The sequence below is a fragment of the Ceratotherium simum genome, chromosome 15 (genome assembly GCF_057802395.1).
Source record: "Ceratotherium simum simum isolate JZ-2026a chromosome 15, ASM5780239v1, whole genome shotgun sequence".
NCBI classification, from domain to species: Eukaryota; Metazoa; Chordata; class Mammalia; order Perissodactyla; family Rhinocerotidae; genus Ceratotherium; species Ceratotherium simum.
Window position 1 is genome coordinate 21,148,199 of NC_141914.1, and position 71,223 is coordinate 21,219,421.

General features: G+C 42.2%; 3 protein-coding genes across 5 annotated transcripts in view; 2 read left to right on the plus strand and 1 right to left on the minus strand.

Moving 5' to 3' along the window:
- Positions 1-274: 274 nt before the first annotated feature.
- Positions 275-22,636, plus strand: TIMMDC1 (translocase of inner mitochondrial membrane domain containing 1). Its single transcript, XM_004436543.3, has 7 exons — positions 275-668; positions 3,100-3,265; positions 6,792-6,880; positions 7,383-7,450; positions 16,145-16,223; positions 19,385-19,495; positions 21,968-22,636. Exons 1-7 carry the CDS (start codon positions 475-477, stop codon positions 22,116-22,118), a joined length of 858 nt encoding a protein of 285 aa, XP_004436600.1. The 5' UTR covers positions 275-474; the 3' UTR covers positions 22,119-22,636.
- Positions 22,637-23,554: 918 nt separating this feature from the next.
- On the minus strand, positions 23,555-51,524 carry CD80 (CD80 molecule). Its single transcript, XM_087439653.1, has 7 exons — positions 51,276-51,524; positions 50,095-50,394; positions 38,043-38,360; positions 33,228-33,512; positions 28,388-28,507; positions 27,047-27,159; positions 23,555-25,194 (listed from the first exon to the last, which is right to left on the minus strand). Exons 2-6 carry the CDS (start codon positions 50,246-50,248, stop codon positions 27,062-27,064), a joined length of 975 nt encoding a protein of 324 aa, XP_087295779.1. The 5' UTR covers positions 50,249-50,394; positions 51,276-51,524; the 3' UTR covers positions 23,555-25,194; positions 27,047-27,061.
- Positions 51,525-63,336: 11,812 nt separating this feature from the next.
- The window catches only part of ADPRH (ADP-ribosylarginine hydrolase), an 11,153-nt gene continuing 3,266 nt past the window's right edge, over positions 63,337-71,223 (plus strand). Inside the window, exons 1-5 of one of the 3 annotated variants that reach the window (XM_087439654.1) lie at positions 63,337-63,712; positions 64,532-64,631; positions 65,797-66,116; positions 68,212-68,572; positions 69,871-71,223. The exon at positions 69,871-71,223 is cut by the window's right edge and continues 3,266 nt beyond it. In XM_087439654.1, coding sequence (XP_087295780.1) covers positions 65,804-66,116; positions 68,212-68,572; positions 69,871-70,285 — 1,089 coding nt within the window. In that variant the 5' untranslated portion in view covers positions 63,337-63,712; positions 64,532-64,631; positions 65,797-65,803 and the 3' untranslated portion in view covers positions 70,286-71,223. Of the gene's footprint in view, positions 63,713-63,888; positions 64,154-64,531; positions 64,632-64,762; positions 65,557-65,796; positions 66,117-68,211; positions 68,573-69,870 lie in introns of those variants that run through there. The other 2 variants (XM_087439655.1, XM_087439656.1) reach the window with 2 other exon arrangements.

Here is a 71,223-nt window from a genome sequence, read left to right on the forward strand (position 1 = left end):
ACTACTTCAGCCTAAGACCACTCTGATGACTGGAACCCACCCCCATCCCAGTGTGCGTAGCCCAGGAGGCGCAGGGAGACGGGGTTAGGGGCGGAGCCAAACGGCACTGAGCGTGGCTACTCGCTGCCAACTCACTTCCGGGGGGTGGGTCAGGCACCGCTGGGTCAGTCCCGCCTCCAACCGGAAGTTTCCTTGCCTCAAGTTCCGCCGTCGCCCCGCCCCCTGGCCTTTGCCCCGATGAGGGCGGGACTTCCTGTATCGTGTGTCTAAGGGCTTCCAAAGTGAGGCCAGGTTGTGAGGGCCGGCGCTTGGTGCTGCGGCCGTGGATCTGGCTCTGGCTTAGCTCGGGCCTGGTGCACGGGTGTTCACCCACTCATTCGTGCAGTTATCGTCACTGTCCTCACACGAGCCTCCGGGAGGCCTTGGGGCCCTGAACGCCCAAGTGTGGGCCTGTCCGCAGGTTCGGAGAGGGCCATGGAGGTGCGGCCGCCGGCGCCACGGTGCCTCTTCTGTAGGGCGCTGGGTCCTTTCCCTCGGGTCTTTGCTGCGGGAGGTGTGGCTGCCGATTCGGAGGCCCTTGCGGAGGACCAGAAGCTGCGTTCCTACGTCCCAGAACCCCGTTACCCGGAATCCGGATGGGACCGCCTCCGGGAGCTGTTTGTGAAAGAGTAAAAGTGCCTAGGGTCTGTGGGGAGGGGCTGCGAAGATGTCTTGAAACTTGGGTCATCCTGGGGCGAAGGACCCAGGGCGGTGTGGTTTATTTTTAAATGGGCTTTGGGGTTCTAATATTTGTACCCCAAGCTGTTATCCTTACATTGCAGTTTGGTAGTTCTGTTGATTGACAGGCCGGTTATCAAATGTTAAGGATGAGATTCATTGAAAGCCAGAGTTCTTAGGGATATTTAGGGAATATGGTCTTAGTGTAGTCCCTGATTTTACACATTAGAAGAATTGGACCGAGCTAATTAGTGTCGGAATTGACCCTGGAACCCATATTGCAGGATTCCACTCCAGTATTTTCGTATTTTCGCTGGATCCCAAACTTTGATATTTCGTGAGCAGTAGCCCCTCGCCCCTCCAAAAAAATGTAGGTTGGAGAGATGGCAGAGAGAGTTGTAAAACTTTTATTCTGCCAAATAAGGAATACATTAAAAATAGTAGCAACTATTGTCTCATCATCTTATAAAAGAAAAGATATTAACTGGATTCACAAATAAGGATATTTAAGAATAAAGGATAACCCTTCAAACTGAAGTAACTTTAATGAAAAACTCAGGATATTTCATTCATTCATTTCATCACTTACTCATTCATCGATTACTGGTGAGAAATTTGCCCTTTCTGACTACTTTACTGTACTACACTGTGTTATCGAGTGGTTAAATTAACTTTGAAGATTTGCTATGTTGTTGAGATAGTTGGGACAAGAGAGCTGGTAGAATTATATTTAATTACTTTATATAGATTCCATCATCTTACTTTTTAAGATAATGAGGCAACCTTTCTCATTGGTCTTTCCAGTATTTATTTGAAATACTTGTGAAAGATCCTATGTCATATATAACAGAAGAAGGTTAGTTTTTGATCAGCTTTATTATTAACTACAGAATGTTGGAGCTTAAAGAAATTTGAAAGTGTAACTTTGGTGTTCCCCTCCATGTCATGAATGAGGAAACCAAGATTCAGAAATGGTGATCTGGCTGTAGATCACTTAGCAGTGAGTGACAGAACCACAACCCCATTATTGTTACCATAGTCTAGATCCTTCCCACCAGTGTGCTGTGTGTCTTCACCATTCATTAGCGTTTGGGCCAACTATAGAACTTTTTAGAGCCTCCAATTCCATATTGATAAAATGGAGATAAATATCACCTATGTCATGGAATTTTTCAGAGGATGAAAAAGAGGCAGAGCATCTACATCTCCTGGCTTGTTAAATCTTAAGCTCTTTGCCATTTTCTCTTTTCTGAGTTCTGCCATAGACCAGTTTTTATGTAAATATTGTTTTTGATCTTATTCACTATAAAAGATAAAATATAAAGTTCAAATTACAGCAGTTTTTCTTATTGATATAAGTTTAAGAATTACAGTTTCTAAGAAATTTTATTTAGATTTCTCTCGGAGATGCAGGAACTGTAAAGATCCACTGACTGATTTCAGAAATGTTGTTGTTGGCATTTAGAATTAGATAAACACTTGTATGATCTCTGAAGAAAGCAATTTAGTAATGTAAATAATTAGCATTTAGTAGTTTACTTACCTAGGAGAGCCATTATTTATAGTAACTTAATACTTACAAACTTAGCTATTTTTTAGAGCAATTTCTGGAGGACATCTTGGAAGCTCCACTAGTGGTTCTAGTTTCTTAAGCTTTTGAGAGTAATAAATTGAATAAACGGTTGTTCCTTGTTATTTTGGGTTGGTCAGTGCTGCCCACTGCATAGTGAGAGTTCTCATTCAGTGCTTTTTATAGTACAGATCCATCTTAGCGTGACAAAAAAGTTAAAGTGTTCAGAAAAATAGGGTTTAGATTTTTTGTTCCATCGGAATTTTATTCTTGCATACATTGTCCTCAAATCCCATAAGTTTGTAATTTCCAAAAAGTTAGCTTAAATTCAAAAGAGGAAATATTGATCTCCACATCCAACTCACAATTTCTTCCTGTTTCCAGGGATATGGTAGAGTTGTAATAGTCATCAAATAAAAGCACCTTTAAAAAAACCTTTTTGTTGGGGTATAATATGCATCTAGAAGAATGTACATTAGTATACTGATCAATGAATTTTCACAAACTAAACATAGCTGTGTAACCGAGAGATTGTTACCAGCATCCCGGAAACCACCCTTGTGCTCCTTCCAGTCAGTGCCTTCCCAAGAGTAACCCACCACTACCCTAATTTCTATAGCATAGATCAGTGTGGGCTAAGATTTTAGCTACTTGTAACATAATTGTACTATTTAATTCATTAGAGGATTTAATTGGTTCTGCCCATAATGAAAAATGTAGTAGTGTTAGCATTTGAAATATTCTGATCATACTGTCTTTTGGAGAGCAGTATCCATAAGCTAATCGCAAACATTGTCTTTTTGATGTTTTAGTGAACACCAGAGAACTTCAAAGGAACTTGAGAATATTTATCAAGCAGCAGTTTCAGCAGGCATCATTGGCTGGGCATATGGGGGAATACCAGCTTTTATTCATGCTAAACAGCGCTACATTGAGCAGAGCCAAGCAGAAATTTATCATAACCGGTTTGATGCTGTGGTACGTACTGGTGTTCTAATAGGATTTGGGGATACACCAGTTTAGCCGTTCACTTTACACTTAATCATTCAGTTAGGTGGTGGGGTTGGGAGGGTTCAGGATGTCAGACTAAAGAAACAATGTTTATACTTAATAACAATGGAAGTACTAATGCTGAAGTGCACACACATGGCTTGTCAGACCACTTTTCTTGTTCTCAGAAGGGATCACCATGATGGCTGTACTTGCTGAAATATATTTCTTTTTTTTTTTTTAAAGATTTTATTTATTTCTTTATTTTCCCCCCAAAGCCTCAGTAGATAGTTGTATGTCGTAGCTGCACATCCTTCTAGTTGCTGTATGTGGGACGCGGCCCCAGCATGGCCGGAGAAGCGGTGTGTCGCTGTGCACCCGGGATCCGAACCCGGGCCGCCAGCAGCGGAGCGCGCGCACTTAACCGCCAAGCCACCAGGCCGGCCCAGAAATATATTTCTAATCTGCTAAATCATCAAGGCTCAGCTGTAGCATATTTACTCCATTCACAAAGCCTCCATGGAGTACATACAATAGCTCACACTAAACAATAATTAACATTTATAACTATAACTTTATGGTTTATAGAGTACTAACTCATTTGGTATGTCTTAGATCTGTACATCAATTCTGATATATTAGTGAGGAAGTTACAGCTCAGAGAGTTTTTTTGTTTTGGGGTTTTTTTTAAAAATTATGTCAGACTTAGAGAAAAGTTGCAAAAGTAGTACAAAGAATTCCTATATGCCTTTCACCCAGATTCTCCAAATGTTAACATTTTACCACATTTGCTTTATCATTCTCTTTCATTTTTTTGTGAACTGCTTGAGAGTAAGTTATAGACATGATGAAAACTTCAGTGTGTATTTCCCAAAAACAAGAACACTTTCTTACATAACCACAATATAATTATCCAGATCAGGAAAGTAACCTCAATGTAGTACTATTATCTACAGACTTTATGTAAATTTTGCTAGTTGTCCCACTAATATAATTTATTTTAAAAGTAAGTAAATAATAAGACATTTTTTTTTTCTGGTCCAGGATCTAATGCTGGATCAGATGATGAATTTGCCTGTCATGTCTCTTTAGTCTCCTTTAATCTGGAATTTTCTTTGTTTTTCTTTAACTTTCATGACCTTGACATTTTGAAGACTATGGGCCATTTATTTGGTAGACTGTCCCTCAATTTGGATTTGTTTGATGTTTTCTTGTGATTAGATTCTGGCTATGTGTTGTAGCAGGAATTGACGTTGCCCTCTCAGTACATTATATCAGAAGCACGTGGTATCTATTTGTCTCTTTACTGATGATGTCTACTTCAGTCACTTGGTTAAGATGGTCTCTGCCAGGCTTATCCACTGTAAAGTTACTATTTTTTTCCCTTTGTAATTAATAAATATCTTATGGATATTTATTAGATACTTTGAGACTATGTAAATATCCTGTTTTTCATCAAATTGCTACCCTCTAGTTTTAGCATTCAATGATGACTCTTGCCTGAAACAGTTATTACTGTGCTGGTTACCAGAAGGCCATTTTCTAATTACATACTTCCTACATTTATTTGTTAGTATTCTACTATAGGGAAGGGCTTTCCCTTCCCCTCTCTTTATTTATAATTTATTTATATCAGTGTGGACTCATGGATTCTTATTTTATTCTGTACGTTTATTATCATTATTTCTTTTGATGCCCAAATTGGCCTGTATTTGGACAGTTGAAGCCCCTTCAGGCTAGCTCCTGTGCCTTTTGACATGTCCACATCATTCTTTGAGCACACCTTTACTTTTTGGCACAGCAAGGTGTTCCTGGCTCATCTTTAACTTTTTCAGCACCAGCCCTGGAATTAGCTATTTCACCCAGGAGCTCTAGTTTCTTTTAGAGGAAAATGGTATTTAAAAACCAATATCAGCTTTTTTATCCATTCGTCCCTTGATGGGCACTTAGGTTGCTTCCAAGTCTTGGCTATCGTGAATAAGGCTGCAATGAACACAGGGGTGCATGTACCTTTGCAAATTGGTGTTTTCAAGTTCTTTGGATAAATACCCAACAGTGGAATAGCTGGATCATATGGTAGTTCTATCCTTGATTTTTTGAGAAATCTCCATACTGTTTTCCAGTACACAATGGAATACTACTCAGCCATAAGAAACGATGAAATCCAGCCATTTGTGACAACATGGATGGACATTGAGGGCATGATGCAAAGTGAAATAAGTCAGAGGGAGAAGGTCAAATACCGTATGATTTCCTTCATTAAGTAGTAGATAATAACAACAATAAACAAACACATAGGGACAGAGATTGGATTGGTGGTTACCAGAGGGGAAGGGGGGAGGGAGGAGGGTGAAAGGGATAATTGGGTACATGTTTGTGGTGATGGGTTGTAATTAGTATTTTGGTGGTGAACATGATGTAATCTATGCAGAAATAGAAGTATAATGATGTACACCTGAAATTTTTACAATGTTATAAACCAATGTTACTGCAATAAACAAAAAATTAAAAAAAAAAAAAAAAAAAGCAAAAAAAAATTTTTTTAATTAAAAAAAAAAAAAAACCAATATCAGGTGTTTGCTATACTGTTTGCTACCGGGGTATCATGGCTTCTATGCCTGAGGCAAACAGAGTTAGGAAATGTGTGTGTGTGTGTGTGTGTGTGTGTGTGTGTGTGTGAGAGAGATTTAGATACACATTCATACACACATCTGTATCTATTTCTGTATTTATCTACCTATTTATTAAAAGCCATGAGTCCATACTGATACCCTTCAGTGACGTTTTGATTTGCCCAGTATCATACAGTAGTTAAGGATCCACTTAGGGATTCTCTCAGATTTTTTAAAAATCCAGACTCACTCCATGGTAGTCTAGTGAAAATGGACGGTGGAGACAACATACTTTACAGCTCTGACTTTATTCCTCATTGGTTGAGTGATCTTGGTTAGAAACTTCCTCTCTATGCTTTAGTTAAAACTAAAACACCTGCCTGAAGAAAATGTTGTAAAGATTAAGTGAGGTAATATGGTAACACAACTTTCACATAGAACGTGGTCAGTAAATATTAGTTCTTTTTTCTTCCTTTGCTCCTCTCCTGCACATCTTTATTACTTTAGTCCTTACCCATTAATTTACCGTTTAATCAGTTCTTCTTTATTTTATATTGTTCTTTTCCTCAAGATTTTTTGAATATAAAAAGCATGTCTAGTACTGATTTTATATCTGTCATGGTGTTTGCCATATAGATTCTCAGTTGATACTTAGTTGATGGATTACTTGGTTAATTCTGGCAATTCCTAGTTCCTTTTCTGTCTCCTGCTAGAACAGGATGCATATGGGACTTTTGCTTAAGCTTCAATACTTAAAAAATGATGTTTCTAGAGATCTTCTGTTGTTTCTATCTGTTTGGGTGTCCTTGCCTTATCCATAGCTGACATCTCTCCACCACAGTTTTAGAGTAAGGAAAATGTCAATGTGTCTCAGAGCCTCACAGCCTTTTTATTAACTTTAGCAATCTGCACATCGTGCTGCCCTGCGAGGCTTCATCCGGTATGGCTGGCGCTGGAGTTGGAGAACTACAGTGTTTGTGACTATATTCAAGTAAGTTCTTTCTGAATTTTGACAAAGGGTCTTCTTTTAGGAGCACATCTTTCGAGCATGTGGGATTATAAAAACTGAACACCCACATGAAAGTGATTCATAATACCTTTTTCTCAAGAATTCTTATCTATCTGTATAAAAGATTGGTCCAATTGTAGCTTTGCATCCTTGGATGGATGTCTACCAACTAATATCAAAAAAGATACAAGGTTTTTAAGTAAGGGAAATTCTGCAAAACTCTTCTTTATGTTTCTATTTCTAAGTGAATATTTAGTCCAGAAATTTGATTGTTTTTTGGTTCATTCTTCAGCAGAAGGTCCACCCTAGAAAATCCATAGGCATATTACTAGTCTGGAACACATTAAACGGGCCTAGACTAGGACCAGGGATTGACATAGTAGGCTCTTCTAAACTAATACCTACCACTTTAGTGAAAATTGCAGTCAGGAAGGTAAATGGGGTATGCTTTAAATTTCATGTTTTCCTCCTCCTTTCTTCCCAGCACAGTGAACACTGGTCTAAGTGTCTACCGAAATAAAAATGCCCTAAGCCATTTTGTCATTGCAGGAGGTAAGAGATTGTTTTGTTTGTTCTTGTTTACATTTTTCAGTCTTCTCAAATATGGTTTAAGAAACACATAAGGACTTATAAATCAGAGCTACTGAATTCTTTGGTTGGCTTCTCATCACATCTTACTCAGCATTCATGCAAAATGTATGGAGAGCATTGTGCTTGGCGCTTGGTATACTTGGTGAACAAAACAGAAAAGGGCCTTGCTTTCATGGAGTTTTAGGATCTGATGTGGATGGGAAAAATAGGTTGCCGTGATACAAGTAACAAATACGTGGAGCAGTGAGATCTCATGTGGGCAGGGTGATCAGAGGAGGCCTTTCTGAAGAAGTAAGGTTTAAGCTGATACCTGAAGAATGGGGAGGAGCAAGCCTTGCAAAGAAGAGTAGCCTAGGCAGAGGGAACGTCCAGGGTGAGGGCTCTAAGGCAGGAAGGTTCCTCAAAAGCTGAATAATATGGCAGGAACATAGTGAGTGAGGGGAAGAGCGGCTTGAGATGAGATTGGTGAGGTGAAGTAGAAAAGGGCCGAATTTTTCATGATAAGAGTTTGGATTTTATTTTAAAGATCTCTGCCTCTAGTAGATAAATTCTGGTAGATAAATTCTCTTTAAAAATGAACAGTTTTTTAAAAGTGTTGCAGTATTATTTCCAGAAATGTAAATGACATTCACTACCATGTACACTCAGACACTCACTAACTCATGTACATTCTCTCACATACAAAAACAAACACATGCACTGCACATGATGTATTTTTTACTTTTTATTTAGAAATAATTTCAAGCTTACAAAAAATTGCAAAAATAAAAGTAATAACAAGGAACATCATACACCCTTTACATGCAGAGATTCAGCTGTTGTTAACATTTCAGTCCACTTGCTTTATCACTTGTGCTGTCTTTCTTTGGGGTGTACTCTTACTCTGTATATGTATACACGCCCAGGCAAACACACATATGCATAATTTGAACTTAACATTTTAATAAAACCATTTTAAAATACAAAACTAAAAATAGACATTAATAGCATTGAAGCAGCTATAACTTGACTTTTTTAAATTTGAGAACATTTTTACATGGTTATTCCGTAGGCTCACAAACCTGTATCCAAACCAAACTCTTGTCCTCCTCCCCCAACTTCCATACCTGCTCCTGATGTTATGTTCTCTGTCATCTACCCTGTTAAATCACAAAACTGGAAACCAAGTGATGATATGGTCCTGCCCTTTATCCCCCTCTTTCCAAACTTCTAGACCTGTCAGTGATTTTCCTTGAATATATATGGACTCTCTTACCTGCTATTATCAGATTATTTTCCCTGTTTATAATCTTGGTTTGCTCCACCTCCACTGCTGCCTTAGTTACTTTTTTGAAAGATGAATATGATTATAATACTTTTCTGTTTGAAATTCTTACATAGTTTCCCATGACTCTAATGTCAATTCTTGATCTGGCCCCCATGCAACATTCTTGCTCCAGCCTTATGAATCGACTTGGATTTCCCAAAACCAGAATATTCTTGTTTTATATTGGTCCCTCTTCTTGAACCCACCTTCTCACTCCCACAACTAAGTTTGTTCAGCTCCTACTTAACCTATCTTTCAAGGTTCGGCTCATCTGTCTGCTTTAATTTCCCTAGGGAGTCCTCTCTAGTCCCCATATTCCTATCTTTAGATCTGTTTAAGTGTCTTTCCCCTGTGTTCCCATAATTTACTGTAAATAGTTTTATCAAAGCACTTACAACACTATGTTGTAGCTGTTTACTTGTTTTGCTTCCCTACTAGATGACTTACTTAAATTCAGAGATAGTGTTTGCTTTTATATCACAATTGTTTGACACATAGTAGAATAGAATAAATGTTTCTTGATTGAATGTAGAAATTAGTAAAATAAGAAGAGAAAGATATATCTGATACAATATGAAATTTTATCTCAAACCAGCAATCAGCATTGAACTTAATGGTGAATACTAATTTCCCCGTAAGTCAGAATCAGGTCAAGGCTGTCTCCCCTCACCATTATTATTAGGCATTGGTGTGGACATTTATAAAAGTATATTTAACATTTGGGATGGCTGAGTGAGGAGCTTGGCAAATCCTGTCCCCAAAAAACAACAATAAAACTGGACAAAATTATTAAAACAACCATTTAAAGATGCTGGAAATTGACCAAGGGCACACAACAAATTGAGAAGCATTTATTCAAGAATTTCTACTGAATCTCGGTAAGAATAATGGGAATCTGTAGTGATTCAGCCTGGGGCTGCTCCCACTCCCTAACTCCTAGCTCCATGATGCAGAAGTTCCACAAGGGCAAGGCAGCCTGGGAGGACCAGCAGTTCTGCTGCTTAAAGTGGCTGACTTTATTTGGAGCAGAGCACAGAAAATTCCATGCCTAGGGATGTTGCTGAAAACAATCGCAAACAGTCAAGGAAGGACAATATCACACAGCTAATCCAAGGTTTTGATACAGTTTTGGGTAAGCAATAGACTAGCAGACGAGGCAGAATCTTAACAGGGATATTCAGGGAACAAGACAGCCAAAGAGGGCTTTAATAAGATCCTACTTATCCCGAGAACTCGGGACAGTTGCACACTTGTGTAAGTATCTATGCACACTCAAGAGAGACTGGTGAGGGCCCTGGCAAGCTACTTATCGATGGTTAATTGTAAGCCCTTGTGAACACAGAAAGTAAAAGCCAGAAAAGATTTATAAACTGCTTAACCTTTGAATGCATTCCTCAAGCCACAGACAGATCCATTGGCAAAGGGTGGAAGGCTTACTGGCTTAAGATGTTTAAGCACAACCTCAGACAAATCATTGGCTGACTGCTAAGCTGATGTGATTCCTAGGAAGCCAGACATAAAAATAAAAACTGAGCAGAGATATCAGTGGCTGCACTCTACAGAAAAAAAGACTCCACAAAATTGGTCTAGGCAAGTCACTACATAAACAGAACCACAGCCATGCCCTTGGGTAAGGGGGCTGTTCCAACTCGAGTTGCTGTAGTTTCTTACCTAAAAATGTCCAGTTTTCAACAACAAAAAATTAAAAGGTGGGATACAAAAATGGGATTAAAAAAAGCAATCAGGGGCCGGCCCCATGGCTTAGCGGTTAAGTGCGCACGCTCCGCTACTGGCAGCCCGGGTTCGGATCCCAGGTGCGCACCGACGCACTGCTTCTCCGGCCATGCTGAGGCTGCGTCGCACATACAGCAACTAGAAGGATGTGCAACTATGACATACAAATATCTACTGGGGCTTTGGGGAGAAAAAGGGAAAAAAGGGGGAGGATTGGCAATAGATGTTAGTTCAGAGCCGGTCTTCCTCAGCAAAAAGAGGAGGATTAGCACGGATGTTAGCTCAGGGCTGATCTTCCTCCCCAAAAAAAAAAAAAGCAATCATTGGGAATGTCTCTGACGGGGCCCATCTGTTGGACATAGCAGACAAAGACTTAAAACCATTTTTACAGAGTTAAATAAAAGTATGATGATAATGACTCATCAAATAGAGAATATTAGTAAAGATAGAAATTATAAAAAATAATCAAATTAAAATTCTGGAGTTGATAAATACAATAATGAAAACTAAAAATTCTCTGGAGGGGAGGACCTCCACAGCAAATTTGAGATAGAATAAGAGAATCAGTAAACTTGAAGATAGATCAGTATGGATTGTCTCTTGTGGAGGACAGAATTTTAAAAATGAAGAAAAATGAACAGAGCCTCAGAGATCTGTGGGTCACCATCAAGCATCCCAACATATGTATAATGGGGATACTAGATGGAGAGGAAAGAGAAAGGGGCAGAAAAAGTATTTTCAGCAATAATGGAGGGGCCGGCCCGGTGGCCCAAGCGGTTAAGTGCGTGCGCTCCGCTGCAGCGGCCCGGGGTTCGCCGGTTTGGATCCCGGGCATGCACCAACGCACTGCTTGGCAAGCCGTGCTGTGGCGGCGTCCCATATAAAGTGGAGGGAGATGGGCATGGATGTTAGCCCAGGACCAGTCTTCCTCAGCAAAAAGAGGAGGATTGGCAGATGTTAGCACAGGACTGATCTCCTCACAAAAAAAAAAAAAAGAAAAAAAGAATGGGAGCCAATCCTGATGGCCTAGTGGTTCAAGTTCTGCGCTCTCCACTTTGGCGGCCCGGGTTCGGTTCCCAGTCGCAGAAGCACACCACTCATCTCTCGGTAGCCATGCTTGGTGGCGGCTCACATAGAAGAACTAGAAGGACTTACAACTAGAATATACAACTATATACTGGGACTTTGGGGAGAAAAAAAGAAAAAGGAAGATTGGCAACAGATGTTAGCTCAGGGTGAATCTTTCCCAGCAAAAAAAACAACAAAAAAAGAAATGATGGCCAAAACTTCCCAAATTTGATGAAGAACATTAATCCACACATCCAAGGAGCTCAAAAAACTCCAAGAAGGATAAAGATAAAGAGATTCACACCTAGACACATAATAGTTACAATGTTGAAAGACAAAGAGAAATCTTGAAAGCAGCAAGAAAAAAAAAACCTCATACAAGGAACACCCAATAAGATTAACACCTGACTTCTCATCAAAATGATGGAAGCCAGAAGGCAGTAGGATGACATTCAAAGTGCTAAAAAGAATAAGCTGTCAACTAAGAATTCTATATCTAGCAAGCCATTCTTCAGAATTGAAGGCAAAAGTAAAGACATTGGCAAATAAAGAAAGAGAATTTGTTGCTAGCAGACCTGCCTTACAAAAATACTAAAGGGAGTTCTTCGGGCTGAAAGGAAGTGATACCAGATGGTAACTTGAATCTACATGAAGAATTAAAGACCATTAATAAAGACAATTATATAAGTAATTATTAAAGCCAATATAAATATTTTTTTCTCTTAACTGATCTAAAAAACAGTTACATAAAATAATAATAAAATTGAAGTGTTGGGCATATAACTAAAGCTATATATGACATTAATAATACAAAACAGAGGGAAGGAATAGAGGTATAGTGGAGCAAGGAAATGACACCAAATAGTAACTTGACTCCACAGGAAGAAATGAAGAGTACTAGAAATAGTAAATATATAGGTTAATATAAAAGACTTTGTAAGTTTATTGTTTCTTCTTTCTTTTCTTAACTGTTTTCCCCTTTAACTTCTTTAAAATACATGTGGTTGTGTAAAATAATAATCTTGTATTGTTGTGTTTTAACATATATATATAACATAAATGACGGTAATAGCACAAAGATGGGAGAGTAGTGGAGCTGTATTGGAACAATGTTTCTACATTTTACTGGAATGAAATTAGTACTGATCTGAAGTAGATCATGATAAGTTAAGAAGAATAGTGTAATCACTAAAGCAAGTAATAAGAAAGTAACTTTTTAAAGTAGTAAAGAGGTGAAAAAAGAACTAAATAAGATATACAGAAAACAAATAGCAAAATGGCAGACCTAAATCGAATCACATCAATAATAACATTAATATGAATGGATTATACCCTCCAGTCAATAGGCAGAGATTGTTCAACTGTATTAAAAGAAGATCCAACTAGGGCCGGCCCCGTGGCTTAGCAGTTAAGTGCACGCGCTCTGCTGCTGGCGGCCCGGGTTCGGATCCCGGGCGCGTACCAACGCACCGCTTCTCCGGCTATGCTGAGGCCGCGTCCCACATACAGCAACTAGAAGGATGTGCAGCTATGACATACAACTATCTACTGGGGCTTTGGGGAAAATAAATAAATAAATAAATAAAAATTAAAAAAAAAAAAAGATCCAACTATATGCTGTCTGCAAGAGACATACTTTAGGTTCAAAGGAACAAATAAGTTGGAAGTAAAAAGATGAAGAAAGATATACTACGCAAACTAAGAAAAAGACCTTGAGTGGCTATACAAGTATCAGACAAAATAGACTTTAAGACAAAACTACTAGAGTCAAAGAAGGACATTTTATAAAGTTAAAAGGCCAATCCATCAAGAAGATATAACTTTTATAAACGTATATGCATCTAACAACAGAGCTCCAAAATACATGAAGCAAACACTTCGAATTGAGAGGATAAATAGACAATCAATAATAGTGGTTGGAGACTTTAACACCCCACTTTTAATAATGGGTAGAACAACTAGAGGGAAAATTAACAAGGATATAGGGGCTGGCCCGGTGGCACAAGTGGTTAAGTGCGCACACTCCACTGCGGCGGCCCAGAGTTCACCAGTTCGGATCCTGGGTGCACACCGACACACCGCTTGGCAAGCCATGCTGTGGCGGCATCCCATATAAAGTGGAGCAAGATGGGTATGGGTGTTAGCCCATGGCCAGTCTTCCTCAGCAAAAAGAGGAGGATTGGCAGATGTTAGCTCAGGGCCGATCTTCCTCACAAAAAGGAAAAAAACAAACAAAAAAAAAAAAAAACAAGGATATAGAAGAGTTGACCAACATTATCAACCTTTGTAACCTAAGTAACATCTCTAGAACTCTCCACCCAACAGTAGCAGAATACACATTCTTTTCAAATGCACATGAGACATTCCATAGTCTAGACCATAGGCAAAGCCATGAAACAAGTCTCAATAAATTTAAGAGGATTGAAATCATGCAAAGTATGTTCTCTGACCTCAATGGAATTAAACTAAAAAAAAAAGGGGGGAGAAATCCACAAATATTTGGAAATTAAACACATTTATAAATAACCCATAGACCACAGAGGTGAATTAGAAATATTTTGAGTTGAATGAAAATGAAAGCACATTATATCAAAATTTATGAGATACACCCAAATTAGTACTTAGAGGAAAATTTATAGCTGTAAACACCTATGTTATAAAAGAAGAAAAATCTCGAATGAATAAGCTTCTTGCACCTTTAAAGACTAGAAAATGAGGAGCAAAATAAACCTAAAGTAAGCAGATAGAAGGAAATAATAAAGCAAAACTCAGTGAAATTTAAAGAAAAACGATAGAAAAAATCAGTGAAACCAAAAGTTGGTTCTTTTAAAAGATCAACAAAAGAGACAATTTTTTAACAAGACCAACCAATTAAAAAAAAAACACAAATTCCAAAATTTACTCAAGAAGAAATAGAAAATCTGAATAGCTATATAACAAGTTAATAAACTAAATTATTAAAAGATCTTTTCACAAAGAAAAGCCCCGGACCAGATGGCTTCCCTGGCTATTTGGTAAGTTTCTTTCACAAACTCTTCCAGAAAATAGAAGAGGGAACACTTCCCAACTCATTCTGTTAGCCCAGTATTATCCTGATACCAAAGCCAGATGAAGATAGCCAAGAAAACTACAGATCACTATCCCTCAAGGGTATATACCCCAAAATTTTTAACAAAACATTAGTAAACCAAGTCCAGCAACAAATAAGGATTATACATCATGGCCAAGTGGAATTTATCCAAGGAATTCAAAGTTAGCTGAGAAGAAAAAGCTTCTAAGCATCACAGCAACACTCAGCTGCCACATATGACAACGAGCAGATGGGTGGTGTGGTTCCCCGACCCAGAAACGAGCCCAGGCCACTGCTCTGCGAGTGCCGAATCTTAACCACTAGACCCCCAGGGCTGGCTCATTTCTTTTTAGCACTAAATAATATTCCGTTGTCTGGATGCATACTTTATTCATCACCTACTGAAGGACATATTGGTTGCTTCCAAGTTTTGACAATTATGAACAAAGCTGCAATGAATATCTGTGTTTAGGTTTTTGTGTGGACATAAGTTTTCAGCTCCTTTACATAAATACTAAGGAGTGATTGCTGGATTATATGGTAAGAGTATGTTTAGTTTTGTAAGAAACTGCCAAACTGTCTTCCAAAGTATCTGTACCATTATGCATTCCCACCGGCAATGAATGAGAGTTTCTGTTGCTCCTCATTCTTCCCAGCATTTGGTGTTGTCAGTGTTCAAGATTTTGGCTATTCTCATAAGTTTTTAAAAAATATTTTGTTTTTAAAAATATTTTGTGTGGAAAAGAAGACTAGAAAAAAAGACCAAATTTATTACTGTCTTTGGGTAATGGAGTTAAAGATGATTTTCCTTCTTGTTAATTTAAAAATTTAGAAAATTTTAAAAGTGAACATGTAGTACTTAAATAAATATAAACTCAAATGTTACTTTTAAAAAGTTACCGCCTGAGATGCCATTAGTTGTGTTGTGCGTGGTGAAAAAGGAGAATGAATGAACATGGTGGATGTACAATCCCAGTGGGAAGGACAGGGGACCCGTGCATCGGCCACCAGGTGGCATTGTAGGCCGAATGCCCGCTTGCAGTCCTGCCTGAGAGGTGTCGTCTAGCAGTACAGAAAGGGTAAGGCTCTGGGAAGGCGTAAGCTGCAGTGGGTTTTGTTGTTTATTTGAAGAAAGCTTTCCTTGAAGAAGGAAGAAATGAAAGAAGTGGAAGTGAAGACATTACAGATTTTTAAGGAGAGGTGGGCAAAAACGAGCAGAATGAGAAGTTGGATCCATAGACCAGATTGAAGAATTAGGTTTGTAAAAGGAACGTTTCTTCCTTTGAACCTGCAGAGGGGAAGAGAAGCTAGCTGTATTGGCATTTTAGAGTCAGGAAATCTGGGTTGCGGTGGTATATTAATGTTGGGCTCAGAAAGCTTACTTAGGGATTTATGTCCTTTTCATAGAAGGAAAATTAAATGGAATTCAAGTATTTAAAGAAGATTTAATATTGCCTTTTTGTTTGTTTTTAAATAGCTGTCACAGGAAGTCTTTTTAGAATAAACTTAGGCCTGCATGGTCTGGTGGCTGGTGGCATCATTGGAGCCTTGCTAGGGTAAGTGTTACCATAGTTTGATTCTAAATTAATACAACTTTCATTAATGCCTGTTAAAAATCTCCTTCATTTCTAAAGAACAAATTTAATCCTTAGAGCCCGTAAAATGTCTCTGGTCTTGTATTTGGCAGTAGCTTTGACTGTCCAATTCTAATTTTACCTCAGTTGTTGATTTTACTTTGTTTTCACTGGGTAAAAACTGTTTAAGTATCACTAACACCTGAAACTATTTGTAGTTTGAACAAAGGTACTTATAAGAAGCAGGAACGAGGAATGAGCAATAGTTAAAAGCACGTTCTATAAAAGAATTCTGTTTAGGTTTCAGTTGTTTAATAAATTTTTAAAATTTTCTTCTCCAACTTTTTACTTTGAAAAATTTCAAACCTACAGAAAAGTTGAATAACTTAGGACATTGAACACCTATATATCCTTCACTTGGATTCACCAGTTGTTAACATGTTGCCATATTTGTTTTCTATCTCTCTGTATATGTGTAGGATGTGTGTATATTTCTTTTTTCTTTCTCTTTTTTCTTTTTGGTTAAACCATTTGAGACCTCATAATTCTTCACCCCTAAATATATCAGTGTGTATCTCCGAGGATAAAGAACATTCTCCAATGATATCACAGTACAATGATCACAATAACTAATTTTGTGTTGATTCAATACAACTATCTAAGATAGAGTCCATATTCAAAATTCCTCAATTATTACAATAATGCCATATATATATCTATATTTAGCCCAGGATCCAGTTGTATATTGCATTTGGTTGTCATCTCTCTTTAGAGTTCTTTAAGCTAGAACAGTTCCACTGCCTTTTTTCCCCCTGACTATTTCTCAAATTTGTTTGATTATCCCCTCATGATTAGATTTAGGTTAAATGTTTTCATCAGGAATACAACACAGGTGAAGTTGTGTCCTTCTCAGTGTATCACATCAAGAGACATATTATGTCACCCTTTATAAGTGATGTTAACTTGAGTTATTTGGGTTATTAGTTTTCTGTTGCTGTGTAGCATATTACCACAAACTTAGCAGCTTGACACAGCACCCATTTATTATATCACAGTTCTGTAGGTTAGAAGTCTAGGTAGGCTTGGATGGGTTCTCTGCTCAGGGTTTCACAAGGCCAAAAAAACCAAGGTGTTGGCCAGGCAGGCTCTTATTTGGAGGCTCTGGGGAAGAACCTATTTCCAAACTATTCAGGTCATTGACAGAATCCTTGTGTCTATAGGTCTGAAGTTGCCATTTCCTGGCTGGCTGTCAGCCAGGCACCACTCTGTTCCTAGAGGCATCCACATTCCTTCTCACAGTGCCCCCTCCATGTTCAAACCAGCAACCCACACGTTGAATCCTCCTCATACTTCAAATCTCTCTGACTTTCACTCTGCCACCAGCCAGAGAAAACTCGCTGCTTTTAAAGGCTTCACCCAGATAATCTCCTTTTTGATTGACTCAAATTCAATTGATTAGAAACCTTAATTACATCTGTAAAATCCATTTTTCCATATAACATAATGTAATCATGGGTTCATCATATAGCTCAGTGTATTCATAGTTGAGGGATTAGGACAGGAAAGTTTGGGGAGCCATTTTGGAGTTCTGCCTACCACATTTGGTATCTACTAAATTTGTCTACTACAAAGGTATCTTTTTCCCATTGTGGTTAATAAGTAATCTGTGGAGTGAGACTGTGTGACTAGCCTGCTCTCCAGCCATCCTTCTTTTAGTGGTTTTAATGATCCATTGATGATCCATGCTGTAATCAGTTATTACAAAGGTGGTTGCAAAACGTTGATTTGCTACTATATCGTTTCTTCCATTTTTATTATCAGGAATTCACCTGAATAGAAGAGTTCTCCCTTCCCCTCCACCTACCCACTCCCTTTTTCTGCCTCCTTTCCAGGAGGAGTTAACACTGTAGATTTATGGGGGGGTTTTTTAATTAAAATTTTTTTTAAAGTTCAGCATGTCATAATCCATTGCTGACTTTATTTTTGTTTTATTATTAATATGCCAGCTTTGTTTGAAGATGAAAACTGTTGAACTTAACACCAAGAATAATTTTTTTACATGGTGGTAAAAAACACATAACATAAAGTTTGCCATCTTAACCATTTTTAAATGTACAGTTTAGTATATATTCACATTGTTAAGTATATTCACATTGTTGTGCAATAGATCTCGAACTTTTTCATCTTGCAAAAGTGAAACTCTGTACTTATTAAACATTAATTCCACCCCCTCACACGCCTTTGGCAACCACCTTTCTACTTTCTGTTTCTATGATCTTGACTACTTTATATACTTCATATGAGTGGAATCACATAATATTTGTCTTTTTATAGCTGGCTTATTTCATTTAGCATAATATCCTCGAGGTTCATTCATGTTGTAGCATGAGACAGAATCTCCTTTTTAAGGCTGCACAGTATTCCATTGTATATACTATATTTTCTTTATCCATTCATCTGTTGAGGGACATTTCCACTTAGCAAAAATAATTTTTAAAATGTGTTTACTTAAGTTATAGCCAGAGGGAATGTAAGTTATATTAGAGTCAAAAACTGCTTCTCTTTGAGAACACGAGTCAAACACTCTTTGTTACTGTAATAATTATTATCTAAATCAATTTCTCAATGGGTAACTATTGGCATTGTCGGTGAGACTGTTGTGCTAGCATCCTGCACTTTAGGATGTTTTGGTGGCTCCAACCCCAAAAGCCGGTAGCATCCTTTCCTCAACCAGAAACGCCCTCGACAGTTCCTGCCCCCTGGGGGATCTGGTACCATTGCTGGTACTGATTTCATTTCTGAGAAACCTTCAGTATAAAGCTACTTCTAGAGTTTCATAAATATATATTTTCCTGGTTTATTTATCATTCATGATAAAAAACAGAGCCAATTTATAGACCTGTTGTTTTTATACCAGTTAATTTTAGGAAGTTGCAGTGATTGTTTTTCTCTATTGTTCAGACCAAAAAGGAAATTACCTTAGTATTTTTTTCTTCATTGGACAAGGATGCTTTAACTGTCCATTGTTCTGGACCTGTCTGTGCACAAGTGCTCAGTTGGTGTTGCTCAGCCTTAGTAGAGATGCTCACATGTTGTGTCTCATGGCTCTTTCTTCCTAAGCTTTCCCCCTGCTTCCCCCTCAGCACTCCTATAGGAAGCCTGATGATGGCACTTCAGAAGTACTATGGTGAGACCGTTCAGGAGAGAAAACAGAAGGATCGAAAAGCACTCCATGAGCTGAAAGTGGAAGAATGGTAAGGAGCCTGTGAAGATAAGCGTATCTGACTTTCCTAGCCGAGGCCTTAGAGTGGTGTCCTCTTAACCCATGTGCAGTAAACTGCCACTCAATTCAAAGAAGAGTTTCTTTGCACTGAGTCTCTCAATTTGCAGCCTACCTGGTCTTTTAATCTTTTTAATTAAAGAGAATGGAAAAATGAAAGACACTAATTTTGTTTTTAATCTGATGAAGCTCTTTCCTGAGATATGTTTTTCTTAAAAGTTAAGATGTGTAAATCTCATTTGGTTGCATATTTTTTCTATTCTTGACTGCATAGGAAATTACCTAAAGGAAATGCGCAGCAATGAATGAGCTTTACTTGGCTTTATTTAAAAGGTGCTGCCCCTTGGGGCTGGCCCAGTGGCGTAGTGGTTAAGTTTGCACACTCTGCTTCAGCACCCTGGGGTTCGCAGGTTCAGATTCCAGGTGCGGACCTCCACACCGCTCATCAAGCCTTACTGTGGCAGCATCCCATATACTAAATAGGGGAAGACTGGCAACAGATGTTAGCTCAGGGCCAATCTTCCTCACCAAAAAAAAAAAAAAACAAAAACAAAAGGGTGATACGCAGTTTACACATACATCTATGAACAGTTTTTGAGAGCATTCAACATTCTCCATATTGTGGAGAGCATGTTAGGTCTCCACATTCAAAGATTCTACTTCTTGCTGTGAACGCACAGGAATTAGGTAGATATAGTGGCTGTTCACGGACCAGATGCCACTGAGGAAGACGAAAGCTTTCGCTTGTTCCATCTCGTCATTCCCGGGGGTACCATAATCAGACTGATAGCCGACTTGTGCTGGTTCTTTGTAAGATCAACATGACAGGCCGCCATCTGGCAGTCCTTGTACAAGTGATTCTCACGGTTCAGCTTCCTGGGCACTAAGATGACTTCTGCTGCTGCTGCTGCTTTGGTAGTTGAATACATAAGCAGTCTTTTTTCCCCATGTTTTTACTTGAAACTTCCGTTTGTGCTAAACACACACACACACAGAAGTTCTTAATATCTATAGATCTGTTTTTGGAGGACTTAGGTGCTATAGAAGAAAAAGCATTGTTTTTGGAGCCAATGAAACTTCAAAAACAAAGCTTAAATCCCAGCTAGACTATTAATTAGTTCTATGGCCTCAGATATTTTCCTTAACTTCAAACCCTCAGTTTTCTTAGCCATTCTAAGGGCAGAATCATACCACAATGTTCAATATATGTTTATTTCATTCCTTCCTCTTCTCCATAGTAAGAGGGTAGGTGAGATATGAAGTTATCTAGGTTCCAGGATAAAGCACCTAAAATTCTGGATGCCAGTGTAAAATTTGATATCATGGAGAATTAAAAGCATGAAAGCATTAGCTTATTCTAGTTCTTTAGCTGTCATAAGAGATTTCTTTTTTAAAAAGGAAGCTTTGAGAAAGGAGTTGGAAAGGTAAGGAAGTATACTGGTTATTTGAATCTGATACAGGAAATTATGGAAGAATTAACATTTGGGAAAATATGAACAAATAATACTTGTCCAATAAAAAAAAAAGGAAACCAGAAAAAAAACTAGAGAAGTTCCTCAGTTATTTAGAGATGGAAAACCTCAAGAATGGGTAAAAACAATAACTTGAATTATAGTAATGAAAGAACACTGGCAGAAGGAAATGTCAAAAATGTATAGGTTATATATATGTAATATGTATATGTGATATTTTTGAAAAGAGTTAATTTAATAAATAGTTAATTTATTTATTAACTTCTTTGCTTGAAAATAACCATAGAGAAATCAAATCAAACAAAGAGAGTCTAAAAAATTGCCTTAGTGAGCAGAAAACGTAGAACACTGGCTGTAGAGATGTGGAGAAGAAATGCTCCAATCTGCTTGTGAAGAGCTGAGAAGAAAGTCATAGGTGACCCTGTTAATCATGTAAAGAAAGGAAGACGCTAATACTTGATTTAGAAAAAGAACTGATCTGTTACTTGGAAATTAGATTTTAACTCTTGGTAAATATACCTCTATAGTGTTGTCCTGCCTGACCTTTCTGTACCCAGGTTACCACTGTCGTAGCCGTGTGCGTTTCCTACAAGGTCTGCCAACAGAGGGTTTAACAGAGTGGGTGGGGGTCCCATCGCCCCAGTCCTGAGGGCAAAAGGTCAGCCAGGTTGCGAGGCTCACACCTTAGCTCAGGTACTTCAGCATCTGCACATCAACCCTGCAAAAACTCTGGAATATCTTTTGACTCAGAGCTGCTGCCATGGCAGTGTCCATTTTGGTAATGTGAGAATCCTAGTTGGCTTGTGAGTGGAACAGGTTAGGAGAGAGAAGAAAGTCATTGTGTTTGACGTGCAAGGAGCAGTGTTTGCTCATAAGTTGCAGGGAGAATAAGACAAATACTATATTTTTAAAAACTCTAAAAACTAAAGAAATGGAGCAGTACTTGGTATATCCTTTTCATTGTTTGATTGCAGGAAAGCCAGACTACAATTTACTGAGCTCCTCCCTGAAGAGATTGAAAGCAGCTTACAGAAAAATCAATCCAAGGATGATGCTAAGAAAATTGAAGCACTGCTAAATCTTCCTAGAAACCCTCCATCAACAGATAAACAAGACAAGGACTGAAAACCTTCTGGACTTGAAACTCATTGGAGAGTTGAAGGAGCTATGTTGCCATGTCCACTGAACGCCAGTGGTCAGGCTCCTCTTTGGTCAACCTGCTGACAAATGTTAGCGCTGGCACCTGTGGTGGCAGTAACTTGCTCTTATCTTGTTTTTACCAAGGATTGGGCTAGTGTACTCTTACTTTACTTATCCTTAAATTTAAATACGTATCAATATCTATATTGATTGGTCTATATATTTGACATTATATCTGTATTGATTGATCAATATATATTTCTTCTCCCTGGATTTTACAACAGTAAATTAAGAATTTCCCAAAAGATTAAAGTGGAATTCTACAGATTGTCTATTTATTCTTGTAGCCCTTTAACAGGATACTCTAGGAACCTGTAGGAGGAGGAGAGGAAAGAACCAGGAAGGCAAATGGTCTGTGAAACTCTTGTGCTCTTGGGTCCTAGAAGCAGCATGGGCCTAAGTGTGTAATAGTGTTTGGTTTTGTTTTAATAAAAATCAAAGATGATTCCAATGCCATTTGAAATAAAATATAAATTTAACAAAAAGGAAGTAGATAAGCGTTATTAAAGAAGCAGCCCAACTTGTTTCCTGTCTCAGTATTGCTGATGAGGTATCTACACTGTAGTGGGAAGAGTTACTTAGAATAGATACACAGTTTCTGTGCTGCAGGAGCTTGCTGCCTAGGAAGGAAGCTGTGCTGCAGACTGTAACTTTTACTAAATGAGGGGGAGAAAAGGACTGAAGTAAGTGTACTGAGGGGAAAAAACTGCTAGTGCTTTGTTTTGGTGTTAGACCTCTTAGTTCCTACCCTGAAAATACTGTTGTTCACGGGAGCAAGGTTTATGAAGCAATGTAGTGTAGTAGCTAAAACCATGGGCTCTGGAGGCAGACCACTGGCTTGGAATCTCACCCATGTGACCTCACGGCCAGGTGACGTATAGCAAAGCTGTTTTACTTTAAGTCTCAGTTTTCTCATCTGTCAAATGAAATAGTATCTACCTCAGAATGGGTGTTAAGGGCCGGCCCCGTGGCTTAGCGGTTAAGTGCGCGCTCTCTGATGCTGGCGGCCCGGGTTCGGATCCCGGGCACGCACCAACACACCGCTTCTCCGGCCATGCTGAGGCCGCGTCCCACATACGGCAACTAGAAGGCTGTGCAACTATGACGTACAACTATCTACTGGGGCTTTGGGGGGAAAATAAATAAATAAATCTTTAAAAAAAAAAAAAAAAAGAATGGGTATTAAATGAAATGATGCATGTAAAGCATAGCATAATGCCCTGGCTACGTAACGCACACGGGCGTTATATAACAAGCTTATGAGACCTTTGCACCAGTATATTTTCACCATGATTTACATGTTATTACCACACTCCATAAAGCGTGTTTTTCTTAATTATCCCATTCATAAATTGCTGAGAAATTGGCAATTTGTTTATTGTTTTATTCACATCTACATATTGATTAAATCTTTCAACTAGAAGTTATATAATATTAGATAGTTGGTTTTAAAAATAATTTTATTCGTATCACAAAAATATTAGAACAATAAAAGTAAAATAAAATTCTTTGAAAAAACAGTGCTAACACATTTATTAAATGTAATAAACAATAATTTAACATACTTATTTAAAGTATAAATAAGCTGTGTGTTAGGTTTGCCCTATTTTGTGGCTAATTCTTGAAGTCTCCTTTTGATCCTATCTAAGGATTATGAATCTTCACTAAAAGCAGCAACTCCTGTGTTTTTTATTGTTTGTTTCTTTGCTTTAAGTTCTTGTCAGTCCCCTACCTTTATTTTCTTCAGTGATTTTGTTCTGAGAGCAACCATTTAAAAGTGTACTTCTGTTCCATAGCATAAGCTAGTCCCTTTATAGCTACCAAAATTAAATGTTTTAAATCTAGCCACATTTGAGAAACTTGGTCAACTCTTGCTGTCCAACTCCAGATTTTCAGATGAGAATGTCTCATTGCCCCAGCTGAAGTCAGGCCCACTCCTGGTCCAGTGGGTGTGGAAGGCAATTTCAGAGAAAGAGGAGTCATGAGCAAGTAACATAGGAACAGCAGTTGGCCAGTTCTTTGGTTTCAATTCTCTGCTAATGTCAGAAGGATCCAGAAATGCCAAGGAGGAAAGGCCACTTTAGGGATCTAAGGAATCCCTATGGAATGCTGTTTTCATTACCTCAATCAGTTTCTTCTAAAGACAGCTTACTGTTTAGTACATACACAATAAAAACTTCTTATTTTAAATGAGAACTTTCTCATAAATGTTTTACAAATGAAGTTAAACTAGCATAAAGCCATTTAGGGAGATTATCAGTCCAATATGAACCAGTAGAATGTGACTCATTAAACCCAACTATCCCTCTCCAACCTGACTATTGCTTTGAGGTGTATAAGTCGTTAATCTTACATGTCAGAGGAAATTAGTTTTAGATAGATCTACTTTCTCCTGAACCTGATGGAGAAGTGGGAGAGCAACAGAGGAGAACACAATGAAAAATGAAATACTGGCTAAACACCAATAATATTTCCATTATCTTCATATAGGTATACATACCAACATACTTCCCACACATTAACATTAGATTGCCTTTAACAACAACATAAAATCATTTTCTAGTATTGCATCAGATCAAGTGTCTGAAGTCAGACAAATTCTGTTTCCAGAAGCACTGTAACTGACATGTATATATACATATATGTACACCAGTTAATAGTACAGGGCTGGATTGATGGAGGAAAAGAGCACCACAGCCAGGAAATCTGGATTCTGGCTTTGGCCTTTACAATTCAGGTCACCTTCCAGGGCCTCGATTTCCTTGTCATTAATGAGACTAGTATTCTCTAATATCTCTTCCAGGTCTAAAGAATCCTGTTTTTCCAAATTCCTTGATCAAGGTCACCACAACTACTTCTGTCCCCACTATACTCCTCTCGTCACTTTCTGCAAATCCACTGAAATGAAGAGGCTTCTAGAGAACGGATACATGAAGGGCAAGGTGGGATAATCCTGGCCATTTGAGGAAGTTCCAAGAAGAATCTCAGATGGACGTTGGACCTGAGGAAAGCATTTTTAAATTTTATATTTTTTATTGCAAGAGTATTCCGAACTTGAGGTAACATTGTAGATATTAATCTTGATGGCTAAAGAATATAAAGGGAAGTCTAAATTATGAGAGAATTTAGGACAAGCCTGACAATTTTTACTGTGTGAAATGTCAGCAAATATTAAGCACCAGCTATCATCAAACAACCAAATGTTATTGATCAAGGCACTCTTTTAGATGTGGGGCCAACAAAGAGGTATCAGGCATGGCTGCTCTTCTCAGGAAACCCACAATTTGGTAGCGAATATAAGCCATGACACATGAAAATCAACCTAGGGTAGAATGCGATGTGCTGGAGAAAGCATTGCTACAGCACTTCAGAGGCAGAACTGCTTGAACTGGACGAGATGGCCACTGAAGGCTTCGTGGAGAAGACTGGATTCGTGGCTTCATTATGAAGTATCAGCCAACTGAGCAGATGACTTTTAAGATAGAAGGAAAGTCCAGGAGATTCTAGATAATTGCAGAACTGAGGGGGACATCCCAGAAAGGGCATCCTGAAGAGTGAGCAAGAAGTTGAAATGAAAAGAAAACAGGAAGGAAATTGAGAGCCTGTCGTGGGGAAAATATGTGCAGGCTGCTATGGTGCCAAGAAGGGGACCTGAGCTTCATGTCCCGTTTGAGTCCTTGTTTTGCTCTTTATCTGTCTGACCTTAGGCAAATCCCTCAACCTCTGAGAGCCTCGGGTTTCTCACCCATAAAATGGAGACAGAAAGATCTTGCTCGCAGAAATTTTTATGAGACTAAAATGAAATAATGCTTTTGCAAAACATAACCTGTTATATAAATCCCAAGTTTTATATTTCATTTTATTTTATTTTTAAAGGTAACTCTGCAGACTCTCATTTCTTAGGCTGGTGTCACCCTAACTTGCATAAGTCAAAACTGAACTGCTTATGGAAGGCTATCAACCACACTGGACCTGATATCACTCTCTTGGATTACAGGGTTCCAGCGTTTCTCTTACATGAAAAGACCTGGCAATTTTAGGATAGCAAAAAAGTGATATAAGTTAACCATGTGACTCACAAGCTGATGCTGTGTTAGGCTCCCTTAACAGAAAGAACATTCCAGACCCCGGATAGTAATTATCCCATTGTATGTAGAATCAGTCAGATCTAAAGCCTTGGACACCATTTACTGACATCGAGTGTGTTCACATGAAGCTGCTGGAAACTGCCACGTGAAGAGCAACTGAAAGAACTGAGGGTGTTTAGACTGAAGAGATCAACAGGAACATGGAAAGTTAAAAGTTTTGAAGGTTTTCCTGTAGGTACTGGGGTCTCTTCTGAGTTTCTGAATGGGAAAATGACATGGAGAAGTAATTCTTTATGAAATTTGGCTCTGTGACTGGGTCGATAGGATGACTATTAGTACGTGGCAGAGAGACCGTGAGAATGTTACTGAGTTAGTACAGTGCGACCTACAAGTGATCCCAGTCTGTCCATCAGTACTGAGGGATACAGGGAAAAAGGAATGATCAGGATAAGGGATTAGCCCAGGAATAGTACTTCAAGATGAACTTAAAGTAGTGTTTTAGGGATAATGAAAGACTGAATCGACTGACAAGAGGGGAACATTTCAAGATGGCAGAATGGCACAGCAAAGGAAGAGGTTACAATAAGCAAATGGTATGTGGGGAAAAAGGAGAGAGATGCCAATCATCTGAATGAGGTTTTTGAGAAAGTGTCATACTAGGTAAAAGATCTTAAATTTGGTACTGAGAGGAAGAAAACACTGTGCCTCATGATCCACAAGATCTCATATATGCCACATTGGTAGAGAAGAGCTAAAGGAGCCTACCTCTGGATGTTCTGTTCAGCCCGATGATTCTGCAGATTCTCTGTAGATAGGGGAGATCCTTTCCATTTCCATGCTATCCTCATTCTTCTTTCTCTGTCTCCTTGCAGCAGGTCCTTGAAGACAAGCACAAACAATAACAATTTAGATAAGTTTCCCTTAAATTGTGCCCATATATTTCAGCAAGCCTTCAGACTGGCTTAGAACTAAAGTAGTGGTTTTCAACCCGGGGGTTGTTCCTATGCCACGCCACCCCCACCTCCGGCCACAGGGGACATTTGCAATGCTTGGAGACATTTTTGGTTGTCACAACTGGGGCAAGGGATGCTATTGGCATACAGTGCGTAGAGGCCAAGGATGCTGCTAAACATCCTACAATGCACAGAACAGCCCCCTAAAACAGAATTATTTGGCCCCAAATGTCAATAGTACTAAGAATGAGAAACCGTGAACTACAGGGGTAAGGCTGGCCAGGCTGTATTAGAAACATCCTTGATCCCACTAGACCTCTTTATCCTACCTGTGGGGTGAGTTGTTCAGAGCAAAGAGTCTCTAGTGACTTCCTTGAGCTTGGACATTTTTTGTGCTGAATGTTGGGAAAATTAGCAGATATTGGTCTTCCAACGTTCTTTGCTCAGTGTACATGATTTCTACTCCAAGAAAGGTTGATGTCCTTCATAGGGACTATGGCCTCAGCTCTGGCCCAGCAGTTCCTCTTCATTTAATTACAGAGATTGGGGGTAGCTTATGTGGAAGGCCAAAAATTTAAATTCATAGGAAAAAATATCCTATATATTTCTTCTTTCCTCAACCACTCCTGATCTTTCATCCAAAAATGTATTCTAAAGAATTGAGAATTGGTAAAATCACCTATGGTCATGTAGTTTCTCAACTTCATTAGTGCATCTTACCCTCCTCCAAAAAAATGATTCTTGCCCCCCAAATCTTGTCATTCTGCCTTTCCTCCAATTCCAAGTTAAAAATTAGAATATCAATTTGCATCAGAAATATTTTCAAATTAGCAAGTCTCAGTGTCTCCAAGAAAATACTATAAAGTTAGAGGAAAAATAAAAGGATTAAACTAGAATGTGTCTCGAGGGCAGTGATTTCTCACCTTTGTAACTGCAGTGCCTAGCAGAGTGCCAGGCACATAGCAGGTGCCCAAGACATGTCTGTCCAGTGAATAACAGAATTTGCTGAGGCAAGTAAAGGAGACACAAAAGTTCCCATAGACTTGCTCCAAAAATGAGAAGAGAATGGGCTAAAACCTTGGAGAGATGCTGAACCAGACTGAAGTTTGGCTTCCAGGAACTGAGATCGTGATGGTAGTACAATAGAACTTACTGCGGGGCGGGCATCTTCGGCATGTGATGAGCGCGGCGATTACTACAAAAATCCCAGTTACGGAGACTGGGATAATGGTCCGGATCAGAGACTGATTAGGAAAAGAAACTTCTGGTTTGGCTGTGGAGGGAAAAGAATAGCGTCAGCTCTAATGTGTTTCCAACTGCCTGATACCCATTCCATGCCCCTTATATTGACAAAACTGTAGAGTACTTTTCACTTCTTTGCCTGGTCAGCTCTCCAAAATGCAGCTGCTAGTATTTTTCTTGCCTAACTCTTTGATCAGACACATACTTTTGGGCAACTAATATCCAGATGTCAGACATTGAATGTGAAAAAGAAAATGTGAACTTTTGCATTTACTGAGTTAAGTTGGCATGGAAAAAGATTCTAAGGAGATACTTGAAAAGCTATCTTGTCTTTGTATCTCAATTTTACAGCTGATATTACTATGTGTTGCTACTAATAATTAGTTGATGGCGCGTTCTGGATATACCTTATTTTTCTTTCTCCAGCTCTGTCGTGCCTTCTCCCTTTCTCTTAGCAGGTTCTCTTAACACACACACACCCCCACACACCCACACATACACACACCTCTCACAGTAGCTGCCTAAAGCTACAGGAGTTGCTTTTCATTCATTTTGAGATACACATTTTTCACCATCCAGCCTAGAGCTTCTGGGAGGATAGAAGAGGCCCAGCAATAAACTGAGAGTGGATGTGGCCTGGTATTAAGTGGGATCATCCCGGAGGAGAGCTCTACAAACTGGCTCTCAGCTGTAGAGCACAGGGAACAGAGAGAACGCAGGGGACACGAGGAAGGATGTGGGTGGGGAGTGGAGAGGTGTACGTGGCACTGCTGTCCGTCCCTCCTGATCAGGAGCAGCAGCCACACCGTTTATTCTTCAACCCCTTTGAGGAGTAGTTAGCAATGACATCTGGAGAGAGGGCAGGGACACAAATTAAAAGGAATATTAGCAGCTCACCGTCTTCTGATTTCTCTTGGAATGGCTTACAAATAAATATTGAACACTTACTAACTTACTGTTTTTTTGTTTTCTTTTTCTGATTACCAAGCCTTGTGGATAAATTTTGGTCTTTAGTTTTTTGGACTTCTCATCAGCATTGGCCCAGTTGAAACCTTCTCCTCCTTGGACTTCTATGATACCACATTCTTCTCTTTCTGTTTGTTGTGACTTAGTTTTCTTCATAGGCTCTTCTTCTTCTTGTCCTTCCAATATTGTTGTTCCCCAGGGCTCCATCTGTGGTCCCATTCTCTTCGCATTGGCCCTAGTCCTCCTGGGTGAGCTCATCCACACCCAAGTTTTGAACACCATCTGATTTCTAAATCTGTATATCATATTTATGACCTCATTTCTGAGCTCCAGATTTGAATTTCCAGCTGCTGACTAGATGGTTAGATGCCAGCATCTCTACTTGATTAAAACTGAACTCACTATACTCTTTCCAAAGCATACTGCCACCTATATTCTCCCATTTCAGAGAATGGCAACAGCATTAGTTACCCAAATAAGAGGGAAAGCTTGTCTTTGTGCTTGCTGCTCAGTAGGCTCCCATGGACTTTCTCTTCTGTATTCAGAATCTCTGCAGTTGACTCCTTCTCCCCAAATCTCTTGCAGCAACTACCTTAGTTTAAGTTTTTCTCATCTCCCGCCCAGTAGCCTCCACATTGGTCTCTTTGCCTCTGGTTTCCTAGGCTCTAATAATTTCTACAGCTTCTGCCACAGTAATCATTCTAAAATGCACATTTTTTCATGGTGCACCTACCACTTAGAGACTAGAGAATGTTAGTTTTTTTCTTTCTCTCTAAACACCAGATTGCATGGAAACATCAAGTGATTACCAGGATTGGCCTCTACAGACCAGAATGACACCCAAAATAACAAAGAAGCTCTTGCTATTATCCTGGGAGTCTAGAAGTTTCACAGGTTCCGACTCCTGGCTTCCTCTCAGAGGCCACTCCCCACCCATCCTCAGGCCTCACTTAGCCTAGAAAGAAGAAGATGTGTGTGTGAGCGAAAGAAGGAGGAATCAGTAGCAGCAAGCCAGCTCTGTCGTGATGCCTATTAGGAACCTGGTAATGTGCCACAGGGCAGGCCCAGGATCCCAAGTGCATCGTTATGTGAGGACATCTGCTCACAGAGCTTATTAGACACCATGAGTGGGACTCTGCCCCATTCTACACACTCATATGCCTTCCAGGACATCAAGGGTTAACAAATTTGGCAGGCCCAGACTAAAAGAATTGTAGACCCAATCTGTTTAATTAATAAATTTGGGGGTTTTTAGAGTGGATATTTACATAGTAAAGCTTTACTCACATTGATTTGTAACGTTTCTATGAACTACACAACTAATTTATATTTGTTTATGCAGTCATCCCTTGCCCACCCACAAATGCATTATTTGCTTTTGACTCTAAATGATGCCTGCATTTCAATTAATGAGATTTGAAGGATTTATACACTAAAGCTCTCCGACCATAGAGACAATGTGAGGACCTAGTAAGATGCTTGGTATGTGATAACTACTTAACAAAGATGGAATAAACACATACACTCAATCCTCTCTCCATTAAACATTGTGAATGTAGACCAAATAGTGCAAAGAGCTTGTGTTTTGTTTTTTGTTTTGTTTTGTTTTGTTTTTGTGAGGAAGATCAGCCCTGAGCTAACATCCATGCTAATCCTCCTCTTTTTGCTGAGGAAGACTGGCTCTGAGCTAACATCTATTGCCAATCCTCCTCCTTTTTTTTTTTCCCCCAAAACCCCAGTAGATAGTTGTATGTCATAGTTGCACATCCTTCTAGTTGCTGTATGTGGGACGCGGCCTCAGCATGGCCAGAGAAGCGGTGCGTCGGTGCACGCCCGGGATCCGAACCCAGGCCGCCAGTAGCGGAGCGCGAGCTCTTAACCGCTAAGCCACGGGGCCGGCCCCAAAGAGCTAGTGTTTTGAGTTAGACTGAAAAGGAATTCTGTTATCCTTAGTGCAAAGAAAGAATTGAGAGAAGCATCTGACGGAAAAGATGATAAAGCTGGGCAGTCTAAATCGTCTTCAAGTTATAGCTCATCCTTTTATTTGAAGGGCTACATTCTATTTTCTATAAATTAGCAAACTACAGTATATAGGCCAAACCTGGCCCACGACCTATTTTTTAAAATAAAATTTTTTTGGAACACAGCCATTTAGGTCTTGTCTATGGTTGCTTTCATGGTATAACAGCAGAATTGAGTTCTTGCAAGAGATCCTATGACTTACAAAGACTAAAATATTTACTATCTGGCCCTTTTCTGAAAAATTTTGCCAACCCCTGTCCTAGAATACATACCTATATTCCATATATAAATACTGTCCAAAAACAAAGTATGTTTGAAGCTGCTATTACTGATTTGTGTACTATTCCCCACCTTAGTCATGATAATCTAAAATTGGTTAAATAATCATATATCAGTAAATTAAAAAGTAATGCTGAATTAATAAACTATCTTTACTATATGATTCAAATCTCATTTTAATACATTTTTTAAAATATGTAAAAGATGATTGAGAGAGATGAGTTTGGACTATCAATAAAATCATGTCAAAATTTGGTTTATATTTGAACTAATTTTCCCAAGAAATTTTATCTCATTACCTAATTAAAGAATACATTCACTATGGAAAGATCTAGAGCAAATAACTCACTAGAATTTACTACTAGACCACCTAAAATATTTCCTCTATTGCAAGACAAGAGTAAGACATGAGACATACTATACATTATATATTAGACTCTATACCTACATACCACTGTATATCAAACTCAGTGTATTGTTTCTTACTATGCAGCCCCAAAACATATTGTTAGGAGTGGGGCTGGGGGTAGGGGGAGGCCTGGTGGTCCTCCATATAATCAGCCATTCAAGTTAGACATGTATTTCCAGTATCTGAGTTCTTCTATAATAACCCATTAAGGGTTTAACACACATAAATTTATATAAGCCCAACTTTTTCCATTTTATTTATTTTATTTTTTCCCCCCAAAGCCCCAGTGGATAGTCGCGTGTCGTAGCTGCACATCCTTCCAGTTGCTGCATGTGGGACTCGGCCCCAGGATGAACGGAGAAGTGGTGCCTCGATGCGCACCCGGGATCCGAACCCGGGCCGCCAGCATCGCAGCGCGCGCACTTAACCACCAAGCCACAGGGCCGGCCCCAACTTTTTCCATTTTATATTTTCAAATGATTTCACCTCTGGAGGAAAGAAAATTCTATAAGTTTACTATCTGTTGGATAAAGTTTTTGGTCATGGTATTTGGTCAAAAGTGACCTCTTTTTTCAGGCATTGTCCTCAAGTAGTTTGTCATTCACCTTCTTCACCACACTTGGTTCTGAATGAACCAGGAGTTCTTAAAAGACACATTCACCCACACAAGACAACGACTTGACACCATGGGACCATGGGGAGGGGGTGCCCAAAAGGAAAGCACCAAAGCCCTGAGGGTAATTCCAAAGAAGGACAAATTTTAGTGCTTTCAATACCAACAATATTGTTACAATAACTTCCTGAGATGACTACACTTAATGCATAGCACTTATTTTGATGTCTAAATTTTAGAATGTTTATTAAAGAAAATAAAATTAGCCTAGTAACATTATAGTCACACCTTGTACAGTGATCTTAGTAAGTCACAGTAACACTTTATCATTTTATTTGCCTGTCTAAAAACACTGCAAAAAAACACTATCCAAGTCAATATGCACAACTCTAAAATACATCTGGCTGTTATTTGCTTTTTGGATTCTACACAGTAAAAACTCCCCAGGACAATGTCACTTACGTGGTGTTTGCCACTTGAAGGTCTGTGACACTGTTAAGTCTCCATACTTGACAAGACACACAAAGCTGTGGTTGTTGGTCACATTGAAATCCAGTTCACTGCTAATTGTATAGAGCTCGGTTTCAGGATCTTGGAAAACTGTTGTGTTGATGGCATTTACTGCTGCTCCATTTTCCAACCAGGAAAGGTGAGGCTCTGGAAAACCTCCAGAGGTTGAACAATTTATCTTTCTGATGTGAAGAGATGGATTTCCAAGGTCAGTTATAGTAGGGACAGGAAAGTTGGCTGAAGAGAGAACGAGTAGAAGTACGTATCGTTACATATCCGTGTGTGTATGGGCTTATATTTTTAGCAAGTTATCCAGCTTTAGTAAGAACGAAAAAATGAGATATAATTTGCAACGTCCCATAAGTCGTTAACAATTATGTATAATTCAAAGACTAACTTTGGTTTGAATTGGTTATAACAATTCTTCATCACTTTTGATGGAGTTAGGAGGGCACTTACTAGGGAAAGGCAAAGAAGTAGGTTCATGTGAATAAATATTGACAGAGTTGTGTTTGTTAAGAGGTGAAGAGAAAAATAATAGACCACATTGATTGAGCTCTTAATATTTGTTAGGTCTGGACATAACCTCATTTCATCTGTACAACAACCCTACAAGGTACGCTGTAGATCAAAAAAGGTCAACTATCAGAAACTTCATATGATTTAACATAATACAATTTCCCTTTTATAAATAATCAAATTGAGGTCTAGAGAAATCACAACCAGTAAGTGTCAGAACTGGGATTTGAATTCAAGCTTTTCTGATACCAGAGCCTTCCTTTCCCTTTCTTCCTTTCTCCTACTTTGTTTTCTTTCCTTTCTTCCTGATATTTGAGGTAGACCAGTGGCTCTCTTCTATTTATCTATTTATTAATTAAAACTACAATAAACACTTATGAACCCACCATCCAACTTGAGAACCACAACACTGACAGTAACTTAGGTAAATCTACTTGCCTGGTCTCACCTGTCCTGTCCTCTACTTCCCACACCCGAGGTAGCCACTACACTCAATTTCATCTAGCATTCCCTTGCTTTTTCAAAAGTAGTCTTTTAATCAGATAAATGACAATCTAAATTGTACAATATTGAGCCTGTCATCTCAACCACTGTACTTTACTGATGCCCTCGCTATTCTGAGATGCCTTAAAAGGACAGAGAGGTCTTCCTAGCATTCTTCCAAGACACGTGAGGCTCTCTTTCGTTTGTGTATTTGACCCTCGATAAGATACTAAAGTATATACAAAGCAAAGCACAGAGAACTGACTGCGGAGAACACAGGAGAAAGCTCCCCTCCCTCTTCTTCACGTATTCTTAGACTTAAAGAATTTATACTTCTCCGCATGTCGTGGGGAATCCATGCCCCCATACTTCATTCCACATGGTTTTTTTTTTTTCTTTTCAGAATTCTGAGTCCCACAGAGAGCTGTACTATAGTCTAGTGGTCATCAACAGCAGGTTTTAAAACCAGTTTTGCCTTTTAACCTGGGCCAATTACTTAACCACTTTCAGTCTCAGTTTGCTCACCTGTAAGATGGGGATAACAATACCTGCCTTCCAGGGTGGTAAGAATTAAATGACATTATTACTATGAATCAGGTAGCACATAGCCTGACACACAGGAAGGTAGTTAATGGCCTGACTTATGTGGGTCTTAAATTTATCCTCTCTTAGCTGAGGTCTCTCGTTTTTTTGTTTTTTTTTTGTGAGGAAGATCAGCCCTGAGCTAACATCTGCCAATCCTCCTCTTTTTGCTGAGGAAGACTGGCCGTGGGCTAACATCCGTGCCTATCTTCCTCCACTTTATATGGGACGCCGCCACAGCATGGCTTGCCAAGCGGTGCGTCAGTGCGCGCCCGAGAGCTGAACCGGCGAACCCCGGGCCGCCACGGCGGAGCGCGAGCACTCAACCAATTGCGCCACCGGGCCCGCCGCAGTTCTCTGGTTTTAATCAAGTGGCCAGGTGAAAGCTTCCAGCACTGCCTGCTAGCACTGTGAGTAACAGAGGAAAGGGTAGGTTATGACAAGTGATTACGATTGCCAATAAAAGGAAAAACTTGGATTTGGTCAGAGGTGAAGCCACCTTTCTTTTTTGAATTAACTCTATTCCTAAATTGTTTGACATTTTCCTAAGCCATTGTTAGTGGACAGTATTATTTCCTACTCCTTTAATTTATCCTATAAGATCAAATCATTACACTGATAGCTGACATTAAGAATATTCTCCTTGGGGGGCCGGTCTGGTGGCACAGTAGTTAAGTGTTCGCACTCCGCTGCAGCAGCCCGGGGCTAGCAGGTTTGGATCCTGGGCGCACACTGACGCACCACTTGTCAAGCCATGCTGTGGCAGTGTCCCATATAAAGTAGAGGAAGATGGGCACGGATGTTAGCCCAGGGCCAATCTTCCTCAGGATAAAGAGGAGGATTGGCAACGGATGTTAGCTCAGGGCTGATCTTCCTTACAAAAATAAAAAAATTAAAAAAAAGAATATTCTCTTTGTTTCTTATAATATCAATATGTCATGTGTTATAACCTGGAATAACAAATCCAAGTAACTCATATCCTAAATTACGACCCGTGTTCGTTTTTGCACTGCTTTTCTGAGAAATAGTTAAACCGCAAGAATGCCACCAATACCAGAGATTGTATTAAAAATCTTCAAGGTCTGGCTGGGCTTAGAACAGCCTCAGCTCTGTCTCCGATCCATTCTATAAGGTGATCTGTTTAGAGTAACAGCTCCTGAAGCCTTGCAAGACGGTGAATCATCAAAGAATTACTCCTTTTTATCTCATTTAACCAATTAACCCAAGTTTTTGCCACTCTTAATGGGTAGGGTAAGAATATCTTACTAGGAACGGAAGAGGTGCACATGTTTTGGAAAGGTAAAAATCTGTTAACCTAGTAAATTTGCTAACTAGTAAGCTAGCTCCTCAAATGTGCTACTTAATGGAGGCTTTCATATACTGCTATGCTGATACTGCATCATTTTGCAATCTTAGGCAAATGTGGGGAAACCAACTTGTCCTGAGATTTTCCCAGTTTCAGCACTGAAAACCTTGTGTCTGAGGAATCCCCTCAGTTCCTGGGCAAATTGGGATAGTTGGTCACCCTAGCCATCTGTGAGATTGTTTAATTTCTTGCTTCTCAAACGGTGGTCCTCAGCAGCAGCACAGGCATCACCTGGGAGCTTGTCAGAAGTGCAACAACTCAGATCCAAGCCCAGACCTGCTGAATTTGAATCTGCATTTTAAAGAGATCCTCAAGTCACAGGCACCTCGACATTTGAGAAGCACTGCTTTAACGGACTCAGTTGGAAAAATCAGAATTGGTTCTGGGTCAAATGAAGCAGGTGGAGTTTCCCTTTCTGTCTTCCCTTACCTGATTTTGGCGCCCCATCCCCCCTTTTGAGGCCCCCGGCACTCTCCTGTTGCCCCTTTAGCTGTCCTTGGTCTCCTACTGTAATCTACTAGACTGGCCCTGCCTGAAACTCTGCCTCTTCTCCCTCCTGGATTTTCTTCTTTATCTTTCTATCAAAATGTACACGTCCTGAGTCTACTTCTCTCTGGGTATTCTTAGAAGATTGACTATATATCTAATGTAATTAACTAATACAAGCTAATATGTTTGGGGTGCCACCTCCCGCAGGTAACACATTTTCATTTTTAACAGGGATCTTGTGGGGGGAAAAATGCTGAAACTAGCAGGAGAGGCTATAATAGTGGGAATTCCAGGAATCAATGCAGGTCAGAACTTTGGAGGAGGCGAGTTTCTTAGAACCCCTCAAATCCCACCACCATATAATCATTTGCTCTCTCCAGGAGTAGGGAATACACAGAGTGAGGTTTAAGATAATTCCGTGTAACTTTGGCTTATCTGCTAAGCATTAGGTGTGATGTGGATGCTACAGCTAAAGATTCAACATAGCTAAAGACCAAACCAGGGAAGAACAGTGAAGAATTCACTAAGCATCCACTTACATTCTGTTATCAAGGTTAAACATTATCTCTTATTAAGAGGTTTGGTTTCCACTAAAGGCTTAAGTGCCCAGGAAGAAAAAGAAATGTGTTTGAATTTCAAGCATGAGGGAGTGGCCCAGGGCTGTAATTTCTCAACAGGGGGCTCAGGCTTCGTCAGTATCCTCTAGTCCTATCACCTGTGATTAGGTCAGGTTCCTTCCTACCCAAGATAAGAAATGCTTGCCCTTCACAGATGTATAAATAGGACTTTGATTCATGAATTAATTTTCTTTCCTTGGCGGTCATAAATTATGCATCCAGCTCCCCAACATCTAACTTTGCAGGAATGACTGTTAGATGAGAGCTTCAAATATACAATAAATATAATAGTGCAGTAGGCAGATCAATAGACATTCCAATGCTATTTGAAAAATACTTATGCCTGCATTGCTCTTACACCTTTCAACATACTTTCACAAGAATATATTACTGGGTCCAGTGCAGTTAATAGTGCAGCTACGTCAGATCAAATGTGTCCCCTTACGATTCAGAAGGCACTTCAGGTCACTGTAGTGCCCCAGGATGATGGTCATGAACTTAGATTATCAAAGTGCAAGAAATGCACAGTAATAGGTATTTCCAGGACATCTTGAGAAATCAATTAGGGTTTATTGTAAAACTAGAGACTCACTGAACCTTAAGAAATGAAGTGAGATACATCCCGCTTCGGGAAAATTTCCACCTAAATCAATAGGAGTATGTCTTTAAGGGCATCAAGAGTCTGCCGGTAGGTCAGAAAATCCCACTGACCTCTGACCAGTAACATCACTGAAGTCAGGTGTTCCAGTCTGAAATACCCTTGGTCATTCTTCTGAATGACACAGGTGTACGTGCCATTGTCCGACAGGCGCAGAGCCAGGATCACGATGGACAGGTTATTGGTGATGTCAGTGAAGGTGCGGTTCTCATACTTGGGCCACACCTGTACTTTTCCGAAAATGACAGCCAGCACCATTTCGTTATCTTTTTGCCAGTAGACGCGAACGCTCTTCAGTTCATCGGTGGAGATGTTGTAATCACAGGACAGTATTGCTATTTCTTTCACTGTCTTGGTTACCTGGATGATGCCTAAGGAGAAGCAAACAGAACAAGATTTTATATTTATTAAATACAGATCCCTGCACAAACAAGAATTCAGGGCTGGCAGTAACAGAACTCAGGGTGTTGTATCTAGTGACTAAGCGTGATCAGAGAGTTCAGTTTGATTTTTTAGTGAACAGTTCGGTAGTGTAAAGTATATTCACATTGTTGTGAAACAGATGTCTGGAACTTTTTCATCTGGCAAATCTGGAACCCTGTACAATTATATGACCCCCTTTCTTCCTCCCAGAAGTCCCTGGTAACCACCACTCAACTTTCTGTTTCTATGAATTTGACTACTTTAGATACTACATATAAATGGAATCTGACAATATTTGTCTTTTAGTGACTGGCTTTTTTCACTTAGCATAATGTCCTCAAGGTTCATCCACGTTTTAGCATGTGCCACCATCTCCTTCCTTTTTAAGGAATGATAACGATGATAATGAATAATATATTTATTGTATGTAGAGTATACCACATTTTCTTTATCTGTGGATGGTCAGTAAGGGAGAAGGTCCGCTAGTCCCATTAGAAGAGGGACTTGAGGAGACTAACATATGAGCGCCAACTATGGGTAGACAATGTGCTCAGCCCCAGGTGGATATGGAAGTCATAGTTATGGAACGTGAGATCTCGAAGGGACTTCCATGATCATTCATTTTAGTGGTTGTATTTGACAGATGAGGAAACCAAGCCCGGGAAAGGAAACTGCCCCAGTTTTATACTTTCTGGCCCAGGCTTTCCAGGCCATTCTCCTTGTTTACTGGTTTCCCCAATTTTAGGCCCCAGTTCAAGAATAAGTAAGCCAACACTGCCTGCACCCCAGGCCAGCCCCACCACTGAGCTCTTTTGCTTTGAAAAATAGAGTTCTTTTCCTTCCAGGCCTGATTGACCCCATGACTTCAGGCTGAAATGACTCCCCTCATCCCCACTAGACAAGGCTTGGTTATACCTCTGGACCATTTATGCCCTCTTCAGCTACCCTAAATGGATCTATATCCTGTTTTTAGCTCTCTTGACTATCTGCAATCACCTGACCTAAAGTCTAGTTTTGCTAGAGGGTCCCCACTTAAAACATTCTGCCCATTTTCCCATCAGTATATCCGAGAAATACCAACATTTCAGCATCCAAATTCCATCTCTTTGTAGCTCCTAAGTACTCATCAGTAGCACCAAAATCCCTTGTCAGACTATATTTTCTGATTTTTTGGGTCATAAGGCATAGTCACTTTTCCCATGCTGTGCTTGACCTAAAAGCAGAGTCCCCCTAAGCCCCAAGATCTTTCACAGCTGCCCTCTCCCCGGCCCACCCAATGCTACCATGCTGTGTCTTCCCCTCCCCGTATGCCCTGGAGCCACACACAGTCCCTTGGGGAGGTCCATGTCTGAGGATCTCATTTCCAGGCACTTTCTCTTTTTGGACAGCAGGATAGTGGGGCACCAGCACCTCTCCATCTCACCAGACCTCCGTCAGACTGGATGTGGCCCCGCCACAGCATTTAGGAAGAGAGTTTTGTGATGGTGGGTACTTTCCTAGCAATGTGAGGTAATTCAGAATGATCTAAGGCACCCCTTTTGTCAATTGTGCTAAAACTTGCCAATCCCAGCTTTAGGGAATATAACTGAAACGAGGGAAGAAATGAAAACATATACTTGAGAGGAGCATATAATAGCTAAATAACCCGAACTCTCTTCAAAAAGGGATACAATGAAAGCAAAATCATATGTAGAAGGAGCATGGACTATGGCTTCCTACTGACTTGGTTTCTAGTTCTAGCTCAGCCATTTACTGTTTAATCTGTTTTCTCATCTATAAAAAGGGTATGATCCTGTCTCTCAGGATCCTTGTAAAATTAAATTCAACATAATGATATAAATAGAAAAGTCCCTAGTACATAGCAGGACGTCTGTAAGAACTTCCTTTCCTCTGTCTCCCTCCCCTCACCCTCCTTTCTACCCTCTGGTCCCTTTCATCTCACTCAGGGGTTATGTCAGATACCTGACAGGAGTTATGTCTGGTCTTGCTTTGGGCCGGACAGACACGATGACAGAAAGCAGCTTACTCATCTAGGGTCCTAAATAATAGGGTTTTTCCCCACCAGTCTGTTTGTTCCCACCCAAAAAGAATCCAGGATTTCTAACCGATTTTGACATATGGTGACAATGGAGAAATCTTAACTGAAAATGAGCTAATTTCCATGATGGTTCTTAAGGAGTTTTTGTCCAGCCATCTGAGGAGAAGTGTGGGTGTCTCTCTAAAGGTCAGCAACACGCCATCAATGGGCTTTTCATCGTTCCTATGTGAGGTCCCCTGCCCAGATGCTCGTGCTGAGGAAGAACCAGACTGAAAAGAGGAACCAAAATCTTCTGGGCGTTTTGGAGTTTCCCACCAGGACCCGGCTTTCCTACTCAGGGACTCTGCTATATGCAGACTGTTACAGGAAAACAGTTGAAAGGTCCCTGAAGGGTTTTGTCCGCTTGGGTGGCCCTGGAGGGGACTGTCAGGGCCCTGAATTCTCAGCATTACTGCCTAAAACCTAGTGGAATTTCAAGCACGCTTCGCCATTTGTGAAATAGCACATAGCAACACCTACCTCACAAAGTGGACATGAGAATCCCAGTGAGGTAATGCACGTAAAACCCCGCAAAGTACCTGGCCCACGACAGCTACCAATGCCTTCCCCAGACATCCACATGGCTCAGACCCTCACCTCCCTCAGGTGTCTGCTCTGGTGTCCCCTATCAGAGAGGCCTTCTCTGACTCCATCCTCTGTTTTTTTTTTTTATTCTTTGTTTTCTCTCTTTTTTAATTCTTTTAATTTTATTTTTTTATTTTATTGAGGTCATATTGGCTTTTAACATTGTGTATCTTTCAGGTGTACATTATTGTATTGCAGTTTCTGTGTAGACTGCATCGTGTTCACCACCAATAGTCTAGTTTTTATCCATTACCGTGCATATGTGCCCCTTTACCCCTTTTGCCCTCCCCCGACCCCCTTTTCCTCTGGTAACCACTGATCTGTTCTCCTTATCTATGTATTTGTTTATCTTCCACATATGTGTGGGATCATACGGTATTTGTCTTTCTGTGTCTGACTTATTTTGCTTAGCAGGATACCCTCAAGGTCCATCCATGTTGTCGCAAATGGCACGATTTGGTCTTTTTTATGCCTAAGTAGTATTCCATTGTGTGGAGATATATATATATATATATATATCACATCTTCTTCATCCATTCATCCATTGATGGGCACTTGGGTTGCTTCCATGTCTTGGCTATTGTGAATAATGCTGCAATCAACACAGGGGTGCATGAACCCTTTTGAATTGTTGATTTCATATTCTTTGGATAAATATCCAGTAGTGGAATAGCTGGATCATATGGTATGTCTATTTTTAGTTTTTTGAGAACTCTCCATACTGTTTTCCATGGTGGCTGCACCAGAGTGCATTCCCACCAGGAGTGTATGAGGGTCCTCTTTTCTCCACATCTTCTCCAACACTTGTTATTTCTTGTCTTGTTAATTATAGCCATTCTGATAGGTGTGAGGTAATATCTCATTGTAGTTTTGATTTGCATTTCCCTAAAAATTAGTGATGTTGAACATCTTTTCACGTGCCTGTTGGCCATCTGTATATCTTTGGGAAAATGTCTGTTCATATCCTTTGCCCATTTTTCGATCGGATTGTTTGTTTTTTTGTTGTTGAGTTGTATGAGTTCTTTATCTGCTGAAATCTGCTGAAAGCCTAATGGGGGTTCCTGTGTAGTTATTTACTTCCACCTTGCTGCCCTGAATATTTTTTCTTTGTCATTGATTTTTGACAGTTTTAATATTATATGCCTTGGAGAAGGTCTTTTTGCATTGATGTAATTAGGAGTTCTATTAGCTTCATGTACTTGTATGTCCAGTTCCTTCCCCAGGTTTGGGAAGTTCTCAGCCACTATTTCTTTGAATCAGGTCTCTGCTCTCTCCTCTCTTCTCTCTCTGGGATATCTATAATCCTTATGTTACTTTTCCTAACTGAGTCAGATATTTCTGGAAGAATTTCTTCATTTTTAAAAAATCTTACTTCTCTCTCCTCTTCCACCTGGATCTTTTCTAGGTTTCTATCTTCAAGCTCACTGATTCTCTCCTTCATAAGGTCTGCTCTATTTTTTATGCTTTCTACATTATTTTTTTATCTCATTAGTTGTGTTCTTCATATCCAGAATTTCTGTTTGGTGTTTTTTAGAGCTTCAATCTCTTTGGTGAAGCACTCCTTCTGTTCATTAATTTTATTCCTAAGCTCACTGAACTGTCTTTCTGAGTTTTCTCATAACTCATTGAGTTTCTTTATGACGGCTATTTTGAATTCTCTGTCAGTCAGATTGTAATCTATGACTTCAAGTTTGGTTTCTGGAGAGCTATCATTCTCCTTCTGTTCTGCTGCGTTACTGTAGTTTTTCATGGTGTTCGATGAGTGGATCCTCTGCTGGCACATTTCTGGTAGTAACCACCTTTCGTATTTGGGTAAGGCTTTGGTTACTTTGGTTCTGAGCTGCTTCTGGTTGTATTTGAGATCTTTCACTTTCCACCTTCCATTGCCTCTGCTACAGGTGTCGTGTGCCCTCCTTGTGCTGCTTGTGCCTTTGAGGTTGCTGGTGCCTTGCTGCTTATGATGTTGCTGCAGTATCAGGTGTTGCCACCGGGGTCACCAGGCTGTATGCACTCTGCTGTTCCCGGGGTCACCCAGGTCTTGTGTTCCCCCACTCACTCTTCATGGGTTCGCCATGGGCTTGGGTGCTGCTGCCCTGTGCACCACCTGCACTGCTGCTCCTGGATTATCTGGGGGTGCTGGCAGCAGTCTTACCAGGGGCACTGAGTTCACAGGTGTCACTGTTGCTGTCAAGGGCCTGGGTTCTAGTATGCAGCCCCTGCTGCTGGTAGAGCCGGTGTCAGAGGTGCTGCCACTGGGGGCTAGGTCTCAGGTTTTGCTGTGGTTCCTGAAGCCTCAGGTTGCAGGTGCCACCTGCCACTGCAGGGTGAGGAGTAGGGGCTAAGCTGCAAGTGTTGTTCCTGGCCCTGCAGTCTCTGGTCACTGGCACCCACTAGTGAGATTTTTGAGACCTCAGGTGAGGGCACCCTGCACCTGCCAGTGAAATCTGCATTTTGGTTGTTGTCCCCACTGCTGGAGAGACCAGTGCCACTGCCAGGGGAGGAGGGGTCTGGGTCACTGGCACCATTCCGTGTCCTGAAGCTTCAGGACCTGTGCACCACCCACCACTGCTGAGAGGGGCAGGGGCCACAGCTTCTGGTTGCCAGTGCTGGTGCACACTCACTGATGCTCTGCTCTGGAATCTTGGATCAGGGGACCCCACCCCTGCCTGGGAAATTCACGCCTTGGATGTAGTCCCACTGCTGGAAAGACTGGCATCACTGCCAGGGGGTTGGAGGAGGGGGCGGGTTGCCGGCTCCACTGTGTCCTGGGGCCTCAGGACATGTGCGTTGCCCGCCACTGTTGGGGGTGGGGGAGGGGCCAAGCCATGAGAGCCGTGTTTGCCCTTGCAGCCTGTGGTTGCTGGCGTGTGTGCCGGTGTGAGGGTCCACATTTTGGATTGCTGTTGCCGGGGGAAAGGGAAGGAGCTGCTCCCCTAGTTCCACTGCCTCCTGGAGGTCCAGTCCCCCCACCTTCAGATGTGTAGATGCATGAATCATTCAGGCATTCTGGTGTGCTATGGAGGGAGTCCTTTGTTGGTCACTGGATGTCTGACTGGTTGTCACTTAGAGGGGAGAGACAAAGGGAACGACTGACTCCGCCATGATACTGATGTCACTTGACTCCATCCACTCTGACCCCACCCATCCTGCAACTCTTTAGTCCCTTTCCCTACTTATTTCTCTTTAAGCTTGTCTCCAGCTAATATATATTTACATGTGTAGTTACTTAGGGGGCCATGAGAGCAGGGCTTTATCTGTTTTGTTCATTGCCATATCTAGACTCTAGAACAAGGATTGGCCCATAGTAGGTGCTCAATAAATATTGGCTGAATGCATGGCTAGGCATTAGGAGAGGAGATCTGGTTCTACATGCTGCATATGAGGATTATAACCTTGAACAAGTTGGTTAACCTCCTTGGGCCTCAGGTATAATTTCTGCAAATGGGCATAATACTATCTCCCTACTAACTTCATATAAGTATCATGGGGATCGTATGATAGCCAGATGTAAAAGTGCTTTGTTAACTGTCAAATGCCATACAAGTTTTTTAAATGGGGCTTTTTGTCTCATGCAGAGCACCTGGTTTGCTGAATCACGCCCAGGATGGGGCCAGAATCACCATGGTAACTGGCTGACACTTGGACTGAGTCAAGTGCCCACAGGTGGCATGGGGGATCCATCAGCTGCCTCTACCCAGCACAGGTTGGTAGGCACAGGGGCTATGAGAGGAGAGGAGGAGGGAAAGCAGAAACAGAAGTTGACTCTGCTCATCTCTCTGGGAAATTGTGTGTAAACTGCCCCACTGACATGGCACACTTCCCTCAGCGCCTGCCTTCCCTGACCCTTCTGCCAGCTTCCTGCCTTGACCATTTCAACTCCCAACAGATAACACCTAGGGGAGGAAGCTTTTTGCCAACAAGTGTAGAAGCCACTAATTTTAGACAAACGATGTGCCTCTCAAAAACTCATTCTACAATGGAATATATTATTCAGCCAAAAAAGGAACGAAGTACTAACACTTACTACAACATGGATGAACTTTGAAAACATTATGCTAAGTGAAAAAGGCCACATACCGTAGGACTCCATTTATACGAAATGTCCAGAATAGGCAAATTCATAGAGACATAAAGTAGATTAGTGGTTACTAGGAAATGGGGCAGAGGGAAATGGAGAGTGATTGCTAATGGGTATGGAGTTTATTTTTAGAGTGATGGAAATGTTCTGAAATTAGATAGTGGTGATGGTTTCACAACATTGTGAAGACACTAAAAACCACTGAATTATACACTTTAAAATGGTTAATTTTACACCACTGCAAAAAAATGCAGGAAAATTGGGAGATACAATAATAAATATAATAAAATTTAAAGTATAGCTTAAAAAAAAACCCCAATCTAGGAAGCCATGAGTCTCCCCTAATCCCTCCAAACCGGCGGGAGACAGTGTGGACACAGCAGCCTGGCCACAGTGCCCTTCCTCGGAGTTGAACCTCAGCAGCGGTCAGCAGGGCTGCGCCACCACTTCTCCTAATGGAGAAAGAATTGGCTGTGGGGCCGGCCCCGTGGCATAGCGGTTAAGTGCGCGTGCTCCGCTGCTGGCAGCCCAGGGTTCCGATCCTGGGCGCGCACCAACACACTGCTTGGCAAGCCATGCTGTGGCGGCATCCCACATAAAGTGGAGGAAGATGGGCACGGATGTTAGCCCAGGGCTTGTCTTCCTCAGCAAAAAGAGGAGGATTGGCATGGATGTTAGTTCAGGGCTGATCTTCCTCACAAAAAAAACAACAAAAAAAAGAATCAGCTGGGTCCAGCAGCTTCAATCACCACGTGCTGTGATGTACATTATCTCACTGAGGACTTAAATGTGCTTTTTAAATAGATTTTCCCTGACTCTAAAAGAAACACATTCAATTTAGAAAGAATGGAAAACACAGAGAAGCGTAAGAGTCCCCTATAATCCCACCACCAGGAGATTTGCTATTAATGGTCTGTGTATATCCTTCCAATGGAAGGGACCTTTTTAGACACTTCTAAGTGCCTCTGACTAAGTGAACCAGCACCCACGGGGCTTGTGTCGGCCCTGGGCTGGGTGCTGGGCACACAAGGAGGACAGAGGTATCTGCTCTCCAGCAGCTGACAGATTTGAGACTCGTCACCTGCTTTTCGCACCGCTCCCGACTTTCTCTCCTCTTTAGGCTCAGCCTATATACTCTGTATAAATCTGATCTTTACTTTTGTGTGTGTCGCTAAACAGGATTTATATCTTTAAAATGCTCAGGAACTTGAATAGCCCATATCAGGGTAGTCACGGCAAGAACCGTGGCCTGTGGGACGCCTTGGCCAGCAGCATTTGGACAGTACATGGGGTGGGGGTGAGGCTCTGTCTGTGGAGGCACTCTGAGGACGTTCTCTTTTCCTCCAGCTCAGTGTTCCTCATGCCGTGGACTTACTGGCCAACATCTTCCCTGCCTCCCTGTCCCAGTCAGACCAAAGGCCTCTCCCCTCCCCATAGAGCTGGGTCTCTCCGAAAGGACCCCAGGTCTGAGGAAAAGCTGCCCACGTGGGCCCCTCCCAGAGCTACCCTGTTAGACCCTCTGCCCTACAACCACCAGGTTCTGGGGTATGTGAGTCCAGCGTTTCTGCCTCCACAGACCAAACTTGAAGTGGAGAGGGGCCCAGCTGGTCCCACCCTGTGTAGGAAAGAGACGTCACCTGTCCTGGATAGCAATGGCTGGGGACGGGTGGAAGTGACCCAGGGCAGGAGAGGAGAGTGTAGTGTGACAAATCCCCTGCCCTGGAACAAAGTCCTCTGTAACCGTACTCCGCCCCCTTCACCCCGTCTTGTCTCCCACAGATCACACACAACTCACATCTACACGCCGGTCTGGCAAATCCCCACCAATTCTACATCACACACACCCTCCAGTCCATCTGTCTCCCGCCGACCCCATTCTCTTCATCAAACCTGTCGTCAGATACTGTGAGCTATGAAAACAGCCTCCTGATGGTTTTGCACAATCACTCTGGCTGCCCTACAAGCCATTCTTTATGCTTCGGCAACTCCGGTTTTTTAAAATGTCATTTAGAGCTTTACTACTCAAACTAAAGGTGTGTGGACCAGTGGCATCGACGTCACCTGGGTGCTTGTTCAGAATGCAGATTCCCAGGCCCCACCCCAGACCCACCTAAGCAGGAACTGCATTATTTTAAATGTATATACTTTATTTTTTAAAGCCAATTTTTGGTTCACTGCAAAATGAATGGAAAGTACAGAGAATACCCATATACCCCCTCCCCTCCACACACAGAGCCTCCCCCACCATCAACATACCCCACCAGAGTGGCACATTGTGACAATCGATGAACCTACATTAATACATCATCACCCAAAGTCCACAGTTTACATTAGGGATCACTCTTGGTGTTGTACATTCTATGGGTTTTGACAAATGTATAACGACATGTATCCACCATTATAGTATCATACAGAGTATTTTCACTGCCCTAAAAATCCTCTAGAAACTACATTTGAACAAGGCCCCCAGGTGATTGGCATGTATAGCTAAAGTGTGAGCAGCTCTGGTACAGACCATGTCACTCCCCTGATTAAAACCCTCCCATGGCTTCCCAGTGCCCTCCAAATAACACTAATGCTCCTGACCACATTCTTCAAGCCCCATGGGGTCTGGTCCCTCCCCGCCACTACCCCACACTGGCCATCTGTACTTCCTTGCTCCTCTGTTTCCCTCACACACTGCTCCTTCTGCCTTCACTCAGCTCACTCTCACCACTCTCCCCTCCAGCAGGGAAAGACAGTGTTTGTTGGTCATATATTCATGTGAGTGATTATTTGATTAATTTTCATCTTCTTCCTAATGACCATAAATTTCATGAAGCCAAAAGCCGTGTCAATTTTGCTCACCACTTGTCCCCAGGACCAAGAAAAGTGTCTTGTACATAGGAGAAGCTCAATATTTACTGAATTAATAAATGATCACCCACCCTTCACCATAAAGCTGGCCTCAGCTGCTGCAGCCCACCCTGGTCCTGCCCTTCCCAGACCTGGGGCCCTAAGAGTCAAGACTGGGCACTTGACTGCACTTCACTTGCTTCCTGGGGGGTAGTTTTGCCCTCTCCAACTAACATACGCAAATCTCTTTGAGGGCAGGAATCCCAGGCTCAGTTTTTAAGGCCTACCTGATGCATAGTAGGTGTTTGGCGATAAGAAGCTCATGGATTAATTTGTTGACTCAGTACAGCAACAATCAAATCTGGATATGGCTGTAGAACAAGGTGCTTTCCTAAATATCTTTCTTTAGCTCAAAGATCACCTCCTTCCATTTGCCTCTGACTAATTTTCCTGGTATAATTGCTAAAGCTTTGGTTTTCATTTTCTTTTTATATGTTCTCTCATTTATTGTTTCTCTCTTACACATACACACACCCCGTCTAGGAAGCCCATATACATTTCCTTCTAAATGTTGTTTAACTCATTTAGACTCCCCGGAAGACTCTAGTTTGGGAGTGCTCCCCTAGCTTTCCAGAAGAAAACTGTAACTGTTGGAAATGTAAAATAACTGTGAAATAGATAGAAAATCTGATGTGTAAATTGTGAAACTTCACTCTGGTTCTCTTGGTTCAGCAACAATGTAAAACATGTGGGCAACAACTCCTACCATTGCAGCCAGGTAACCTGTGTGCCCCAGCTCCTCTTCCCTTCCCTGCACCGCCCTCCGCCCTCCCTCCCGCCTCAGACGTTCCAGGTGACGCCTGCAGTGAAGATGTGTTTTAAGGAAGGAGCTCTAAGACAAGGACCCTGATACTCGGCTCTTAGCAGACTGGCAAACCGGGCTGGAGCCAAAGCCTCTTCTTTATTCTGGGGAAACCAGGGGGTATGCTGCTCAGCAGAAAGCAGATCTTTTGTTTGGTTTGACTTTTAAAAAAAGTCAGAACCCTCCTGTCAGCAGGATGAGCCCCACCCTTCCCGACAGCCCCCCAAGTCCAGCACTGAGCTGGGACACAAGCCTCTAGAAGTCAAAATATTCTTTGTAGGACATACGTGAAACACCTACGTAGTAAATTAAAAATAACTAACGATATAATTTTGTGCTAAGTCTGATACCACTTAATGTCAGATGCCAGTGTGACTAAGGGCATCAGCACCTAAAGCATAAAAATAAATGTTAAGAGGAAAATTTAACACTAAGAAGATTACGGTTGTCCTCCCTTATCCGAGGGGGATAACATTCCAAGACCCCCAGTGGACACCTGAAACCTCGGATAGGACCAAACCCTCTATATACTATGTTTTTTCCTATACAGACAAACCTATGAGAAAGTTTAATTTATAAATTAGGCACAGTAAGAGATTAACAACAATAACTAATAATAAAATAGAACAATTATAACAATATACTGTAATAAAAGTCATGCGAATGTAGTTTCTCTTAAAATATCTTATTGCACTGTACTCCCCCTTCTGTGATGATATGAGACGAAACCGTGGAGAGCGACACTTCAAATAAGAGGGGATTACTGTATATGCCTCAACTACTTTCTTTTCCCCGTTCAAACTGGAAAGGCCATCACTGTTCAATTTTAGAAGCAGAGGACTTTAGCTGTGTTGTCTCACAGAAATATAGTTTGGAAACCAGAGCCTGAGGCCAATGCCCTTAGCATATCACAAAATGTAAATGAGCACCTCGTGTTCATGGAAGAGACACAACTTTAAGCTGTCCTTCTGAATCAGCTTTATGGTTTTGTTAAAATAACACTGTCCCACCCTTCCTCTGAGGTCTGAGTTCTTGAGGTAACTTGGCTGCTGACTTACTGTGTGATCAAGGGCAGATCCTGTAACTTCCCTAGACCTCAGTTTTCTCAGCCCTAAAATGGACTGAAATACCCTGAAGGTCCCTTCCAGCTCTCAGGGTGACAGAAGGTGGCAGCACAGAGAACATCATCTCCTTTCTCTAAACCCTGAAGCAGTGGACTCAGTCAAGTTTCTGAAAGTTGCTTACCTGAACAGAAGTAGAAAAGGCCAGCCAGCAGCAAGAGCTGAAAGATCTTGAGGTGTGGGTGTTTGGGTGGTGGGGTTCCCCACGTCAGTGAATGACCCATGGAAACGAAAGCAAACAATTTCGAACCAAGAGAGAACTGGGCTCCTCCTCGCATGCACCAGGCGGGGGCAGAAGACAACTGAGTTGCCCCACACCGAGTGTTCTTCTGTGATGTTTGCAAAACACAGCGAGGAGAGGCTGGATGGTGTACTTGGGTCTCTAATCTCCCGAATGTCAAAGATTGTGGATTTATTTCGCAACCTAAAAGGAAAAAAATAAAAGTCACCCAGGAAGGAAGATCGGCCTACCGTGGGTTGTAAAAGTCCCTAGTTGCCTGCCTGAAATGAGTCGGGGATCTTAATCTGAGCAACCTTTAAACTTGGACTCAATCTCAGGGGAAAAGCAAAGGTTGAGGAACTCGGAGGAGGTGACACTTTCTTGCGCTTGTTCTAAGAACCAACACCAGCTCTCCCACGGAATGGCTGTCTACTGGATAGGGATGATGAAGACTTTGTTAAAAACACAGACAACTCTAAGAGCCCTTGGGATCAGTCAGCCAACCCACGAAAGATCCTCTTCAGAACATGCCGAGAAACACCGAGCACCAGTGAGGGCATATTCTGTCCAAAGCAGTCCTTAAGTTATGAAACTGCTTCTTTCTTAACATATTAACATGTAAAGACAAGTGTCTCAATTCTTAAACACTTCTACACAAAGAATATGTCTCACAGGGGTAGACGATCTCAAATCAACAGAAAAGTTTGTCAGTAAAAAGGGAAGAGAAAAGACATAGTGGAAACATCACTTACTTAAATTATGTACCATAAAAAGTGAGGAAGCTGATTTTTTTTCCAGTAAATCTATCAAAATTTAGAAATGAAAATGAATGCTGTACTTCAATGCAGTCCTCTCAGGTTGCCACCACACAGTCCAATGCTACCCAGAAGATGTTTGGGATGTCTCAAACATGGGATGTCTCAGCCTCCTATGGGAATGAGAGACCCCAAAAAGGCTCCTTTGGGGGGGCAAGTGAGCATCTTGGAGGTAGGAGCAATAGTATATTTGTTTAAAAAGCAGTCAGCTTGTTGGTAACTAGTTCTACCAAGCTATCCCATATTAAGACAAATAGTAAATGTACTTACTTGTTGAAGAACAATTCCTCTTTTTCTCTGGTGTTAAAAATCAAAGGATGAGGCCCCACTTCTGAGATGTTCTTTTCTTGCTGTCTCCAAAATAACGGCAAGTCGCTCAGTTTTTCTTTGGGTGATAGATCACATGGGTGGCATTTCTCCTTCCAATTTCCTTTTACTTGATAAAGGATCTGATATTCTTTACCAGAAGTGTTTAAGTCAAAGCAGGGTATGGGTAGCGCGTTGAGTATGATTTAAGGAAGTTCCTTCTGCTGTCCCTTTTTATCAGTCACCTCCTTAAAGGGTGTTGCCCAGGGCAAACCACACCCTAGCCTTTCCTCATCACTATGCAGTCTCTAGGGGAGAGAAGACTGCATTGGGCAGCCCCGGGGAGAGGGAAGAAAGGTGCCCCTGTGGGGGGAGGGGCGGGCCCATTGACTTTGGTGGTAGACAGTCTGTGAGCTGTGGGCCAGCTGTTTCTGTGCTGGTCTCAAGTTTTGTTTTAGCACACGGAGCTACCCCTCCCTAGTCACAGTCACACCACTGCAGGAGTGGGCCGTCCACCTCATACATAGTGGACACTTTTTGGAGAGTGCTCAGTTCACAAGGTCCACCTCCACCTCCACCATCCTCACAGGGCAGACTCTTGGCAGCCATAACGGCCAGTGTATCCCTGTCACCCTAGCCATGGTTGAGTGCACACCATATGAGCACCATGTCAGAACCAAGGGGTGGGGTGAGGAAGATTTTAGTCACACACCCGCCCCCCACCCCCTACTCCCATTTCCTACCAGCCTGCTACCCCTGTGTAGAATTCTGGAGCACCCCGTCGGTAAGCAGCCGACCCCTGCTGGTCAGTCGACCTGTTTTGCACGTGTAGACCCTGATAGCACCTTGCCTGGGCCTGTACCTTTCATGGTCTGCTTCTGGCCCTGGGGTTTCTCTGTTGCCTTGGCATGGGATATCCTTGGAAGTTCTGCACTCAGGCATGTTCAACCTGGAAATATGGGAAGTTAATGGCCAAGGGGCTACTCTTAACCAAAGGGGGCTGGAAGCTGATAGATAACTGCTTTCCCCTTTTGTGGCCCAGGTGGAGAGTTCTGAGACATTTCATGAGGCTCTCCAGAAGGTCCCAGTGCAATCAAGTACCACTTGCCTGCAGCACAGGCCAATGCAGGAAGACATCCTAGTGCTGGTTTTCCCTCCTTCCCTGTTTCAATCCTCCTGTCCTGCACCACTGGACTCACATTCCCAATAAACTAGGCCTTGGTTTCTAGCTTTGCTTTCTGGAGAATCTAGGCCAAGACAGGAGAGATACTCTGTATAGTGGAGATCCAATAGTTTTCCGTCTAAAATAAATTTGTAGGGGTAGAAAGGTGAGTTAATTTAGAGGAAAAAAAAAAAAAAGAAAATGATAATATGAATGTGGTAAACATTGTGAATATGGTATAGAAATGTCTGAAATATTGACTTAAGGCTATTAGAAAACAAACTTTCCAGGCAAAAATCACAGTTGAAGCTGCCATCCATCCTAAATTTTTCAGTGTTCAGGCAGGCACTGAGATCCCTTTAAGTCAAAAGCTGATAGGGAAGGATGACAGTTGAGGCCTCCGGGTGTCCACAGGGTGGAGAGGAGTAAAAATCATTCTGAAGGAAGAGAAGGAAGAAAAAGGGCTTTTCCACTTCGTGATTGTTCTTAGGTGTGCCCAGGCCTGTGGGACGACAAATACAGCCCTTCACTAGAGGGAATACATCCCAAGGCTCAGCTAATGCCCCAGCCTTAGAAAATCGCTGGCTGCATTTGAGACAAATCTTATTCACAGAGTGGATGGCAGCTTGTATAATGTGATCTGATGGGTCCACTTCTAAATATCCACTCTTCATAGCACCCCACAATGCTTGACTTCCCTGCCTGAAGATGCATTTATTCAGCCCAAGGCAGGGTCTTCAACTGAGATGCTCCTACCCCCAAGGGCACCTGCAGATTTTCAAAGAGTACGTGGGCACTGATAGTTTTAAGAGAATCAGTTTCCAGATTTTCAGTTTCTTTCTGTACTCTTTCCTAAAACTTCCCTGCAGTGAGAAGACCTTGTCCTTCTCCCTGTTTGAAAAGAAAGGCTTACCTCTCACCCAACTTGGGTGCTACTGTGGTACAATGTTCTGGAAAGTAAAACACTTCAGGGTGCCTAATGTAGGGACAATTTGAAATATCGGTGCTTTAATCAATGTTGTTTCCTCAAATAAAGACAATATAAGCCCAAAGGAGGGCCTTGTGCCCCTCCCATCTTGTCCATATTTCTATGAAGGTAGAAACGTGCCATTACAAACAGATGCGGTGTAGAGAGGGGTGGCAGGAGTGATGGCAGCTGTTATACAATGAACGTTGCCTCTTCTACTTCCTGTCTATTGTCAAGACACAGTCTCTCCCAAGGCAGCCAGAAAAAGCTGAGAGTGTGGGCGAGAGATAATAGTGAAGGCGGTGGCGCCTTACTTCATCCCAGCCACAAGTTTGTAGCAGGGCTCAGTGGGTGATTCCTCTGTCGATCTTAGATTTGGAACATTCAAGCTCTGTAAAGCATGCCAGGCAAGACTTTCTCTGACAGGAACCCACTGCATTTTCGCCTTCTCACTAGAAGAAAAAGCTTGGTGAGCATTTTCATTCATCTGTCTTGGTCTGGGTGTCAGCTGCATATTTTGAATAATTAAAGACAACTTCCAGGTTACCTCTAATAGATCGACATTACATTTGCAAGTAAAAGGAATATACACGAGAGGTAAGTTCCTGTTTTGTATTTTCTTGAATGTTTCTCCGATTTAGAAGAAACTTCTTTCACTGATTTTTGCCAATGTAGATTTTACTCAGTACATTAAGAGTAATATAATGGTTTTATTTTTTAAATGACAATCTTACAATATGTTGGAAATTCTATCATTTGCAGATATTTAAAGACAAAATTATAGATGTCAACTTTAGAATGAGCAAAGAAAGACACAGTTTTATAAATTTCATTTGGGGGGTATATGAGCAAAAATTTTGAAGACCACTAGACACTGTCAAATTTAAGAGTCCCAGTTTAAGATCCTAACCTTCCTTGGAGAAGCACACATTAAACAGTGTTTGCCATTAGCACCTTGATGTGAATTAATCAGAGAATGAAGGGAAAGGGACACGTTGGATACTTTACAGATACCCCCCTCCCTCCTGACTGTATGGTACAGAAAGCTCCTCTTCCAAGACTGTGGATTCACCAGATGTGTTTATCCCTCTTCCTCCTGAGACCCCACTAAAATAATAGTTAAAAAAAAATTTAAGATCTGTCTACAATTACAATGAGAATAGGCACATGACAAGTGAACTAAGATTTTTGGTGACTAGAAAGTGAGCTCCAACTTTCTAACCCTTCCTCCTGGAGGCCACAGGGCAGGGTTGGGCTGGACCCCAGCTGTGCCCTCAGGATCCTTGTAGATTTCGCTATTTGCATATTGAGTACTCAGGGTCTGAGGTGCTGGGACAGCCTGGTGCTGGGAAAACCCCTTTCCCACAGCCAGCTCATTGTTGCCAAGGAAACAAACCCCATAACTGCATTGACAGAAATTTTCAGGGAAGTTATATTTCTCGTTTTTCTAACAAGACCCTCCCATGGGGTTTGGAAGTTCGTTTTTAGGTATGGCTGCGGTCTCAGTAGTGAAGAGTCACAAGAAGCTTTCTGACCACTCTTTCAGGTCAGTTCCCCAGGGCACCCACCCGGTGACCAGCACCCTAATTTCTGCCACCGAGTATGGTTGCAGGGACCTTCGGCCTCTCCACGGAGCCTCCCTGGCTCCTTTCCCTGCTTCATTCAAACCTGTCTATAATGCCTGCACCCAGTATAGGTGGCCAGCCTAGGTTTTAAGACCATGGTGCTCCCAAGTGGTGCCACGGTCTGCTACAGCTGGCAGGAAATGTCATCGGTGTGAGAGTGGTCACCTCTTCCTCTTTGAAGCTGTCACACTCTTTCTGGTTCTCTGAGATGGAAATCACCAGAATTCTTAAATTGAAAAGAGAAGTGGACATTGGGAGCTAACCCTTGTCCAAACTGAGGGCTCTCTCCCTATGGCCCACTACTCTCCCTCCTGCATTTGGCACTATACTCTCTGCCTGAAAACCTTGACTGTACCATAACTTTCTAGACTGCCTTTCCCCATCCTCTCTGCCCATCCGAACATCTTTCTTCCTTAAAGGACCAGTCCAAATGCCACTTCCTCAAGAAGCTCTTCTTGACTCTTCTAATCCCCATCTGCTCTCCCTTTCTCTGAGCTCCTAATCTCCATACCACTCCTTTGGCACATCAAGCCAATTCCCCCCAAATCTAATGAGTGCTTACTGTGTGCCTGGAACTGTGTCAAGCACTAGGGATGCAAAGATGAACAGAATGGGAGAGGTAAGAACAAGCTGGACAGACCGTAAGAAAAGGTACAAGCAATAGCAGAAAAAGACCAGGGCAACTAGCTGAATACAGGTCTGTAGGACCGTGAAATTGCCAACATATTGGGAGGTATAAGTGGAAATACAACATACCATGGCCAGGAACGATCTTTGTGGATTCTTCCAACATGAGCCCAGATCCTTATTGAAATATTACATTCAGTTTCAAACTAAATGTAGACAAAGGACCCAGAGAAAAGTAACAAGTGATAATAATAAGAATGCTAAACTGGGTAACCCAAAGAAAAGAGCAATGGAGAGCTGAGATTTTTTCAGACTGGCTGAGTGGTTTTGAGGTGCTTGATTATGATCCTTCATTGCCTTGGGGTGTTTCTGTTTATTTGTTTTGAGCTTTTAATGGATGCAAATGCACTCCACTTCTGCGGATGACCAAACTAGAGAAAATAATCAAATAAAAGCAGGAGATATTTTGGCTATGTTTAAGGAAGAATTCTTTTGTGATGAAACTGAAAAGGGCAACTTTCAAAGGAGGTTGCAGCCTTTTATTGCCCAATCGTTTAAGGAAAGAAGAGACAAATCCTGTGTCCAGGAGAGCTGAGGCTTCTCTGCCTGAGGCTAGCGGCCTGCCCTGGAATCCTGGCCAGTCCTTGATTCTAGAAAGAGTCAGTACAGCCATTGTTGCCACCTCCTACCCACACTAACCAGCGTAGCTGCTGACAAAGTTATAAGTCACTCTTTCTGGTTTTCTATTTCATTTTCCTTGTCCCCTGAGAAACAGAGTAAGGAGCCAATCATCAGTCCGTAGCATAAGCCAGAGATGATCATTGGTGCTTTCAAAATGGGACAGTGTAGCCATCATGAAAGCAAGCTTGAATGAATGAACGCGGAAGAGTCGCGTGCACAGCCCATTAAAGATTTAACAGTGGGGTGTTATTTGCCGCTTAAACACACTAGAGCTATTTATCCACTCCTAAAATGAAGCAATCACCGTCCTTCACCCTCCTTCTTTCTCTTTCTCCTCCTCCTCCCCTTCCCCTTGCTCTGCTTCTCCCTTCTTCCTTCTTGCATATTTTCCTGAAAAGTAAAATAGACGGTTGTCATTTGTTTCTTATTGACAGAGGAATATAAAGGGAAACACAAGCTTTAACAAAAGGTCACGTTCTCCAGATTTCAAAAATAAGTGGGTGAGGAAGAGGAGGAGTTCAATTCTATTCATAAAATTAAAGAGAGATTTCATGACTTGAATGGAGAAGGGAATTGATCTCTCATCTACTCTTCCCAGAAAGGGCAACATTTAAAGCACAACTTGCACAGACACATTTAGCTGCTATTCAGTATGAGAAGGAATTTGACCCTTTGAAGCCTATGCAGAAGATCCCGATTTATGCAAGCACTGCACGTGAAAAGTAGAATCTGATAGAGCAAGAGCCTTAACAGCACTCTCAGAATGAACTCCTCCCAAGCCTTGAACTGATTTCTCTGTGGCACAGGGGACACAGAGGGACTCTCCAGTACCCGTCACCCCTAGAAAACCTGCCTAAACCAGTTGCCATTGTGAAGTTGTCAGTTCCACTCTTGCTGTTTTTAGATTCCCCACCCTGAGCTTCAGTTCTCTCCAAAAAGCAGTTTTGGGAAAGAACGCCAGAGACCCGCGGTGAGGGAACTCACACCTCACCAGAGGGAAGAGGACAGGGCTAGAAAGAGGAGAGCAACAACTTGTTCCCTGACCAGATTTTTCTTTACCCATAGTCTCAAGGATTCTTCTAGAAACAAAAATGAGAGCAGATTCATGTAGGTTAGCCGGGGCTGCCCCTGATGGAGGGATTGTGGAACAGAGGCTGTGTGGGGAAAAAAGTGACTTCAGCAAGGTTTTTGGTTTAAGGAATAGTTACTTTCCATTTCCTGGAAGATACACGTTCACCCCTTGAGAGCCAGCCCAGCGGGTAGTGAAGTCTTTTAGGGTGGGCCTGTGGCCAGGAGTGTGGAAAGTCCATTGCAAAGCCGGGAAGGGGAGCTTCGGGACCGCAGGGCCAGCTGAGCTTCCTTCCCTGGGGGAAATCCCAGCAGGACTGAGAGACGGACGGTGGTGCGGGCCGTCTGGTAGGAAATGGACCAAAGGTTTCAAAATCTACTGGTGGATCTCCAGATCAAAGGTTTAGAAGCCACCGCTAGCTTTTCAAACGCCAATCTGTACCCCAATCTCCTTTGCGTCTCTCCATACAGTGTCCCCATCCCCACCTCCTGCTGTATTTGGTTACTGTCTGCTTATTGGAATCACAGCACATATCTTAGATTTTTCTTTAAATACTACTTTCATACTGTCATCAAGTGGAGGCCTCTTTTGGGAGGAACACGGACTATTTTAAAAATCAGGCTCAGGAGGTTCATAGCTTTAATGCAATCAATATCTTGTCTATCGTATCTTTTTAAATTTTGTCCAAATGGCAGAACAGGGAGTGGCAGAAGTCCTGGACTAAGAGATCAGAGACCGCAGGTTCCGGGCCTGCTTCTCTCTGCCTCTGCAACCCTGAGCAACGCTCTTCACTTCACTGGGCCTCAGTTTCCTCACAACGAAGTGACAGGTTGTGCAAATATCCCTTCTGAGGCTGACATTTTACGATTTAAACTTTGCTGTTATGCACATATGTATTCTATTTTAAAAAATTACCTTGGGACGAGTGGCCAGAGAGCCTGTTTTCCTCAGTGAGCTGAGTTTCTAGTCCTTTTTACTCATCTTTAAATCCTCCAGGAGGATCGCTGATTTCCATCATGCAAATCTGGTACTCAGTGTTTCGGATGATGTGTTTGGAATGACTCAGGGAGGAAAGGAGAAAGCTTAAGACTGTGACCACTCTCATAACTGAGCAGGGTCAACTGGACAATAACTCATGCCTTAACACTGAGATGGGCTGAGCCACTGTGCATCATTCAGGGAGGAAATACCAACCTCAACTTGCATCTTTGCTTTTACTTTTTAAAAATCTTGGCTTCTCCTGCATGCCAGCCGTTTGGGTTATGTCTGGGCTTCTGGCAATTTTGTCTTCCTAATTATTCTTCAAGAATCAGCCCAGATGTAATTTTCTCTGGATGCCTTCTCTGAACACTCTAAGCCGATAATGTCTCTCTCATATTTGCCAACCTTGTCCCTTGAACCTTCTCCCTGTCACAGTCCTCAAGGCCTAATGTCATTAGACCCTCCGAAGTCTCCTCTATTACTGAGATTTTTGCCTTCCCTCTGTAACTGTAAGAAGCACCTAGCAAGGTGCCTAGCATATTTTGTATGCTATATTAGCCAGGGGTCTCCAGAGAAAGAGAAACAATGTATATTTGGAGAGAGAGATATTTACCCTAAGGAATTGGCTCACACGGTTGTGCAGGTTGGCAAAATCTGCAGGGTGGACCAGCAGGCTGCAGCCCCAGGCAAGAGTTAATGTTACAGCTCCCATCTGAAAGCAGTCTGCTGGCAGAATTCATTCTTCCCGGGGGGAGGTCCGTCTTTTTTCTATCAAAGCCTCCAACTGAATGGGTAAGGTCCTCTTAATATTATGCAAGATAATTGGCTTTCCTCAATGTCTACTGATTTCAATGTTAATCTCAACTAAAAAGCACCTTCCCAGAAACATCTAGAAAAATGTTTGACCAACTATCTGGGTACTCTTGCCTAGCCAAGTTGACACATAAAATTAACCATCGCAGGTGCTAAGTCTTCTGAGATGAATTGATGATACAGGATATGTGAACAGCTGCACTGGGCTTTCTATTTCTCCTCTCCTAGCTTTCTTCTATTTTCTTCTAAAAAATCTCTACTTCATTTTTTTCCACTTTATTTTCGCAAATGTACATTGAGGTCCTATCCTGTGGTATGTTTTCCTTTGAATCTTTTTGTTATTTTGAGTCTGCTAGAGACTTCAAGGGGCCCTGCCTATTAACCATTTCCTGTTAGCTTTCTCTCTCTCTTTTTTTTTTTTTTAGCTCTCATGATTTAACTAGGCAGGGTATCACACATTCGGGCTCACGAAGTGGCAAAGATTTGTTTAATCTCCTGTTTTTCAATTATTTGTGCTTATGTTTTCCTTGTGTTACAACAACCTTGGCCATGGTGTGGTCAGAGAGCAACTGAGCACCAGGCCTCACATTTCTTTGTATGAAGGAGGGAGTTTATTCCAGAGGCATTACCTTATCTGAACACTTGGAATCAATTATAGTAATAATACTATTACAAACGATAGAAATGTTTACAATGTAAAGCTTAGTGGTTAAAAAAATAAAGGATGTAAAATTGTATATACAAATAATCCAGTTTTTTTCCAAAAAATGTGCATAAAATAAAGACTGTAATCTGAGTGGTGGAATGTGGGTGGTTTCCATGTTTTCTAAAATTTCTTTATACGCATAATATATAAAAATAGTTGTTGTGAAAGATTAAAAGTTTCTTCTTATTTCTCTCCCTTCTTCCAGCAAACTCTCCCATTATCCCCTGATAGGTAATCATAATCATTGTTAACAATTTGATGTGTATCCTGTAGTCATTTCACACACACACAAGCACAGAACTCTTTTTTTTTTACATAAATAAGACCATATATATTCCACATTCTAAAATTTGATTTTTTTACTTAACAAAATGTCTCCAAGCTCTTTCCATGCAAACTGGATTATTTACCCAAAGTCTACTGATTTAAAGGTCTACCTCACAGTTTGGAACAGTTCCATAACTGTACCATAATTTAGGAGAAGGAAACTCATGCTCCCCTGTAAACAGATATTGAGGTTACTTCCAATTTTCTACTATCAGAAACAATTCTGCAAATAACATCCAGGAACATTTATCTTTGTGAACACATGTGGACATTTCTTTAGGAGAGATTCCTAGAAGCTTTCCCAACATTTGGACTGGAAGCATGTGCTACTTTTACTATCAAAAAAATATGTAAACATTTTATTTAAAAAATATTGTTACTTAACCAAGTGGGCTCGCCTCCTGGTGAGTTAAATAAGATGCTACACCAATGGAAGTTGTCTCACTAAGTAAAGTGTATTGCAGCAAATAGGAGGCCATGAGGAATCATTTCCAAAGTCATAGTGTCCCCGAACAAAGGGAAGCAGGCACTTTTATTTGGTTGGGAATGAACACTCAAAAGGGAGAGGCAGGTATTCACTTGTACAGGCTCAGTTGGAGAACATGCTTCCAAATAATGAGGCCCAACCTCCTCCTGGAGAGATCTTTGCATTAAAAATAAGACAAAGATCATGGGTACAGCTTTTGTGGTGAGGCTTGGTCAGTTTCAGGATGGCTGGTGGTTATACCTCCCTTGAGCTTCCTGCTTGGTCAGTTTCAGGATGGCTTGTGGTAACATCTCCTTAACATACAAAAGGAAAAGGAACAACTTGGAAAAACAGTTAATTGCTTCTGAACCCACCCTTGAGTTTCTCGAGGCACCTAGTGGTGACAATATCACAAGTCAGCAGCCTAAAATGAGATCACTCTGCAGGATCCACTCTATGAGGGCAAGGCCTGTGTCAAGGCCCAGCATATACCTGGTAGACAGTAGGAGTTGAATGTCTGTAGCATATATGAAGATTATTCCTGGACGTCATAACAATTCTATAAGAGAAGTATCATTTCCACCTTACAGATGAGGTGCTGGAAACATCTCAGAAATCAGGTCTGAGTCCTACAAATTTGTTTCTCAGCAAGAGCCTCAATACGGCAAATAACACTGTATTGGTGAATAATGAAGATACCTGCGATGTGTCCTCCTCAATAAAACCGGAGACAGGGAACTAGTCTCCGGTTTACTAGCACCTAGTAAAATGACAAATAAATATTTGTTCTTCTTGGCAGAACAACATTCACTCTTTCCTTTGCAAACAAAACCTTGATTTTTGTATAAGTATCCACTTCTCAGGGCAGATGTTCTATCCTTGATCAAAGGGAGAGTTGTAATCTAATTTGCCTGCCAGTCATGGGTTGTCTTCTGGGGTTCAGCCACGGGGGTGGGGAGAAGGCTTTGGAAACAGTTTCTTCATCCTTGAAAGAAGAGAGACTCTCTTTTCCCACTGGATATTGTCTGTAATTGTATCTGGATTTTGTACCTGTTAAAGAAGTCAGCCTGTGGATAAAACTAACACACTGACGAGAGCAGAAGAGAAAGATGGGAAGAACTGGGTCCTTGATGATAGTGTTGAGTTGCTGAATTAACCCTGGGGACTTCTGTTATATAAGATATTTTGTTTTATAAGATAGTCTGGACATGTCTAGACGTTTTGTTATATAAGATAATAAGTGTCCTTGTTATTTAAGCCTGGTGAGTATCTGGGTGTGGGGGTATGGGGATGTGGAGTGATGGTTATTTGCAGTTATTTGGATCTGGAAGCATGCTGACAAATTGTTTTTTTGGTTTGCATGACCATGTCCTTGATGTCCCAGAAACATTGTCTAGTTTTTGACCAAGGAGAAAGGATGTCAGTAGGTGTTAACTATCATGAAAAGAAGGGGGAATGGCTATGTATGTGTTCAAGCTAAGCACTGGGGATACAGAGAGATATCTGATCTGGGAGTAATTTTTTATTGCATGATTACTCCATCGATAAGCAGAGTGCTAAAATTTTTACATTAATTATTCTGGGCAACCCTCAGAACAACGCTATGAGGTAGGTACGATTATTTCCCTATTTTACAAAAGTAGAAAGTGAAACTTAGCAAGACAAGTGACTTTCCCAAAGCGCTGTTGCTGGGGTTTGAAAGTAGGTAGTGAAGGAGTGGGGAGTCTATGCTCATGAAAGCAAGGTTCCCAGGCACTATGAAGTGAAAGCAAACTAAGGGCTGAGAACAACCCCAGTTATTCTTCATATTCAAGCCAAAGAAACACTTTTCCCATGGATTCTTACAGAAAGAGCACTACGTGATATGAACAATATCTTCAACAGACATCTTAAGCTGAATCAGTGATGAGTTTGATAGAGCTGCTTATTATTAAAAATGTCCCTCACTACCGAACTTTCTTTGACTACATCCTCAGAGGCTGAAACTGGAACAGTGCACTTGATTTTTGTAAACACTCAAGAGGCAGGCTAGGGTTGGAGATGGAGGTGGGGGATTGGGAAAGGGCACAGGGAACGTTTTGGAGTAATGGAAATATTCTGTGTCTTGATTATGGTTACCCAGGTATATGTATTTATCAAAACTCATCGAACACCACACAAAATGAATGCATTTCATTACACGTATATTGTATCTCAATTTAAAGAAAAGCTCTCAGGCCTAAGCTGGGTCATTACAGCCAAAAAGACAGGCATAGCAGATTAAAATTTTGGAGAAGTATATAGAATACTTACATATGGTGATTCTAATTCTTTTTAGAAGTGACATTATTAATTTATCGAAACAAAAATACTCTTAGTTTTTCTTTGCTTTTATTTACTATCAGGATGCAAAAATTCTATACTGCTGACAAATAAATGACGACTTAATCCTTAGAACCACCCTTAGAGGCAGGTACTATTATTGTTCCATTTTATGGGTGAGGGACTCAGAAACCTGACCAAGGAAGGCCTCGCACTCAGTACCCTTTTACGAGTATTTGGCCACGCACTGGGTCACTGTAACCCGGAAAAGCTGGGCATGAGGAAAAGCCCGAGGCGTCAGCCGGAGAGCCACACGTGAGTCCCCGACAGTCACATGAGGGCCGGTTCCTGGAGCCGCGACTCTCCGCGCCGCCAGGCGCTTGCCAGCGCCCCCCGAGTCGAGGGGGCCGGTGACGCAGACCCCGCCGCCCCCGCTCAGGAGCCCAAGGCCGCAGCGGTGCCGGGAAGCCGCTTTCGAGGCCCCGCGGGCAAGCCCAGGCTGGCTCGGCGGAAGGCGCAGGGTAGTGGCCACGCTCCGCGGAGCCTGCGCGCGGTGCCCGAGCGCGGCGGCGCGGCTCCGCCCTGGCCCGTGCGCGCGGCTCGCAGAGGGCGCCGCCCTAGGCCTTCCGCGCCCTGAGCCCCCGGCCCCGCGCGCTCCACTCCCCGCGGCCGCCAGGTACTCCTCCCGCGGTGACCCGTCCCGCCCGCTCCCCTTCCCCACCCCTCCTCCGCCCTGTCACCTGCGCGCGCTCTCCGCACCACCCCCGCGACCCGGCCCACCCCGCCCCGCGGCCCCCGCGCGCTTTTCCCCCGCGGTGGCCGGGCGCGCACCCCTCACCCCCCTGCCCGGGCATCCCCCCCTCCTCCCCCCACCAAAAAAGCTGGTGACTGTCGGGAAGCAGCTGCCCAGACCCTAGTTTTGAATTCATATTTCGGGGGCAAGAATATAAACTGTACAAGTTCAGAGGAGTTTAAGGAATAACAGCGTTCTGAAAGCGGAAGGCTAGAGCAGTACGTGTAAAAGGTACAATTCCAACGGAAAGAGAGGGTCATCGTCCCCCAGCTCTGCTTGCAACTCACAGAAACACACATTCGGGTGGAGCCTGAAGAAATCACAGTAAGGAAGCTGAGAACATTGGGGGAGAGGGTACCGCAACGGGGGTTAAAATGTGGGCCTCAGAAGCCAGCTAAGCTTGGTCTCGGAAGCTCTCAGCGGAGCGCAGGATCCCAGGGAGCATGCGTAACACCCCTCTTCCCCCACTCTGCAATTCACAGGTGGGAAAATCGACGTCGGGGTGGGTGGCTTGCCCACCATCACACAGCTGATGCTTGGCAGAGTCAGGTGTAGTAGCCCAGAACTCCAGTTCCTAGACATCATTTATAAATAATAAAATATGTAAATAACGTTTTACAGATATCCTTAGTGAGCCATGCAACTCAGCATGATCAGCGTCTCGGTATTGGTATGCTCAGTCCTTCATTTACTCTTCTCCAGGTGCTCGCCGGCACGAGTCCCCTGGCCCGTAGCAGTGCAGCTGGAGGAGGACTCCGGAAGCACTAGGACTTGAACTTAACCCTGAGTCAATAGGGTTTAGGTAAATGGAGGGAGGAAGGGCATCTTGGCTGGGGAAAGAGCCTGAGCTGAAGGGAGAATGAGCTAGTCCGCTGGCGTTTAGGAGTGTTTGCGTGGCCTGTGCAGGTGGAGGGGATGGATAGAGTCGGGGGAGACGGTGGAGGGCTCTGACGGTGAATTCTACAGGCGATAGGGCACAGTGAGGAACTGGAAATGCATGGCAGGGAAGCCAGCACTTTGCCAGGGATTAGATTCAGGGAGGGAATATTGGCTGAGATCCAAGACTCTAGCCGTCAGTCATTCCGCAGGAAAACAAAATTTAAATATTGCAGTTGAAAGGGAGATTGTGAGGAGAAAGCATTCTAGTTCTGTAGAAAAATCTTTTTCCGTGGTTGTCTCTGAATGCTAGTGCTTACTATGTGCTAAGCACTCTTCTAAGTGCCTTACAAAAATGAATTCATTTACTCCCCACAACAAACCCACAGGGCTGTTACTGTTTTTGTCACCATTTTACAGTTGTGGAGGCTGAGGCAGGAAGAGGTTGCCCAAGGCTCCTAGGTCTATTCGGAGTGGCCTGGAATCAGAAGATTCGGGTCCCGGTGCCTCCCCTTGCTGGTGGTGTGAAGTTACCGTCTCTGAGCCTCCGTTTCCTCGTCTGTGAAATGCATACTGTAGTCCCTGCCTGCTAATGAGACAGAGCACGTGCAGGTGCCTTGTGAACCATGCATTGTGACACCAATGGAAAGTGCTATTATTTAAGTAAAGGGGCGATGCACTTTCAAGGCCAAATCCCGTCTATAAAGGGAAATGACAAGCTTGGTTTGATTTGCAGAATTTAATGGGCTTGTCACTCACAGAGAGGAGAATATGGAGTCGTAGTTAAACTCATGGGCTTTGGAGTCAGAGGGGCCTAAGTTGGAATCCCAGCCCTGCCACTTATTAGCTCTGTAAGTAAAACAAGTGTCCTGATGTTTCTGAAACTGCGTTATCTCTGTGATGCTCGATTTTCTCATATGTAAGATGGGCCTAATAAAGCATTGCTCATAGAGCAGTTGTGAGGACTAAATGAGATGCACTTAATACAGGGCCTACAAGTAATGAGTGCTCAGTAAAATTTAGATGGGGCTATGATTTTTTCTGGTTCTTCTTTCTCCTCATCTGTGTGTCTTAATTTTCCCTCCCGACAGCCTCACCATGTGCGAGGGGATGATTGAGAGGTATGTGGCTGCCATGGTGCTGAGTGCTGCCGGAGATGCCTTGGGGTTCTTCAACAGGAAGTGGGAGTTCCTCCAGGATGGGGAGAAGATTCACCAGCAGCTGGCCCAGCTGGGCGGCCTGGACGCCATAGACGTGGAGAGGTGGAGAGTCAGTGATGACACGGTGATGCACCTGGCCACGGCGGAAGCTCTCGTGGGAGCCGGGAAAGTCTCAGACTTGACTCGACTGTATTCCCTCCTTGCTAAGCATTACCAAGACTGCATGGAGGACATGGACGGCCGGGCACCAGGTGAGCGCAGCCGGGAGAGGTCTTGGGCAGGTGGAGAATAAAACAGGCCCAAGGAAGTCATTAAAAATGTTGATTGAGATTTAAATATCAAGGAAGCAATAGTTTTTGCAGTTGTGATGAAAATGGAAGTAACCTAAATGTTCTGTAATTTATATAGTTATGGTGGCATGTTGCAGCCATTTAAAATTATGCTGATAAATATTTGCTGATATGGAAAGATATCATATATTAAGTAAAAAAGAGGTGGGTTACAAAAAAGTATGTATCTTATGAACGCGTTGTCATTAAAAGTATATATGTGGGGCCGGCCCGTGGCTTAGTGGTTAAGTGCGTGAGCTCTGCTACTGGCGGCCTGGGTTCGGATCCTGGGCGTGCACCAACGCACCGCTTGTCCGGCCATGCTGAGGCCGCGTCCCACATACAGCAACTAGAAGGATGTGCAACTATGACATACAACTATCTACTGGGGCTTTGGGGGAAAAAAAGGAGGCGGATTGGCAATAGATGTTAGCTCAGAGCTGGTCTTCCTCAGCAAAAAGAGGAGGATTAGCACAGATGTTAGCTCAGGGCTGATCTTCCTCACAAAAAAAAAAAAAAGTATATATGTGTATCTCTGTTGGGAGAGATCTGGAAGAGTATATACAAAGATGTTAACAATTAAATCTGAGTGATGGGAGTATATATAGTTTCTTATTTTCTTTTTGCTTATTTGTATTTTCTGAGTTTTCTGTAATAACTATAAAGAAAACAATTTTCTGTTAAAATGGAATGGAAGGGGTCTTGTAGCTACTCCTTTTCTGGTTCCAGGTCTGCTCACAAGTGGTTCTTGTTTGCTTTGGGAACTTGTTACAGCCACTTGGGCCCCCAGGTGATTTGAATCACCTTTTCCCTAGCCCGTCTGACCTGCCTCTCCTCCTGTCTTAATCAGCTCCAGCTGCCATAACAAAATTCCACGGACTGGTGGCTTTAACAACAGACATTTATTTTCTCACGGGTTTGGAGGCTAGAAGTCTGAGATGAAGGTGTTGGAGAGTTGTGGTCTTCTGATGGAGGCCCATCTCTTTGGCTTGCAGATGACCCCCTAGCTGTGTCCTCTCAAAGCACACGTGTGTGTGTGTCCAAATTTCCTCTTCTTATTAGGACATGGGTCAGGTTGAATTAGGGCCAGCCCTAACGTGCTCATTTTAACTTCATCATCTCTTTAAGGGCCCTATCTCCAAATATAGTCACGTTCCAAAGTACTAGGGGTTAGGCCTTCAACATATGAATTCTGGGGGATATACCTCTTGCTGAAAAGCTCCCCCCCACACAGCCAGGAGTCTCTGACCCCAAGAATTGGCCTTAGAAGCCAGTCTCTGTTCATCTTTTTTCAACATCTGGTATCTCTTCAAGTTTGGCAAGTGGAACGTTTTCCTTGTCCACCTATGTCATCCATAACGTTGTTTGAATAAAATGACCATAAGGGAACAATAATACTGCACCCTATAGTGTGTTAACTGCCACGGCTTGGCTCACGTGTGCATTCACAGCTCCCAGTAGGCTGGGGAGATGGGACAAGCCTGCTCTCACATAGGGGAAAACCAAGAGCACCCAAGGGCACGTTGTTACTGAACCCACTGCTCCTCCTCTGAGCCCAGGTTCTTCATTCTAGAACCTGGGGTATCTTTCTGACATCCAGGAACACTAATTGTCAGGTTCTCATTGGATTCTTTTAGGGCTTGGGCTGGAAGTCTGATGGTTTTGACAGGGCCACTAACTAGCTGGTTTTGTGATGTTGAGCAAGGTTCTTAAGCTCTGAGCCTTAGCTTATTCATTTAAAAAAGAGACTATGTTATATTTATTTTTTTGAGTTATCGCGATGTCTCAGTAATAACTGAAAGATTCCAAAGCTCTCTCTGTGAATCTGCTTCTTTTCTTATTAATCTTGTCATGCTGAAGGTTATATATAAAGTAAGGCACAGTGTTGGCTCGGGGTTGGGAATTTGGGGGCATTTATCATCGTATTTTCTTGGCTTTCCTTTTCTGTCAAAGAAACTTGGAGACAGAGCTGGGTTCTTTCCTCTGCTGACCCCATGCCCTACCCGACTCTCCCCAGGGGATACCTCAATGCACAACGCCATGCTGCTGAAGCCCGACAAGGCGAATGGCTGGAGGATCCCCTTTAACAGCCACGAGGGCGGCTGCGGGGCTGCCATGCGAGCCATGTGCATCGGTCTTAGGTTCCCTCACCACAGCCAGCTGGCCACGCTGATCCAGGTGAGCATCGAGAGCGGCCGAATGACCCACCACCACCCCACAGGCTACCTGGGAGCCCTCGTGTCTGCTCTTTTTACAGCCTATGCTGTGAACGGCAAGCCTCCCCATCAGTGGGGCAAAGGACTGATGGAGGTGCTACCGGAAGCTAAAAAGTACATTGTCCAATCAGGCTACTTTGTGGAGGAGAATCTTCAGCACTGGTAAGTGTGTAGGCACATGCTCCTGCTAGACAGTGGTTGAATCTGTGTGCACAGAGCATGCGAGTGTGCCTAGAATTCATAGAGCGTAGCTCTTACCATGGTTCTCACCATCCAGTTTTGTCATCCACTGCATCCAGCCCCCTCCCTGCCCTCCTGCTAAGGATTTCAAGTTCAGTTCCAGCAGTGGTTGCCGCCAAGTAGCCACATGAAGACCTCAATGAGCAGTGCACCTGCAGTGCTTCCCTCGTATAGGGCTCCTGTTCTATATTCCACCTGTCTCTAGTTTTTGTGGCTCTCCTCTACTAAGATGAACTTTCCCACTTATCTCCTGGAGCTTGTTTTTTTTTTTTTACTGTTGTCTTGACGCACAAATAATATTTTGAATCCTTGCTTAGAATGCCCGAGAGATAGGTTTCCACCGGCTAGTTAATAAGTGGTAAAGGCCACATCTTCCCCTTTTTTTGTGAGTTCATTTCACATTGCCTTTCTTAGAATAAAAAAGTTCGGAGGCTTTTTGCTGAAATCACCGATGGTCATGATGTTCCAAAGTTCCCTCTTGAAAAAAAAAAGTAACTATGTAAGGAGATAATGTGTTAATTAGCTTGACTGTAGTGATCATTTCATTACGTATATGTATTTCAAGTCATCATGTTGTACACCTGAAATATATACAATTTTTAGTGAGAAAATAAAATAAAAACTATAATGATGGACTAAATAAATAAAGCTCCCCCTTGAAAGGTGACACTTGACATTATTCACAACTTAGGAAAAACAAACCTCTATTTCTCACCTTTAACATGATATATATTTTCTTTATTTAGCAACAAGTATCAATGCCTTGTCTATATCAATCCTTAGCAAAAATTGAATGAATGTCACTTAGAGCTTATATTGATTTTTTATATTGTTTACAATATTAGTACAAGAAGTTGAAGTCATCTTGGAATTTTCTCTGTTCCATCTGGTATCTTTTGTTATGGCTTTTGATTTTATTTTTTCTTTCTTTTTTTTTTTTTGTGAGGAAGATCAGCCCTGAGCTAACATCTGATGCCAATCTTCCTCTTGTTTGCCGAGGAAGATTGGCCCTGGGCTAACATCCGTGCCCATCTTCCTCTACTTTATATGGGACACCACTACAGCATGGCTTGACAAGCGGTATGTCAGTGCGCGCCCGGGATCCGAACCTGTGAACCCTCGGGCTGCTGCAGCAGAGCGTGCACACTTAACTGCTATGCTGCCAGGCTGGCCCCTGACTTTATTTTTTCAATTGACTGTAGATCTTTTCCTTCCTGCAGGCCCTACTTCGAAGACCAATGGGAAAAGTACCTAAAACTTAGAGGGATTTTAGATGGCAAATCGGCCCCTACCTTCCCCAAGCCCTTTGGTGTGAAGGAGAGGGATCAGTTCTACACCTCCGTGAGCTACTCTGGCTGGGGCGGCAGCAGTGGGCACGACGCCCCCATGATTGCCTACGACGCTGTCCTGGCTGCAGGAGATTCCTGGAAGGAGCTTGCCCACCGAGCCTTTTTCCATGGTGGAGACAGTGATTCTACAGCTGCCATTGCTGGCTGCTGGTGGGGAGTTATGTATGGTTTTAAAGGAGTGAGTCCCTCCAACTATGAGAAACTAGAATATAGAAACCGGCTGGAAAAGATAGCTAGGGCTTTGTATTCTCTTGGGTCAAAGGAAGATACTGTATGTGCCCTTTAGGGAGATGTAATGTTCATTTCTGGTGGTTTCTCATCTCGTGTAGTCCCTTTTCTGTTCAGTTTCTTTTCACTTTTTCTAGTCAAGAGTTTTAACCTTGTACTCAGGGAATTTTGACACAGTCCCTTGGGCACCTTAAGCTCAGTCTTTCCAGACTCATTCTCTTCTCCCTGAATCTATCCGTCTTCCTATCCTGAAGAGTCTTTATCTCGGTTGATGGGCTCAGCGTCTCCCAAGCTGGATATCTCACAGCCTCGTATTTGAGTCTTCATTTTCATTGTCTAATCTTTCGCTAAGTTTTTTTCTGTTTGTTTCAGGTTGGGTTCCCTCAAAAGTGGTCTCTGAGACAAGGATTGGAGTGCAGGTAGTTTATTTGGGAGGTGATTTCAGGAAGCACTGGTGGGAGGGTGGAGAAGTGAGACAGGGAAGGGAAAGGAGCCAGTACAAGGGGCGTTAATGAGCAGGTTACCACTGTGGGTGATTGGGACTCAGTCCACCCGGGTCCTCTGTGTTAGGCACTCCTGAGAGTTGTCCCACCGGAGGGGCAAGCAAACCTGAGGTATTTCTCTACCGACTTCCATCTGACACTGGTTGAAGACCACTGCCAGGGATGCTAACTCCCTGGTGCTTCTTGACCTGCCCCTTGTGCCAGCCAAACACAGATGTCTTCCGGTGAAGACTCAGAGAGGCTTGCAGGGGAAAGCTGTAAGGTGCGTGGGAACAGTGAGGGGTGTATGAGGTCCCAACAGCATCTGCTAGGTGGTTCTCCCTCCTAAACATCTTTTAAATCTATCACCTCTTTTACCTTCTTGCACCAAGTATTTTTCAGCTGGATTTCTGCAATCCAAGCTACTCGAGTCTGGGGAGATGCTGCTCCCAGCTGCGCTCTGTACTTTCCTGGGCTGGCACTTCACATGTCACCAGTTTTCTTGTCACCTGCT

Excerpts from the sequence above, each read along its gene's own strand:
- CD80 (XM_087439653.1), bottom strand. The coding sequence starts at position 50,248 with ATGCGAGGAGGAGCCCAGTTCTCTCTTGGTTCGAAATTGTTTGCTTTC. Across the intron at positions 38,361-50,094 it reads CCTTTTCTACTTCTGTTCAG|GCATCATCCAGGTAACCAAG; the intron begins GTAAGCAACTTT and ends GCTTCTCCTTAG. Across the intron at positions 28,508-33,227 it reads CTTCAAGTGGCAAACACCAC|CCAAACCAGAAGTTTCTTTT; the intron begins GTAAGTGACATT and ends TTCCCTCCACAG.
- TIMMDC1 (XM_004436543.3), top strand. The coding sequence starts at position 475 with ATGGAGGTGCGGCCGCCGGCGCCACGGTGCCTCTTCTGTAGGGCGCTG. Across the intron at positions 3,266-6,791 it reads ATAACCGGTTTGATGCTGTG|CAATCTGCACATCGTGCTGC; the intron begins GTACGTACTGGT and ends TATTAACTTTAG. Across the intron at positions 7,451-16,144 it reads CCATTTTGTCATTGCAGGAG|CTGTCACAGGAAGTCTTTTT; the intron begins GTAAGAGATTGT and ends GTTTTTAAATAG.